The 67454-nt window shown below is 57.7% G+C and overlaps 5 protein-coding genes across 9 annotated transcripts; 2 read left to right on the plus strand and 3 right to left on the minus strand.

Moving 5' to 3' along the window:
* The first annotated feature begins 7589 nt into the window (after positions 1-7589).
* LOC133070548 (uncharacterized) lies at positions 7590-16216 on the plus strand. Of its 4 annotated transcripts, none has more exons than XM_061162961.1 (4): positions 7590-7927; positions 8530-8745; positions 9061-9186; positions 10048-16216. In XM_061162961.1, exons 2-4 carry the CDS (start codon positions 8655-8657, stop codon positions 11316-11318), a joined length of 1488 nt encoding a protein of 495 aa, XP_061018944.1. In that variant the 5' UTR covers positions 7590-7927; positions 8530-8654; the 3' UTR covers positions 11319-16216. The 4 variants fall into 4 exon arrangements, with proteins under 4 accessions (XP_061018944.1, XP_061018942.1, XP_061018943.1 ...); XM_061162959.1 differs by lacking the exon at positions 7590-7927 and adding an exon at positions 7989-8388; XM_061162960.1 differs by lacking the exon at positions 7590-7927 and adding an exon at positions 7989-8226.
* Positions 16217-16625: 409 nt separating this feature from the next.
* On the minus strand, positions 16626-28001 carry CALY (calcyon neuron specific vesicular protein). Its single transcript, XM_061162963.1, has 6 exons — positions 27918-28001; positions 20451-20593; positions 19974-20087; positions 18690-18803; positions 17461-17825; positions 16626-16977 (listed from the first exon to the last, which is right to left on the minus strand). Exons 2-5 carry the CDS (start codon positions 20571-20573, stop codon positions 17487-17489), a joined length of 690 nt encoding a protein of 229 aa, XP_061018946.1. The 5' UTR covers positions 20574-20593; positions 27918-28001; the 3' UTR covers positions 16626-16977; positions 17461-17486.
* A 7158-nt stretch (positions 28002-35159) lies between these two features.
* On the plus strand, positions 35160-38836 carry PRAP1 (proline rich acidic protein 1). Its single transcript, XM_061162967.1, has 5 exons — positions 35160-35316; positions 37165-37231; positions 37866-37915; positions 38382-38482; positions 38586-38836. The coding sequence occupies exons 1-5, from the start codon at positions 35309-35311 to the stop codon at positions 38795-38797; spliced, it is 438 nt and encodes a 145-aa protein (XP_061018950.1). The 5' UTR covers positions 35160-35308; the 3' UTR covers positions 38798-38836.
* A 6710-nt stretch (positions 38837-45546) lies between these two features.
* FUOM (fucose mutarotase) lies at positions 45547-48563 on the minus strand. Of its 2 annotated transcripts, XM_061162965.1 has the most exons (6): positions 48438-48563; positions 47907-47975; positions 46907-46977; positions 46641-46739; positions 46085-46158; positions 45547-45871 (listed from the first exon to the last, which is right to left on the minus strand). In XM_061162965.1, exons 1-6 carry the CDS (start codon positions 48520-48522, stop codon positions 45796-45798), a joined length of 474 nt encoding a protein of 157 aa, XP_061018948.1. In that variant the 5' UTR covers positions 48523-48563; the 3' UTR covers positions 45547-45795. The 2 variants fall into 2 exon arrangements, with proteins under 2 accessions (XP_061018948.1, XP_061018949.1); XM_061162966.1 differs by lacking the exon at positions 46085-46158.
* A 6649-nt stretch (positions 48564-55212) lies between these two features.
* On the minus strand, positions 55213-63544 carry ECHS1 (enoyl-CoA hydratase, short chain 1). Its single transcript, XM_061162968.1, has 8 exons — positions 63413-63544; positions 62111-62308; positions 61533-61660; positions 60612-60711; positions 59368-59472; positions 58799-58918; positions 57682-57749; positions 55213-55888 (listed from the first exon to the last, which is right to left on the minus strand). The coding sequence occupies exons 1-8, from the start codon at positions 63498-63500 to the stop codon at positions 55823-55825; spliced, it is 873 nt and encodes a 290-aa protein (XP_061018951.1). The 5' UTR covers positions 63501-63544; the 3' UTR covers positions 55213-55822.
* Positions 63545-67454: the final 3910 nt, after the last annotated feature.

Raw genomic sequence — 67454 nt, forward strand, 5'->3', positions numbered from 1 at the left:
CGGGGCGTTTCGGGGACAGCGGGCGGCCTGGCTTGTCTCCAGGCGAGACGGACCTGTGGGATCCTCTAGCTCTGCTCCATGCAGGGGACGTGTCTGTGCCAGGCTACAGCTGGTTAATGAGCTGGAGAATACAATCACGCCTCCCTCGCTGTGAAAATCACTTCAGGGACTGCGGAGTCAAGTTCGTTGCTGGGAGAACCCAGAACTGATTTCCTCTGTCTGGGGTGATCCAGCGTCCGGCCACCCTGCAGCAGAGAGAGGGGTCCCTGAGCACAGTCATGAGGATGAACCGTGTTCTAGACCACGCAAGGGGAGTTCTCCTTTTCCCCTGGTAATGAGCAATATCAGACTGTCCTCACAGACAGCAAGAAGCCTGGGGGCGATGCCTGGGAGTCCCTGCTCCAACAGCCCATCTACCCACCTGCCCATGGAGCCCCTTGTACTTAGGGCAGGTGGAAGGTTCTAGATGCTAAGGCCTGCAGGCAGGAGTTGGAGGCCCACGTCTCACACACCACCCACCCTGAGCTCCGCCCCCTGCATGATGCAGCGCTGCGTCACCTGTGTGATGCCCGCCCTCCTGGGCTCAGAGCTCACCTGTGGCAGAGGACCAGGGCTGTGAGCCCAGTGCCAGCTACAGGTGGGTCTTGAGGGGAAGGAGGGGTGAGGGAGGGTGAAGGGGGAAGGAGGGGTGAGGGAGGGTGAAGGGGGAAGGAGGAGTGAGGGAGGGTGAAGGGGGAAGGAGGGGTGAGGGAGGGGGAAAGGGGAAGGAGGGGTCAGGGAGGGTGAAGGGGTCTGGGACTCGCGTGCCTGGTTCCAGACTTGGCTCTGCTGAAGGGCTGTGCCACCTGACCTGGCATCTTAACCTCTCTGGGCCCCAGACTCCTGCTTGGTCTCCCCCACATAAGCCAGAGCAAACACACAAAGAATCCCCTTGGTCATGGTCATCAAAGCCTCTGCCCACTGCCCTTGCACCCCCTCCAGTCAGCCAGGCACAGAGGCCCTGGGGGAGAGCAGGTCACCAGCCACGCAGGTGGCCTTAGGGGGAAACGGGCTACTGGGTCGGCTGCTCAGGGGAGGGAAGGGGGTCCATCTTGTCCCAGGCCCTCAGGGCTGATGGTGCCCGCATAGTTGCCCGGGGCCTCGAGAGGGGAGGGCACCTCTGGCTAGTCTCAGGGTCAGCTCTGTGGAGAGAGACCCTCTGTCCACTGAAGTGGGGGTTCTGTCAAAGTGCCATCAGCCTTCCCCAACCCTGTGCAGCAGGACCACTCCCAACAGGGCAGGCAGGCCTCAGTCTCTGTGGGAGGCTTCTGGAGTTTGTGATCCTGCCTAATCCTGCTTCAGATCCCTGTGGGTAGGAGGAAGGCCACACGCTGCCGACTCAAGCCAACCAGCAGGTCCTGGTCCTGGGGACAGGCCGGGGGGTGGCCCTCTGTGGCCCTGTGCTCAGGCATGAAGTGGAAAGATGGAGGTGCCCGCCTTGCCTGCCTCTCTGGGGCCTCCCCTCAACCTGGGCAAGGTCACACACAGGCCGCGTCAGCCAGCCTGGTCTGGGTCCAGGGCCAAAGTAAGCCAGAGCTGGGGCGCCCCCAGAACCTCAGACGGGAGCTGCAGGGGACTTTCAAGGGTGCTCTGGCACTGCTGTTCACACTGAACAGACCCTGCCTCAGGAAGTTCTCTCTGCGCTGATGGCCTTGCTCCTGAACATGGCCAGGCTGGAGGCCAACTTGCAGTGAGGCCCAAAGGGACCGGCCCCAGAAAGTGCATCCTCCCCGGCCCGTGCCCTGTCAAGGGGAAGGAGGGTGCACCCTGTGCACCCTCCACAGTGGCTGCTGGGCAGTGCCTGGGGCTCTCCAGGGACACGAAGTGAATGAGGAGCAGCAAGGGGCCCAGGGGTCACACAGGGCATTCCCAGTGCATCCTCCTACAGCCGTGATGGGGCCTGACACGGGAGAGGGACACTTAGGCAGCCTGGTCAAGGAAACCCAGCATGAAGTCTGAGCAGAGACTCCAAGGCCAGGAGCACTGTGGGGACAGAGGCGGGAGAGGCAAGAGGACCTCGGTCATCACACCCGGGGCTGAGACTGAGTTTTGTTCTAAATGCGTCAGGGCAGAGTTGGGCATGAAGCCTCAGAGGCTCAGACCAGAGGAGATATGACAGCTCTCTATTCCAGCCTCACAGATTCCTCCAGCACGGTGGGTGGGCTGCAACCAGGAGCTCTGCAGAGACCATTGGCGGGGGCCAGCGAGGGCCTGACCAGAGCCAGTGGGATTCCTCTTCTCGATTCAAAGCTGGCCGGCAATGTGAACTGTGTGTGTTTGAGGATGCTGTGTTTGGAAACAACATAGGATAGCAGGTAACTAATAACAGCATCTAATTTAATCCTGGTCTGAAAGCCTATTTAGACCAAGCAACTGAACGAACACTTTAGCAGTGGGTCTGACCGCCAGGTCCTGGGCAGGGTAGCTGTCAAGCCAGGTCTTGAGTCAGGAGGGAACGAGGGTCGGGCACTCCCAGACTGCCCAAGCAGAACGAGGTGCAGCTCCCAGACTCCAGAAGGGTCGGGGTGACAGGCTCATTGTGGGGAAAGTTCACGGGCATGGAGGGAGCACCTCCCAGGAATGGCACAGGCTCCGGGCAGCCACCCTGGTCCCCGACCCTGACCCACACTTGTGGCCTCGTGAGGTCGAGCCTGGCTATTTCAGGGCCTCTGTGCAGTGGGCCAGCAGAGGACTGGGCCTTGACCGGAATAGAGGGATCTTTACTTCCCTGGTGGCCAAGCCTGAGCTGGGGTCCCATTCTGTGCCCCTCAGCCTGGCACTGAGTCAGTGGACCCTCTGGGGCATGTGTGAGATCCTGGGGGTGCTCATCCCACCCGGAGCCGGTGGCGAGGAGCCCGGCACGCCAGGGAGCCCTGCAGGACTGAAGGCTCCCTGTGCTCTGAGGGGTGGGGAGACATGCGGGGGGTCGGGGCAGTGGCAGGAGCCTCAACCGAGGCCCGAAAGGGTCTGAGGCAAAGCTGAGGGATGTCCCGGCTTGAGAGCTCCTAGGGTCCAGGCACTCCCTGCCATGTGGCCTCCGTCACCCAAGATGAGCCTGTCCTCCCCGCCCCCCGCCCCCCGCCAGGTCCGGGCTGGGCAGCCTGTGGCCACACACGACCCAGAAAAGGACAATGCTTCCCAGGTTGTCAGGGGTAAGGCAGGACGGGTCCCACCACAGCCAGTCCCAGGCCTCTTCCGGAGGCAGCCACGCCCTCTACAACCCCAGGAAAGGCGCCCAGGACCCTAAGGGGTCCCCACCCCCGACAAGGGGCAGAGCAGGGCTCAGGCAGCCCGCTGAGGCTCGGCCCCAGACCCCTGGGCAGTGGGCCAGTGCTCCTCCCAGGGGGGCTCCCCGATGTCCCCAGTGAGGGCGCTCTGGTGAGGAGCATCTTCACAGCCCTGCCTCTCCCCGGGGGGCTTGCTGCCCACCCTTCCATCTCCCCTCGTCCATCAGGTGTGGGGCTGGAGGGAGGTTGGGCTGAGCTGCTGCAGGTGGAGGTCCACGCAGGTCCTGCCCCTCGGACCCGGGAGGGTGAGGCGGAGGGGCAGGAAGCCGGGGGCCCTCCGCACCCCGAGGAAGGCCCTCCTCCCCGACTCAGAGGTGCTCTGGCCACGAGGGCCCCCAGCCCCAGACTCTCCGATCCGGCCCTTCTGGCTTCGGGAGCGCAGGGCCGCGCCGGCTGGCAGCAGGCTTCCCACGCGAGGGCCAGAGCCACGTCTCCGGCTCCCCGCAGGAGCCCCCCGAGGTCGGGCAGGGGCGCGGCACCTCTATCGTGCACACGAGGGCGTCCCCGGTCACCGGGGAGAGGCGCGCTCCTCCCGTCGGCTGCCGGGACTCACGCCAGCCGCCCCCGTCGGCCTCCCAGGCAGAAAGCCCGGCCCAGGCTCCGTGCCCTGGGTGCCCGGGAGGCTTCTGGAGCGTCCCGCAGCGGAGTCCCCGGGCCGGCAGCGGCCCTCAGGCGCCACGGCCCGGCGGGGCCTCGTGGGGAGGCCGGGCAGGTCCCGGGGAGGGCGCCGGGGCCGGTCCTGCGGCCGCTCCTTCCCGCCCCCATCGCCCTCCCCGACCCGGCCTCCCGCTCCCCGCGCGATATCTCGGGCCGCTTCCCCTGGCTCTCCCCGCCCACCACTGCCTCCCCACACACCCCGCCTCTCCTCTCCTCTCCCCACACACCCCGCTTCTCCTCTCCTCTCCTCTCCCCTACACACCCCGCCTCTGTCCCCTCCCCGCCGCCTCCTCCCCGGCCTCCCTCCTCCGTCTTCGCCCAGGGTTTTTGCCCTTTTGACGCCCCCGCCGGCTTCGCGGCGTCCTCAGCGCTTCCATCCCGCGCGGAGCTGCCGTCTGGCCCGTCGGGTTCAGCTCCTTTTCGTCCTTTCCTTTTCAACTTGATTAAAACCGGCGGAGAAACCGACGCCCGGGGGAAAAGGTCAAGGTCGAGGGGGCGGAGCCTACGCTCTGTGAAGCCCCGCCCCACCCTGCCCTTCCCCCGCCCGGGCCCCTTTGTGCAGGAGCGCGGGGGCGGGATCATGGTTGCGGGGGCGGAGTCTACGGTCAGGGAGGAAGCGAAGCCCCGCCCCGCCCCAGGCCGCCCTGTCCCGTTGCGCGCCCCTTTGGGCAGGCGCGCGGGGACACGGCCCGGCCTGTTTCTGCGAGGCCGTGCGTGACCAGCCGTCCTGACCCCACAGCGACCAGCTGCGTCTCCCACGTACTGTTTGGTTGCTTTTAGTGTCTGTTGAAAGAATGAGACGGAGAAGGAGAGAAAATTCGGACAGGTTTAGGGGATAGGCCGCCAAGACCCAATCCCAGTTGTCCTGGAGCTCGGGCCTCAGAGGCTGTGCTGGCCCGCCTGGAGCGGGTGGTGTGAAGGACCCCATAGGTCCTGCCCCTGGGAGCTCGAGCTGATGGCAGGGGAGGGGGTCGTGGTGGATTGGTGCCCTTGGGGGTCAGCTCCTGTTCCCTTAGCCCCCAGCTCTGCCCGCGGCCGTGAGGGCCTGGCCAGCAGACATGTGGGTGGGAGTCGGAGGAGGGCACTTTCCGTTTGCACGCATCTTCCTGGGGTGCCTGTTCTCTACCTGGAACAATCAGCTCTTCATGCAAGGGGGCAGAGCTGGGATGTAGACTCGCTTCATTCATTCATTCGCTCATTCATTCATTCATTGAAGAAATAGCTGTGGGGCTTTTTCAGGCTGTGGCCTGGCCCTGGACTGCAGCCCTAGGGAGCCAGGAAGGAACTCTAGAGAACAACTCCTTGGGGCCCCACCCCAGCTCAGACCGCGCCTCCCCAGGCCGCGCTGTGCTTCCCCCCAGCCCAGGGCAGCATAAGGGATCTTCAGGGCCTGGGGTTTGAGGCTAGAGGTGACATGAGGGGTCCCGCTGCCCTGAGATCTCAGGGAGCAGGGCTCCTGCTTGTCACAGGGTGTGGGGGACTTCTGAGGGGCTCTGCAGAGTGGAGCCCGTCCCTGGGCCTGGCGCCACAAGAAAACCTGGGTCCCCAACTCCCCTGTCCCCTGGGCCTTGCAACTTCCTCCGCCTCTCCTTCAGCAGGCTCTGGGAAGGCCTCTCCTTGGCATGGCCTCCCCTTCAGCCACACCACCCACCCTCGCACATACACAGACAACGGGCTCCCCCCCCACCCACCTGTGGCTCCCGGAGCCCAAAGACCTGCAGTGCCGGGGCTGGTTCCACTGCGCTGGTCCCGCTCTCAACAGGGCTGCCAAACCCAGGGCCCCTGGGGACACCTGTCAGACTGGGGCCCTCGGGTCTCCTGCTGGCCTCCACCTTGTGATGAGGCCCAGACACCAGACCAGGAAGGGCTCCTTTGAAATCTGGGACCGTGAGTGCAGAGACCTCACCTGGCCAGGGGCCTCCGTGGGTGAACTTCAGTCTGACCAGGTGAAGCTGCAGGACAGCTATGGACACGCCCCGTGCTGACCGGCACCCTTGCCTCCCCTGGGCCTCAGCTGGGACTGTGGCTCTCAGGTTCCCTTCTCCCCCACCCCTGTGCAACACCCCTGGGAAGCAGGACCACACCCAGGACCGGAGGCTCTCCCTGGCCCCCGTGGCCCCCACAGTCCCTTCGGGGTCTGTTGTGGGCACAGCCCTGCCGAGTGTCCCCCCACCCAGCAAGGTCTGTCTGTCTTTTCTAAAATTGAACTCAGTCTCCGCCTTGACCTGTGGGTTCCTGCCCGGTCATCTGCCTGAGGTGCCTCAGCACACAGACTGGCAGGAAGGCAGGAAGCTGCCGCCACAAGGACCCCCCCCCCCCACCGGCAACTGGCTGCTCCCTAGGAAGTTCCAGACGGGGTGAGGGAGTGGGCCAGCATCCTGTTGTTGCCTTGAAAACAGAGAGAAACTGAGTGCCTGGCTGGCTGCCCAGGCCTGAGCTCTCAAAATCAAGCAGGTGGGAGGCACGGTTCCATCTGAGGGGGGCACATGTCTCCCCCACCCCCCAGCCTGCTGTGCGGAGTTGGGGGCCTGCCCTCCCTCTGGGCTCTGGGTGGTGGGCCCAGCCTGCTTGAGGCTGTCTGTGCCCCCGGCCAGTCACAGCTGAGCACAGAGCCGGCCACCAGCACCATTTCCAACCCCAGTCAGAAGCCCTTCCACCTGCCCTTGCCTGAGGCTGCCGTCCAACCTAGACCCTTCCTGGGGTTGTCGGCATGCCCAGGCCTGGAGAGTGGGGACTGAAGGCCCCACTTGAGGCCTTCCCTGGGCCTGGAGCTGCACCTGGGGTGGCCATAGTCCAGGTGTGGACACAGTTGACCTGGGGCAGAGGAGCCTGTCATGTGGGAAGCTGACCTGAGCTTGGTTCTCCCTCCCTCTCGTCCATCTCAAATATGTCTGCCGCTTGGATGCCCACTGTGTCCACCTCCTAACCTTGCCGAGCAGGGCCAGTGAGCTGGGACACAGCGCCTGTGCTGGGGGCCCCTGGGGAGGGGGTGAGACTCCAGGGGGGCCTTACTCAGAGGCCCCACCCTGAGATCTGGAAGCGAAGAGGGAAAGGGTGACCAGCAGGGGTGATGGAGGCTGGCTGTGGCTGGAGCCCTGGGGCTGACCAAGGGGCCACAGGAGCTCGGGAGGAGCCATCTGGGGACCCCGCTGGTCAGCAGGGCCCACTCCTCCTGGCAGCACCCGCGCCTGTCCAAACACCGATCAAAGGCTCAGACAGCAGCCGGCTTGTCCAGCCAGCAGTCCAGCCTTGATGGGAAGGAAGGAGGGAGCAGCGCTGCCTGTCCCTGAGAGAGCAGGGAGCATGCCCCAGGGGGCGCGGGGTGTCGGTTCCCTCCCTTTTCCTCCAGGTCAAGGGTGCTGAGAGCAGAGCAGGGCCCCAGCCCGGCTGGGGCAGGAGTCCTCTGGGCTCTGCCCCAAGGACAGCACAGAGCCCCAGGGTCCCCCCGCGGGGTTCCGGCCAGGAGCATCCCGTCCTGCACAGTCAGCATCTGTGGTCAGGGCCGCGGTCACGCGGAGCTGCTGCTGGGGCTCCCAAGCGAGTCTGAGCTGACAGCTCCGTTCCCCTGTTTTCAGTGCTCTGGTCACTTCTGGACGCTTCCCCACAGCGTCCCTCAGAGCCTCAGCGCTTCCTCCCCTGGTTCTCAGCTGCCTGGCCGACGCGGACTTTCTCTAACTCTATCCTGTCCATGTGACATTCAGGTTTTTAAGTGGAAAGATGGGTCAGATGGTAGAGTCTGCCTGCTAGCAGGAGACCTGGGTTCAGTCCCTGGGTCAGGAAGATCCCCTGGAGAAGAGCATGGCAACCCACTCCAGTATTCTTGCCTGGAGAATTCCATGGGCAGAGGAACCTGATGGGCTGTAGTCCACGGGGTCGCAAAGAGCAGACATGACTGAAGTGACTCAGCACACAGCATGTTGATTTAGCTTGTGTTTCTTCCTCGGGTATGAAGCTGACAAGCAGTTTTTTCTAGACAAAGTGATCACATTGTCTAGTGGCCCAGATCGGAGAGGAGCGTTTGGGGGCCGGCTTCCCCAGGTGGGAGGGAGACGTCGAGGCCCTGAGGGACACAGGTGGCCCTCCCTGGTCACTGGGCAGCACTGGGGACGGGAGGGAGGGTTTCCAGAAGCCACAACAGGGTGGGGCCGCCCGGTCCCCGCCCCCAGGGCAAGGATCCTGGAGGAGAGCAGCTGTTTGGGGAGAGTCACCAGGACCGTGCCTCAGAGCGGGCGGCCAGCCCCAGGTACCATGTGCACTCCCTGTCCCTGACCCCAGCCTGGCATGCCCTCCTGAGAACGGTCACCACGGCGCTTTCCATCGCTGCTTCTAGCAGGAGGGTCCGGCCCAGCCTCCAGAGAGCTCCAGGCCCCTCCAGGACCTCTTGCTCTCCTGGCACCAACCTCAGGTGGATTCCAAGCGAGCCCTTGCCATCCCGCCTCCATGACCAGCTGTGCCCTTTCCCAGCGGCAGCCTCACTGGCCACTTCTCCTGAAACCCCCTCCTTCCTCAATTTGTTTCCTTCTTTCACTTTTCTGCTGTCCATCAGATTTAGCAGAGATGTCTCAGAAAGCGTTGGCTGCAGAAGTCCTTCTGTCTGGGGCAGAGGCGCCCCAGCTGCTCCCAGACCTCCTCTGAGGACGGGCGTGGGGAGCGGGCAGCGTGGGCACCACAATGGAGGACCTTGGTGCCCAAGAAGCACAGCAGCAGCCTCTGCCTCCCGGACGCCTGGACGCTGCGGGGGAGTACCATCTCCCTCTTGGAGGTGAGAGGAGGCCGGGGGTGTTCCAAGCGCCAGGCTTCCCCACAGCGTCCCTCAGAGCCTCAGCGCTTCCTCCCCTGGTTCTCAGCTGCCTGGCCGATGCGTGGTGTAGGGGCCCTGTGGGAAGGGCAGGGAGGGCTAGACCACAGGGGGCCTTCCTGAACTGACCTGGCCCTCGTGACCCTCACGCTGTTCACCCAAGTGGGGAGGGGTCCGAGCTGGAGGCCCCAGAAGCCGTGAGGTCACAGCCTGCCTTGGGACTGCAGGGTTGAGGGCTGCTTGCTGGGACTGACACGGGGCTGTGGGTGCGCGAGGAAGCCTGCAGGACTGAGCCGTGGAAGGAGCTGCTCTTGGGGACAAGCAGGCAGACCCGTGAGGGCGGCCCAGGCTCAGCTCTGGCTCCTGGACGGCCGGCGGCGCCTCAGTGGGAGGCTGTGTGCAGAGGTAGGCAGTCCAGGGCCCCGCATGGCGTGACCACTCCCTGGGGCACGTTGCTGGGAGGACCCAGCCGGTGCACTCGCTGCGCTGCCGGCACCGTGGGAGGCGACTGCACAGCCCTGGTGCCCTCCCACCGCCCCGGAGGTTGGAGGCTGCAGGCCTTGGGACTCGGGTATGGCTCCCTGAGGCCCACTCCTGGCCCCTCGACACCGGGTCCTCCTGCAAGGGTAGGAGGGGGCGGCAGGAACTCCATGGGGTCTCCTTCAGAAGGACACTGACCCCAGCCTGGGGGCTCCACCGGTGAGCTCGTCACTTCCCCAAAGCCCCACCCCCTTAGACCATCACCATGGGGTTAGGATCTCAGCACAGGAAGTCTGGGAGGGCACAGACATCCAGCCTCCCATGCCTATGGACTCGTGAACCACAGGGGACTGGAAGGTGTGGCCACCGTGAGCCCTAGCCCTTTTGGAGCCAGATGTCCTGTGGATGTCCCCAGAGGCCCTGAGTGGGCTCCGCAGAGGGCAGACCCCCAGGGTGTGCTGGAGCAGGGTCCATGGTCACTGGGATTCGGTGGAGACCCCAAGGCAGGCCGCAGAGTGGGAGGGGCTCAGGGCCCCCCAGGGAGGCTGGGTCCTCGGGACGGGTTAGGGGCGCCTGTGACTTCCTCTGGTGGGTCCCGAGTTGGGAGGGTAAGGGTGACCGTCACTGACCGCACCCTGGCAGGTTTCGGTGGTTGGCGGCTTCCCGGGCTGGCCGCGGCCTTCTGTATCCGCGGCTCCACCTCTGCAGAGGGTCGGCCGTGGTCCCTCCTCTGAGTCAGCTCGTCCGTCTCCACCTCCTGCAGCCTAAGGGTGGTTTTCTTCTCAGGGACCAGAGGCAGATCCGGGGAGGGACACATGGCTTCCTGCGCCGGGGAGGAAGCCGTGGCCCCGGCCATCCCCCCGCTGAGGCCCAGCGATCAGTTCCACCTGTTTGTGAGCTACAGCAGCGTGGACGCCGTGTGGACCCACGGGCTCACTGGCCGCCTGGAGGCTGAGCTCCCGGGGCTGAGGGTGTGCCTACATGAGCGGGACTTCACGCCCGGCAGGAACGTGCTGGAGAACATGGCGGGCTGCATCCAGCAGAGCCAGAAGGTGCTGCTGGTGCTGAGCGAGGACTTCGTGCAAAGCCGCTGGTGCCTCCTGGAGGCCGACCTGTCCCTCGTGGGCTCCTGCCTGGAGAGGAAGCCGGTCCTCCCCGTCCTGCTGCGGCCCTGCCGGGTCCCGCTGCACCTCAGCCACCTGACCTACCTAGAGGCCACGGACGGCCGCTTCTACCAGAAGCTGGTGCAGCTGCTGTGCACCCCCAACCAGCGCCTGGCGCACCCCCCGGCCCTGCGCTCGGCCCCCGCCCTCTACAGCGGGAAGGCTCTGCTGACCCTGGACTGCATCAACAGGGACAGCCTGCCCTCGTGGAAGGTGGGCAGCTTCAGCACGCTGGCCGTGCCGGACCCCCTGAAGGAGGTGCTGGAGGACCCCGAGCTGTACAAGCGAGCCGTGGGCATCCTGAACGGCATGCGCTCGCCCCGCTGCCTCCTGCGTTATCTGGGCTGCAGGGTCATCCTTGCCATAGTCCTGATTCTCCTCTCCGTGGCCTCGCTGTTCTTACCCTTCATCTTTGGGGCCTGGCAAAAACAGCCAGCTCAGCAGCTCCTCGTGATCTGCGCCAATGTATTTTTCTGCCCCTTTTTCATGATCTTAAGTGTCAACACCCTGTGCTGGTCCCGAAGGTCTTCCAAGAGGACCCTGCGGGAGCTGGCGGGCCGCGTCGGGGAGGCCAACTTGCTGCTGGCGCCGCACTCGGTGCTCATGGGCTGCGAGACCAAGAACAAGCTCTACTTCGTGTACGTGCTGCTGGGCGACTGCAAGCGGGCCTTCCTGGGCGCCCCCGAGGGCGAGGCCGCGTTCCAGGAGGCCATCCTGCGGTTCGCCTCCAGCTACGCCTGCTGCCTCGCCCACGGGCACTTCCCGCAGTGGGAGGAGGCCGCGGGGGCCCCTGGCCACCTGGAGGTGGGCCTGTGCTTCTGCCAGTTCGTGTCTCTGCAGCTGAGGAGACTCGGCGGGCAGGGGGGGCGAGTGGAACCCCGTGTGACGGTCTGAGGGCAGAGGCAGGGCCCCTTGCTGGACACCCGGCTGCCCCTGGGGGGCCCTGCGGACTGGGCTTCCCTGAGCCCGGGGGGCGCACACAGGCCCCTCCCACAGTCCGCTGTGCGCCCCGCCCAGTCAGACCCAACTGACTGCAGACTTCCCTCTAGCTGCCCCAGCTCCTGCACTGCGGACCTGCGGCCGGCAGAGGGCGTGTCTGGGGCCCCCGCGCCCCCTCCCGAGAGGAGGTGTCCTCAGAGGACTGGCGTCTCCCCAGCGCACTGACTCCGGAAGCGAGCTTCCTTTCCGCGGACCCAGTTCCTCCCCGGGAGAGTAGCCTGGGCGTGGGGACAGCAGGGCGGCACCTGAGGGCCCTGGATGAACGGCGAGGCCCCATCGCTCTGCGAACACCAAGCGAGCGGGACTCTGGCAGGGGCCCCCAAGGTTCCCACACCAGGGCAGGACCGCGGAGATGTGCAGTGCATCTCGGTCTCTGCCCTGGCCTCAGCTTATCGATCTGCAGGTGAGCAGCTGGCATCCAAGTCCAGTGCTGGGCAAATGCTCCTGCCCTCCTCGGGGAGCCCGCGGTCCAGGGCCGGGTGCGGTGCTGGCGAAGGCTCGGCTAAGCCCCGCATGGTATCGCGGCCCCGCAGCCACTCTGACTGGGCAGCCTTGCAGTCGGTCAAGCGCAGCCCGGGACAGCAGCCCCAGAATCGCAGGCAAATGCAGCCCCTCAAGGGGCCTGCCCAGCCGCCCCTGAGCCACAGCGCCCTCCCTCCCAGGCCTGCTGGGCACCCCTTAGATGAGACCTCCAGAGTGGACCCGGCCCCACCCAACCCAGCCCAGTCCAGGGACCCCGAGGCACTAACCCCAACCGGCACTCAAGCCAGTGCTCCCGTCCCACCTGCCCGCCCCTGCAGGAACACGCCTCCCTGTCTCATCGTCCCTTGTGATCTGTCGAACTGCAAGGCAGCTCTGAGGCTTCACGGGTCACCTCGGTCCTAGAGCCGGGGTGGCACAAACAGGGTCCCCCAGAGGGAACTGGCCAGTGTGCGAGGCCCCCGAAGAGGAGGCTCTGGGCCAGGGGCAGCGTGAGCAAAGGTACTGGGGAGGCGGGGCCTTGACCTTGGGGGCCCCGCGATGGTCTCCGACGCAGCCTCTCCGCGGCCCGAGGGGCCTGGACCCCCTGCACGTTAAGGGTTGGGGCTAATGGAGCAGCGTGGCCAGGATGTGGCAATGGACGCTACCCAGGGGGGCACGTCCTGTGAGCCCCGAGCGCGCCGAATGGCCTTGGTGCCGGAACATTCCAGGGGTCAGCGGTGAAGCAGCTGGACACCGCCCCCCCCCGCCCCGGGGTCCTAGCACCTGGCCTCCGAGATGCCCAAGACAAGGGCGCCACTTGGGCCTCATGTGGAGAAGCCACCTCAAGGAGCAGTGGGGGCTCCTGCTGCCTTCCCAGGGACCACCCCCCGCCCCCACCGACTCCACTGGGTCCTCTGTCCCCGGCAGAGTCTCAGCTCGTGTCCATCACACCCGGATCCAGGCCAGAACTGCTTCCCAGATTGCACAGGTGGCACCCGCAGGCCACACTGGCCGCACCTGACCAGCCCGAGTGTCCACTCAGCGCCCAGGGCGTCTGTGCCAGAGAGCACGAGCCCCGGGCGCAGAGCCGGGCAAGCGGTTGCCCTTTCGTGCCAGACTCCTGGAGGCAGCGCGGGGAGGTGGGGCCGGGGCTGGGGGCAGGGGTCCAAGGCCCTCCTGTGGGCACACGCGCACACATATGTATGTGCACCCACAGGCATGCATGCCTGTGGCCCCGTGGCTCCTGATGACAGCAGCATTTCTGCCCTGCAGTGCCAAGCCATGGCCGACAGGCAAAAAGAAGGGCAGTGTGTCACTTCAAAGGGCTGAGATTTTTCATCATGAAATAGCACATTTGTGCAACAAGAAAGGGAAAATGTTCAAACGAGCCTTTCCACAGAACTGTCTCACAGGGCGTGTGCGAAATCCCAGCCACTTTTGGACCACGTGTGTGGCAGGCAGGCCCTGCCCGTAGCTGGCCCTGGAGGCTCTATGGGGCTCTTGGGAGTTGGCCGCCCCTCCTCCCCCGTTCCTGTGCAGATTTCACCATTGGGGCTGGGCAGCATCAGGTGTGGGGGTGCTAGACCTGGAGGAGTGGTCCCCCGAGAGTGCCCCTGGTTTCCAGGGTGTTGGGGGCCCCCGGGGTGGTCGACCTCCAACACAGCCCCCCAGTCCAGGGCTGCGTGACCCAGGCTTACTGCTCCAGGATAGCAGGACCCCCACCCCCCTCTCCGCAGCCTGGTTCCAGGGCTGCCCAGGGTCACACTGCCTGCTCTGGCCTCTCAGCCTCACCACCTAGCCTCGCCAGTGGCTAGAGGGTGTGGGGCACCTGGGAGTGGGGTCTTCACGGTGGAAGCAAGACGTGAGGACCCCCACTCTGGGCAGGTGAGGGGTCTTTGTGGGCAGATGCCCTGGGAAGCGCTTCCGCTGGGCCTGGGGCTAGCGCTCAGTGCAGTGACAGGCAGCGGGGCGCTGAGGCTTTGCCCAGTGCTGGGAGCCCCTCACAAGGCTGCTGGTCACCCAGCCGGCATGCCACCTGCTGGTGTGCACCCCACGGACTCTGCAGAGACCCCCACCTTGGCCCCGAGGTTTCCTATGAGACAAGAGAGGAAGGCGTCCAGGGTAAGGTGGCCACATCCTGAGACCCCCTCATCCCAGCTCAGGCCTGGATTCAGCAGGTGTGACCTGGGACTCTGAGTGATCAGGTCCCTGGGCCCCATAGGACCCTCCAGGGCCTTTTAGGACGCCTGATATTCCCCAAGGTTTTCTAGGCCCCTCCACTGACCCTCCACCTGGCTGGACTCTGCCCTGTGGGTCAGGTGAGCTTTACCAGGGATGGTTGGGATGAACCAGAGCTATCCTTGCCATAATTTTCCCCCAAGGGGACAGGGAGGTGGAATTTGACCTGAGGTCAGCAGAGGGCTGTCCTGCACCTGCTCTGGGTGTCCTGGGCACTGTGTCGAGGCCATGAACCGGGGTCCTCTCCCCAGAGGTCCATCGCAGGGGGGAGACTTGGGTGGGGCCTGGAGGCAACAGGTGAAGCTGGGACAGAGAGTGAGGGCAGGTCCCAACTGCCTCGTCTAGACGGTCCCCATGGGTCTCAGGGTCCAGCCATAGCTGAGAGACATATTGGCCAAGGAGACAGCTGGGCTGCCTGGTGCTGCAGGGGTCCACACAGGTGACTGGGCTGCTGTGAGGACAAGCAGCAGTGGAGGTGGGCTGCAAAAGGCACCCTGGAGCTGGGAGCTGGCAAGGTGACCCTAGGTCCCTGGGAAGCCTGGCTCCAGAGCGAGTGGCCCATGTGCCTGTCGGACCCTGCCCCAGCACCCCAATGTGGGGGGGCTTGCCCTGGTCCTAGTTTTACAGACAGGAGACTGAGTTTCGGGGGGCTGGCCCCAGAGACTGCGCAGCTCCACTTCCCCATGGCAGGGCTGCAGCCAACTCCTGCTGCTGGCCCAGGTCCCTGCCCCGGGGTCCCGGCTGCTGGGTGAGTGGCAGGAAGCCTGAGGGGGGGATATCCCACCTGCGGATGCGGCCACCAGCCTGCAGGTTTGGGAGGCCAGTTCTGAGGGGAGTCCCCGTCCAACACCCCAGGCTGGCTGCCCCCTCTGCCGACCCCCACCCTCTGCCCCAGCTGGGGAAGGACGGGGGTGGGGGGTGTGTGTGTGTGTAGGGAGCTGCGTCGTGGACACCTGGGGGGGAGGTGGGAGTGCGTGTGCACACACTGGGCATGTAAGCGTGTGCCTGTGTACATGCGACTGTGTACCCCTGGGTTCTGCATCCGAGGATTCAAGCAACTGCCCATCAGAAATACTAAAGAAAAAAAATTCCAGAACGTTCCAAAGAGCAAAACTTGAATTTGTCAAGCTGGCAACTATGTACATAGTATTCACATGGTATTAGGTATTATAAGTAATCTAGAGATGATTTAAAGTAAGCGGGGGTGGAGGTGGGGAATGTGTGTAGGTTACATGCCAGTATTACACCATTTTCTATAAAGGACTTGGGCATCCCTGGATTTTGGTATCCACAGACTTCACTATCTGTAGGGGGGTCCTGGAACCAATCCATGAAGTACCAAGGGACGACTGTATGTGTGCATGTGAGTACATGCATACCTGTGCAGACAGGACCCTTGAACGGTCACTACCACATCGTAGCGCAGGGGGGCAGGGGGGAGGCAGGGCAGAGGGGCGCGTCCTGGCTGCCTTGTTCTACTGCAGGGTCTGCACTGCGGGCTGGACCTACTGCAGGGTCCCCGGCAGGCCACCTGGATCCGGCTCCCAGCCCACACCCTGACGCTGGCCCGAACCCACGGCCCTCTTGGTCTGAGTCCATCTTGGAAGCGTCTCCCGGAGCCAGCAGGGTGCTGCCTGCCCCCTGGGGTGAGCCCGGTGGGCTGCGGAGCCCGCAGGATGTGCGGGGAGGGTGGAGCCCTGCTGTGTGTGTCTCTCCGCCTAGGTGCACCCAAGGGGGTGAGGGAAGCATCAGTTCAAGATGTTTGCTATTGAAAACCCAGGAGGGCCTTAAGAGGATGTAGCACAGGTGAATTGTTTTAATTTGAAATGGTTTAAATTTCATCTCAACAACCTTGGGTTTTAATTCTAGGAGGTGAGGGAGTTTCAGTTTAAGATCTGACTCTGACCTTGTGGTGGTGGGCGGTGTCCTGAGAAGCAGGATGTTAAAACGTTCAGAAGATTCCTACGGTTTGAAACCCTTAGGAAATCTAATTAAGAAGTTTGTCTCCTTGGGGAAATGTCTTAAAAAGTTCAGAGGGATTAAATATACTAAATGGATAAGACAATAAAGAAGGCTGAACGCCAAAGAATTGATGTTTTTGAACTGTGGTATTGGAGAAGACTCTTGAGAGTCCCTTGGACTGCAAGGAGATCCAACCAGTCTATCCTACAGGAAATCAGTCCTGAATATTCACTGGAAGGACTGATGCTGAAGCTGAAGCTCCATACTTTGTGGCCTCCTGATGCGAAGAACCGACTCATTTGAAAAGACCCTGATGCTGGGAAAGATTGAGGGCAGGAGGAGAAGGGGACGACAGAAGATGAGATGGTTGGATGGTATCACCGACTCCATGGACATGAATTTGAGCCAGCTCTAGGAGATGGTGATGGACAGGGAAGCCTGCCGGGCTGCAATTCTTGGGGTCATAGTCGGACACAACTTAGCGGCTGAACAATAACAATGACGTATTAACTCAGGAATAAGTGAGGGCACATACAAAGGTTACTAGATTAATACATGTTTTTAAGTTGAGCTTTAAAACTTTTTTTCTAAAGAAAAGCCGGGGTTAAGGGGACACGAGGAAGGAGGGCGCCCAAATGGGGTGCGGGCCACAAAGCGGGAGCGCGCCCGAAGTGGGGGGGGGGGGCGGCAGGAAAAAGGCCGAGGACGGAGGATGCTCAGGGGACCAGGTGGATGTGAATCTTTACTCAGAGAAAGGCGACAGAGCTAGAGGCTCACAAGGGGCACGAAGGGCGGCAGCAAGTGGGGGCCTGGGAGCAGGGGCACGACCACAGCGACCACAGCGGGGGCGGCTTCGGGCGAGGGCGGCCACAGGTGCGCGCGGCGTGGGGCGCTGCGGAGACAGACCGAAGAGGGGTGAGGGCGCGCCGCGCACGGCGGGCGCAAGAGCAGCCCATCGCCCACCTGCGGGCGGGGACCGCGAGGCTGAGCTCCGTCCTCCCGCCTCCCGGTCACCTGACGCTGCACCCCGCCCCGCTCCGCCTACATTCCCCCCCGCCCTGCCCACGCCACGCCCCACCCACCCCATACCCTCCTTCCCCCGCCCCGCCTCCATTCCCCTCCCCCATCCACGCCCCCACCCCATTCCATCCCGCCCTCCTACGCCCCGCCCCTGCCCCGCCCCGCCCTGCCTACATTCCTCACCCCGCCCCCCACTCCCTACCCCTTCCCACTCCCACGCCCTGTCCCTGCCCCCGGCCCCAGCCCCGCACGTGGTCACGGGGGTCGCCAGGGCGGAGAGCACCCCTATGTAAGCCTCGAGCAGACTGGGCCGGCGTCCCCCAGGGCCTCGGTCCCTATCTGGGGGCACACATACCCGGAGGGGCTGCGACTCAGAGGCCCTCACTGAGGGGCTGGGGGCGGCGTGCTCCCCGCCACCTTCTGCGCAGCCTCCTTCTCTCCCCGCAGCGCGGCGTCCCCGGGAGGCTTCCCGGAGGGCTTCCCGGTGGGCTTCCTGGAGGGCTCGGTGACCGCCGCCGCGGCCGCCGCGCGGGCTTGCGCCCTGGACGCCTTCCGGGGCGCCTCCTTGAAGGCGTGGTAGCTCGCGGACAGCCAGGGCGTCTCCGTGCCGTGCTTGCGGCCCACCGGGTAGGCGCCGATGGCCGCCAGGAGGCTGCGGTGGTGCTCGGGGTCTAGCTCGGTGTAGTACATCTCCAGGGTCAGCGGGGTGCAGATCTTGTGCTGCGGGAAGGGCGGGTCAGGGGCGCGAGCCGGGCGCCGTCGGGGGCGGGGGCGGTGGCAAGCGCCGCGCCCCTGGGCTCGGGCGGCCAGGTCGGCCGGGATGCGGGAGGCATGTTCCAGGGCCACCCGCGGGTGGGCGGTCACCTTCTGCTTTTGAGCAGTTCGATAATACTGGAGGCAGGGCCCCTAAATGCATTTGTTTCTGCCGTAACTTCAAGTCACCAAGGGGCGGCCTCGGATACAGAACTGAAGGCGCCACCGGGAGCCAGCCCCGCACAGAAGGCGGGCAGCTGACCCGCCCGCATCCCGCGGGTCCCCAGTGTGTCCCAGCGAGTGCAGGGCGTGCGGCCTGGTGAAGCCCTGGACGCACAGTGAGGACTGGTGGCCACTGTGGGCTGCGCTTTCACCTCGGAAACCACGGGGAAAGGGGAAGGATTTAACTACTGTAAACTTAAGAGTCTCCGAAAAAAATACACTGAAAATGATTAAAAAAAAAAAAAAAAATCTCATAAGGAAAGCTGAGAGAGGAAAACGAGGAAGGGGAACCCCTGCCAAGCGCGGAAAACTCACCACGGCCACCTCCTTCCTTAGGCTTCACTGTTTAGATTACAGGGAAAGAAAACTTTTTCCTAAAGCCCCTTTTCTTTGAATTTTTCTAGAGGTAAAACTTGACTATTCCTGGGAGGTGATGTTCCCACAGAGCTAGAAACACCCATTGCCCTCCTGTCTGCAGGGGGTGGGTACTCAGGGCAGCGGTGGAGAGGCCAGTCCTTCCCCTGGACTCCCCATGGGACCCTCACTGGCACGCTCCCTGTGGGGCTCCGCAGTCCTTCCCAGCCCCGGTGCCCAGAGTGCCGGCCTTACCCGAAGCAGGAAGCCGTCGGGGCAGCTGAACTGGTCGTACCAGATGGCCTTGTACATGATCAGGAGGCAGCCCATGAGCGCCATGGTGAAGGCGATCATCCGGCCCGTGGGCATCTGGGAGTGGACAGGTCAGAGGGAGAAGGGAGGGTGAGGCTGGGCTGGGGTCGGGGTCGGGGGGGCAGTGGCCTCTCAGAGAGGAGGGGAGAGGAGGTGCGGATCTGTCGCTGAAACATGAAAGGCTCCAGAGATCACTCATGAGTCTGAGCGAGCTCCCGGAGATGGTGGAGGACAGGGCTGAAACATGAAAGGCTCCAGAGATCACTCATGAGCCTGAGCGAGCTCCCGGAGATGGTGGAGGACAGGGCTGAAACATGAAAGGCTCCAGAGATCACTCATGAGTCTCAGCGAGCTCCCGGAGATGGTGGAGGACAGGGCTGAAACATGAAAGGCTCCAGAGATCACTCATGAGTCTGAGCAAGCTCCCGGAGATGGTGGAGGACAGGGCTGAAACATGAAAGGCTCCAGAGATCACTCATGAGTCTGAGCGAGCTCCCGGAGATGGGGGAGGACAGGGCTGAAACATGAAAGGCTCCAGAGATCACTCATGAGTCTCAGCGAGCTCCCGGAGATGGGGGAGGACAGGGCTGAAACATGAAAGGCTCCAGAGATCACTCATGAGTCTGAGCGAGCTCCCGGAGATGGTGGAGGACAGGGCTGAAACATGAAAGGCTCCAGAGATCACTCATGAGTCTCACGAGCTCCCGGAGATGGTGGAGGACAGGGCTGAAACATGAAAGGCTCCAGAGATCACGCATGAGTCTGAGCGAACTCCCGGAGATGGTGGAGGACAGAGGAGCCAGGCGGGCTCCGGTCCTCAGGGCCACAGAGAGTCCGACACAACTTAGTGACCTAACAACAGATTATAGAAGCTGTCAGTAATAAAGAGCTAGAAACACATTTGCCAGATACACAACAGGAAAAGTGACTCTGCATCGTATGTGGGAAACCCGGGAGTCACGGTGGAAGAGACACAGATGACCCACTGGGGAGGGTCCAGGGCGGGAGCAGGCAGCACATCTCAGGGCAGGAGCTCCTCTGAGGGCAGTGGCTCCCCCCGGCTTTACGGTGCTGCCCAGGCCTGAGCCCCCACCTCTGATGGGGTGGTCAGCAGGACGCTGACCAAGGAGCCCTGGCCCACCCACCCAGCCCAGAGTCTGGGTGCCCGCAGCTGGCAGCACCTGTCTGCCCCTTGCCCTGACCCCCAGGGACAGGCTGGGCGCTTACCCTGCTGCGCACATCCTCCGGGCCACCGCTCAGCTTCTGGCCCTCCAGGTCGGAGAACTTTGTCGACGGGTCCCCAGAGGACAGCTGGTATTCCGTCTGTGTCTTAATGACCACCTGTGGGAAGGGATGATGCAGGAAGGCCCAGAACTAGGATGGCTGGGAGGGAGGGGCCAGGGGTCAGCGGGCCTGAGGTGTGGGTGCTGGGGGCAGGGCTCTAGGCGCTACGAGCTGAGGCCAAAGAGAGGGAGATGCTGGAAGTCTGCTGGGGCCGAGGCAGCCCAGGACCTGGCCAGACCATGGACAGAGCCCCTCCGAGGAAAGGGCAGTTCTGGGTGCTGGGGGAGCTGACCAGGTCACAGGGTGGGCTCAGCCCAGCCCTTCCTCTGCTGGGCGCACTGTCTTGGAGGAGGCCACACCTAAAGGACAGACGTCCCACTGTCCTTTGTTTCAAAGGGCAGGCTGGGAAGGGCCCCTCACCTGGTCAGCAAACGATGGCTGGAGCTGGCTGACATCCAGGGGGCTGATCAGAGGGACGCTGTCCATGGTACCCCCATCCCCAGAGCCTGTCTTTCCGGAGAAGCTGCAGTTCAGCTTCACCATGGTGGACGGCACTCCTTGTCCTGTCCAGAGGCAGACACAGAGTCACTGGCCACCTAACAGATGCCCACATCAGCTGGACATTGAGAGGGCCCAGGTTAGCCCTGATGCTCCTCACACCAGAGCTGGGACAGGCCACGGGCGACCAGGCCAACCTCCTCAGGACAAACCGGGTGAGTCCAGCCACAAGATTGTAGTCCCTTCCTGCCCAGCGGACCCCCTCTGAGCCCCACAGCCATGCAGGTGGTAATGCCTCTGACTGGTGACTGCCCAGACACGCACACTGCAGTCTTCCACTGGCCCATGGCTCCAGGAGACATTCTAAGAGTAGCAACCAATGGAAAGCAATCCCAGACAGAAGCCTGGTGAGTTGGGTGGCCAGACATAGCAAATAAAAGTACAGGACACCAGGTCAGATCTGAATTTCAGATGAGCGTGGATGCTTTTCATAGCATATCCATGTAATATGCAGTACAGGACACACTTATACTAAAAAGTTATTCATTGCCTTTCTGAAATTCAAATTTAACTGAGCATCCTATATTTTATCTGGCAACCCTACTGGAGATGCAGGAAGTAACAAAGAGCTACAGAAAGAGGCTGCTGGTGAATAAACCCAAGCTCTAGCTGCACGGAGCATGGGAGTCACAGGGTACATGGGAGTGGACCATCTGGGGAGCTGCTCCCAAAAGGAGCAGGAGTTGGGGGGTGGTGGCGGCAGAGAGGACAGGAGGGCAAACTCCCCTGAGGAGGTCAAGACAGTTCCACCTCTAGGCTGACCGCTAAGAGAAAAGGAACACAACAAATGACTTCCAACTGAAAAAAGAGAAACACAAAAACATACTCGGTCAATCAAAGAAGAAAGAAATGGTCCCATGTCCACTAAAAATTACATTTGTTGTTAAAATTTTCTGACACACAACTCCAGGCCCAAGGAGCATCACTCCTGAATTCTTCCAATCACTTAGGAGGAAATAATGCAAATTTCATATGAAACTCATCCAGAGGAAACAAGGGCACCCACCCCAGCTTGTGAGGCCAACAACCTTGATCTCAGCATTTGGCAACGACATGAGAGAGGAGACTGAGGCTGTGCCACCCACAAATGCCAGTTCCAAGGTCCCACACAAAATGCAAGCACAGGGGATTTAGTAAGACATACAAAGGCTGGGTGTATTCTGGAATTTAGCACCTGAAAAGCAATCAATAGTTTCACCACATGAACAGAATAAAAAAGAAAATTCATCTGATCAATTTCAATAGTAGCTGAAAAAGTATTTGATAAGATTCAACATTCATTTACTATTTTTAAAAAAGCTATTGGAATTCCCTGTGGTCCAGTGGTTACGACTTTGTGCTCTCACTGCCGAGGACCTGGGTTCAATTCCTGGTCGGGGAACTAAGAGCCCAAAGATCCCACAATCAGTGTGGGGGGAAAAGGTCTATTAGCACACTACCGGGAAAAGAAAACTTCCTTAATCTGATCAAGATTATTCATAAAATCCCTACAGCAAACCTTACTGAATGTGATCGGAGAAAGCTCTGCTTTTAAAGTTGAGTTGGGGACTTCTCTGGGTCACTGGCTGCGTCCAGCGGTTAAGATGCCATGTTTCCATGGCAGGATCCGATTTCTGGTCAGGAAACAAAGCAGCCAAAAAACAAAACAAAATAAAAAAAATTGGGTGGGAGATACAAGGCCCTTTATTATCAGTTATATAAATCATGCTGGTAGAGGTCCTATCCAAGCAGTAGGGTAGGAAAAAGAAATAAGAGGTACAAGGCCTGGAGGAGATTAGGTAATGCTCTCATTAGTCACAGAAAAAGCATCTTGTGTGTGTAGAAAATCCAAAAGAATCTGCAGGAAAGTTATATGGATTAAAAGTGAGTTGAGCAGAGTTGATGAGTTTAAGATATTCAGAAATCAATTCTGTTTTTATATATCAGTAACAAAAAAATTAGAATATAACTTGTTGAAAGATTCCATTGAAACAGTATCAGAAATAATTAGGTGTTCACGAGTAGGTCTAAGAAGGCATTAGAAGGACCTTCCCGTGGAAAAACAGAGGAAATCTTCATCAAAACATTATTAACTAGGACCAAATAACTCCTAAATTCCTTAAATGGGAAAGACATGGTCATGGATTTTGGAAGGTTCCATGTTTAAAAATGTCATTTCCCCTCAAAGTGTATAGAGTCAATAAATCCGAATCAAAAGTCCAAGATGAGTTTTTTTGTGTGTGTGAATTTGACAAGCTTTGTGATTTTATATGGAAGGCAGAGGGACAAAGACACTCATGGCATCTTGGGAAGGACCGACGGGGTCTGGTCTGCCGGGCGCCCAGCTCATCACGAGGCCATGTGGTGTCGCTGCATGGTACATGAAGGCCCGCAGACACATCCCACACACGGGTCGGCAGGTGTCCCCGCAACGCAAGGCCACAGCCACCTTTCAATAAACAGCGTCCGCGTGGCAAATGGTGGACCCAATCCCCACCTGGCAACCACAGAAAAATCTACTCCAGGTGGAAGAGCCAAGATGGAAAAGCATCATGGAGATAATTCAGAATACTTGCCTGGTCTTAGGGAGGGAAAGTCCTTCAGTGTCACAAATAAGCACTAACTACAAAAGGAAATATCGACAATAGAACTACATTAAAATTAAGAGCAGAGGATGAGGTGGCTGGATGGCATCACCGACTCAATGGACATGAGTTTGAGTAAACTCCTGGAGTTGGTGATGGACAGGGAGGCCTGGCGTGCTGCAGTCCATGGGGTCGCAAAGAGTTGGACACAACTGAGCAACTGAACTGAACTGAAAATTAAGAGCTCCTTATAACAAACTTATAGTTACCAAACTTGCTTATAGCAAGGGTAAGGGGAGATAAATTAGGAGTTTGGGATTAACATATACACTACTATCTATAAACTTTGGCCACCTGATGCAAAGAACTGACTCATTGGAAAAGACCCTGATGCTGGGAAAGATTGAAGGTAGGAGGAGAAGGGGATGAAAGAGGATGAGATGGTTGGATGGCATCACCAACTTGATGGACATGAGATTGAGCAAGCTCCAGGAATTGGTGATGGACAGGGAAGCCTGGCGTGCTGCAGTCCATGGGGTCGCAGAGAGTCGGACACGACTAAGCGACTGAACTGAACTGATACATAAACTACGTAAACAACAAGGGGGCTTCCCTGGTGACTCAGTGGTAAAGAATCCATTTGCAAGGATGCAGGAGACGTGGGTTTGATCCCTGGGTTGGGAAGGTTCCCCCAGAGGAGGGCATGGCAACCCACTCCAGTATTCTAGCTTGAAGAATCCCATGGACAGAGGAGCCTGGTAGGCTAAGTCCATAGGGTCTCAAAGAGTCAGACACAACTGAAGTGACTGAGTATGCATGCATGCAAACAACAAGGACCTACTGTATAGCACAGGGAACTCGACTCAATATCTTGTAATAACATATAATGGAAAAGAATCCAAACAAGAATAGATACATGTGTATCACTTTGCTGTACATCTGAAACTAAGACAATGCTGTAGATTAACTACAGAGAGCTCCTGCTCATCAGTACACCGCCTTCAGGGATGGAGAGAGACTGCGACCGGGAGCAGACATCTCCAGCTCCTCAAGTGAGCAAAGGCTTGTTTGTCCAACAGCAAGATGAGTCCAAGTCCTTACTCTGGGCACATGTGAATGTGACCTTATCTTGGAAACAGGGTCTCTGCAGATCTAATCAAGTTCAGATGAGCTCATACTGGGTACGGTGGACCCTGATCCAATGGCTGGTGTCCTTACAAGCAGGGGGAAATCTGCACACAGACACGCAGGGAGGAGGCCATGTGAAGATGGAGGCAACTATTGGAGGGAGGCGGCCACAAGCCAAGAGACCCCTGGGGCTCCTGGGGGGCTGGACAAGATGGGGGCGCCTCCCCTGGAGCCTGGGAGGGAGCTCCGCCTTGCCAACACCTTGACGTCTGCCTCCAGAGCTGTGAAAGAGTGAGTACCGGGCTGTGGTGATTTGTTACAGTAGTCCAAGGAAGCCAGTAAGCCTCAGACATCCAAAATACAGAGAGCGTCTCAACGCGGTCAAGAAACACAGGTAACCCAAGAGAAAAATGGACAAAGGAGTATTTCAGAGGGCCCTGAACGCTGAAGCGATGCTCTATCTAGGGTGTTGACTCTGTGCCGGGCCTCCCTCCTGGGTGCACACCCAGCAGGACACGCTAGCCATGGGACGGCCCATAAGTAGAGCGTTCCTGCGACAGAGGAAAGGAAAGGAACTGTGCAGCCTGCAGGAACAGCCCTGAAGCACAGAAGAGCGTTGGCCGAAAGGAGCCAAGCACTAAGGAAGGTCGGAGAATAAGCAAGCCACCGCCTCGTTCAGGAACCCGTCCGCGCCCAGGAGCTCAGGGGTGCGGCCCTCTCCTGGGTCAGCAGAGCCCCAGGGGCCCTTCGGGGCCAGCAGGTGGGTCCTGTCTTCACTGGGATGCTGGATGCCTGGGGGCCACTTACGATCATTAGGCTGCACCTTTGTTTCACATCCTCTTCTGAGTTCGTTATGTTTCACAACAGAAAAAGTTAAACAAAACCAGGGGACAGCGGGCTGGCGCAGAGGCGCCCACACCGCGCCCTCATCGAGGACTGGGCCCCGCATTCCCGTAAAGGATGGATTGACGACTGGCTGTCCCCTCTGCACAAGGACCCTTTGGAGGGAAAGGGTACAACCAAGGGCCACTGTCCACCCTGAACTCTGAATGTGGCCCCTCCCTCACCACTGTCAGGGCGCATCCCACAAAGACTGCTCGGCCTTGGAAGCCCACACTTGTGTCCTGCGAGACCCTTCTCGGTAACAGCACCATCAGCGCCCGTGCCTACCCGGCCACAGGCGTCGGCTCTCACCCGGCAGTCCAGGCCCTGCTGTGGGCTCCGGTGCTGGTGGACTGGCAGGAATGAAGAGGCGGAGCCCCTGCTGGCGGCAGAGACAGACAGACCTGCAGAGTGGCGTGTGGGAGGCACTGGACGGGAGGCTGGGGCCGCCACTGTGGGGTGGGCGAGCCCCTGGCCCGGACTGGGAGAGGGGTCGCCCTGTTGTGGACTCCCCAGGCGCCGGAAGAGGACGTATTTCTTAGGGTCTTGAAACAGGGCCCTTCCCTGAGCGCCTTGCCCGGGCCTGTACAGACCAGCAAAGCGCCCCCACTGCCATCCACCCTAGGCAGGGGGTGGGTGCTCTTCTTGATGTGCATCGAGGTCTGGCCAGGGCTGGCCTGCGGATGACGTGGGGGCACCTGGGCACCTGCCGCAGGGGGGCGGGCCATCTGTCCGTCATTCTCCACCAGGACAGCGCTTATGTGACTCCACACTCCAGGAGGCAGAGACCACCAGGGAGCACCCAGTGCTTAGAGATGAGAAGCGCTGAGTGGGGCGGGGGGACAACCGGGGCCGGCGGGGAAGGGAGGTGCGAGGGGAGGACAGGGCGCCCAGGGCTTGAGGGGAGCGTGGCGAGGGAGGGAAGGGCAGCATCCAGGGGGGCCGGACTATGGGCCTTCACGCAGCAGACGCCTCCAACTCACACCCAGCTCGCGGTTTAGGAACCGCAGAGGTGCAGCCCTGACGCCTCGGTGGCCTCGCCCTCTGGGCGGGGGATGGCCAAGGTCTCCCCCTCGCCCCACCGGAGTCCCCTCCCCAGGGGAGATCCGCCCCTGGGTTCCCTTTCAGCCAAAGGTAAGCCCCAACTCCTTTGATCAGCATGACGTCATGTTACATCATCTGGGGTTTCCACGGCAACAGAGACAGGCAGGCCACGACATGTCTTCTCGAAGAAAAGCTTTGTGGATCCATGTACCCTCTGGGCCTGATCCCAGGCAGAATGCTGGGGTAGGGCTGGACGGCACGTGGGAAGGCCGGGTCCCCAACATTTCTTTCCCAGGTGAAATCAAGTGGACCCTCTGGGCGGGCTGACTGGGCGCTTTCACGCGACAGACGGAGCTCTGGGGAGCGGGAGGGGTCTTCCCTCCGCTCCCACCCGCCCCCTCCCTCCCCCTTGCGGCGTCGCTGTGCCTTCTCCAGCGGATCAGCTGCTACCCGCTCTCTGTGGCGCGCGTCTCCTCTGTGAGACGTGGGGAGTGGGCACAGGACGAGCAGGGAGGCCGTGATCGCACTCCGACGGGTGGGTGTGTGGGAGGGAACAGACCCGGAGCTGCCAGCCCCCAGGCAGCTCGGCTGCAGGCCGCGTCACAGACTCGCTCACACGGGCCACCCTGGGATGCTGCGTCACCCGGAGGCGCGCGCCGGTGCGCACCGCGCGGGCACGAGCGTCCTGTGCGCACTGGGCGCGCGTGTGCCGGCGGACCGCGGGAGCTGCGCGCTCTGCTGGAACCCCGCGGAGCCCTTCTCCCGTTCCCGGCCCAGGTGCTCTCCCGCCCGCTGGCCTGCAGGCCGGTGGTGGGCTCGGCCGCCCATTTAAGTGCTGGGGTCTGCGGGCGCCAGTCCGGCCCCGAGGCCTGGGCGAGGCGGGGCGGGGAGCGGAGCCGGTCTGCACCCGGCTTCGGCGTCCCAAGTAGCCGCCACCTGTGGCCCCCGAGCCTGCGGCAGGTGGTTCAGAGAACTGCCCCTCGGCTTCTTGGCCGCCGCCCTCCTGCCCGCAGCCTGCCTCACCACCGCCACCCCGTGCCGCTGCTGGCGGCTCTTCATGCCCTGGTCGGTCCGAAGCCCCTCGTGCATCCCCGGCCCCAGGCAAAGCTGAACCGGCCTTGGAACCGGCGCCCCCTCCGCACCTCCGGACGCCCGGCTCCCACTGGCTCTCTCAGACCCGCAGAGGTGGAGCTGGCTGACAGGAGGGGGCTGCAGTCACCAAGCGGGGGAGAGCTGTTGTCCCAGCGGTCCTACCCCCACCCAAGATGCCCCCCTCTACTGGGGCATCCGGCAGCACTTCGGGTCTGTGCCAGACACCCACGACCCTTCCGGAATGTCCAGGCAGGGACCTGCCTTATCCCCCGGGGGCTCCCGGATTCTCCCGGAGGCCTGACAACGTCCTGCCCTTAGGTGAGCCGGGCCCCCAAGTTGAGGACCCCTGCTCGGTCAGCTGCCTGCGGGTCTGCCGCAGTGCCCGCCCCGCCCCCCCCCGCACACGCACCTCGCACACTTGCACTTCATACATCTGCACACACACACCTCGCACATCCGTGCACACACACAGTATTTCTGCGACCCCTGCACACACATCCACTTCCCCGCCACACACACCACGCATACCTGCGCCACGCACTTGCACACCCCTGCACACACTTGGTTCCACACCCCACCCCCCAGATCCTGCTCCACAAGAAACGTGGGAAAGGCTCACAGGCGGCTCCAAGGGGCAGCTGCGCAGGATGCGGCGGCAGGACAAGGATGCGGAGGAAGGATGCGGTTCCAGACGCTTCGTCGCTGGGGCGGGGCGGGGGAGGGGCCGGGCCCCAGACCGAGGCTGCGGTTGCCCAGGAGACGCAGGCTGGGGGAGGGGGGCGTCTCGATCTGCAGCAGCCGGAACCCGCCCGCGCGTGCCCGTCAGAGCCTGCAGCGCATCCCCAACCTGTCACAGACATACACCCACATCCAGCCATGCACACACCTCACATATGAATGCTTATGCTTCACACACACGCCGTTTACACACATTGCACACACACATACCTCACTCACTCGCACTGCAGGCAGGGTGGGAGGTGGGGTTGGGGGGTGCGGACAGAGACCCTGGCCAGCCTCCTTCCCCCGGGACGTCCAGGCAGTCAGGCACCACCTGGTGGAAGGTGCAGACTTGCCCTCTAGCCCACTTTGGGCAGCTTGGTTCAGACACAGCTAGTTTGGGCCCCACCCGCCCAGAGGGTCTCCTCCTCAGGTCTCAGTGTCTGAATTCCCTAGGCTGTCGGCTTTGCAAGGACAAGCCTGTGGTCCCTGGTGGCTGTTGTGGCCCAGGGCCTGCACAGGGCCGGCTGTAGAGGGGACGCACCGACTGGTTGGCTGAGTGAGCCAGTGAGCAAGGGCTGTGTTCCCGGGGCCCCCAGCCAGGGTCAGGGTCCCACACTCAGGCTCACAGCTGCTGAGCACCGATGGACGCCACTGCTGTGTCAGCCGTTCTGCTGTTGACACGTGCCCCGCCGTGTGCGTGCCCTGTTTTATCTGCTCAGTCTGGACTCTGGAACACCCGGTAGTTCCCAGGTGTGTCCACTGTTGACAGCGTGGCTGTGGACGTTCTTGGACTAGTGTTAGTGTGGACTTTCATTTCTCTCGGGCAGGTGTCAAGGAGCGGGACTGCTGGGTTGGATGGCAGTTCCCATGAAGCTTTTTAAGAAGAAGTTAACCTTCTTTCAAAAGCGACTGCACACTGCACATCTCTGCCAGGGACATGGGGCGTCTCGGCTCCCAGCTCCCCTCCAGGCCTGTCGCTGTCTCTGCTTTTTATCACGGCCATCTGTGTTCAGTTGCTAGAAGTAAAAGCGTTCGTTGCTCAGTTGTATCCAACTCCTTGGATCCTGTGGCCTGTAGTCATCACTAAGTCCCATAGACTGAGTGCCTTAAACAATGGGACTTGTCTCCTGGTGACTCTGGAGGCTAGATGTCAGACACCGAGGTGTTGGCAGGGCCGGCTTCCTCTGTGGCTTCTCTCCTTGCCTTGCCAGCTTCTTGCTTGTTGTTAGATGGCCTTTCCTCCGTGTGTTGTGTCCTAATCTCAGAATGGGTTAGGGCCCACCCATGTGACTCCATTTTAATTTAATTATCTCTTTAAAGACTATATTTCTGCATACAGTCCCATTCTGAGGTCCTAGGGGGTTAGGGCTTCTACATATGAATTTTGAGAGGACACAGTTTTGCTCATAACACTGACTTCATACCCACTAGGAGGGTGAGTGATGTCTCACTGGAGTCTAGCCTGCATCCTTAATAGCTCATGATGCTAATGACAACAAAAATTAATCAACAGTGGATCTAAGGAAGAAATAGAGAATTTTATTCAAGCTAACCTGAGGCTTATAACTCAGAAAATTCTGAGGGCTGTTCTGCTTGTTAGAACTTGAAGGGACAGCTGTATTAATACATTTTCAAGGCAAGGGATTGTTCATCGAAATGACACTGACATTTTATGTAAAGTTCACCGAAGATATGCATTGCAGATCTATCAACACATGTATGAATCAAGAGACTTCCCTGGTGGTCCAGTAGGTAAGAATCCGCCTGCCAATGCACGGGACACAGGTTCAATCCCTGGCCCGGGAAGATGCCAGATGCCTCGGAGCAGCTAAGCTCGTTCTCCACAACTACTGAGCCCATGTGTTGCAACTACTGAAGCCCCTACGCCTGGGGCCTGTGCTCCACGAGAGGAGCCGCCGCAGCAGGAAGCCCGTGCACCGCAGTGCGGAGTGGACCCCCCTCTCCGCAACCAGAGGGAGCCCGTGGGCAGCACCAAGACCTGGCACAGGAAAGGTAAATAAATAAGTGTTTAAAAAATACAAGTACGAATTGAGCTGCATGTCAGCTTGGCCCTTACAGAACTAGGAAGAGAAGGAAGAAGGGAAACAATTTGGTCTCCGTGGTGAGGCAGACGCTCTCGCTTAGGGGTCTGGTGGACGGCCGGTGCAGACGCATGTGAGCAGGCCCAGGGCAGGGGGTGTTCCGCATGCCCTGTCTCATCCTGCCTCAAAACACAACTTCTATTTTGTCAGTAACTACACATCTCTTCATGGGTTTCTTTGCCACCTGTATATGTTTGGTGAAATATTTGCTCAAATGTTCTGAACTTTTTTCTGTTGAGTTGTTTGTCTTCTTGTTACTGAGTTGTAAAACTCTTCATATATTCTGGCCTCAGAAGATTTGCAGATAGTCCCTCCCAGTCTGTGACTTACCTTTCCACTTTCTTGAGCCTCTTTTAAAGTGAAGTTTGTGATTTTGATGACGTCCCAGAAATCCGTTTTCTGTGTTATCTGTCATGCTTTTGGTGTTGTGCTTAAGAACTGGTTCCTTGATCTAAGGCTATGAATATTTTCTCATTTCTTTCTTCCAGTGGTTTTGTAATTTTAAATTTTACGTTTAAGCCTATGATGCATTTTGAGGTGACTTTTGTGTACAGTGTAAATTATAGGTCTAAATTCTCTTGTGTGTGTGTGTATGAACATCCAATTGTCTTAGGCTTCCCTGGTGCTTCAGGGGTAAATAATCTGCCTGCATTGTAGGAGACGCGGCTTCTACCCCTGGGTCAGGAAGATCCCTAAGAGGAGGAAATGGCAATCCACTCCAGTATTCTTGCCTGGGAAATCCCATGGACAGAGGAGCCTGGCGGCTACAGTCTATGGGGTCGCAAAGAGTCAGACGTGACTTAGTAACTAAACAACAACAACAACATTTTTCAAATATCTTGTTCACCATAGGCTATAGATAAGAGCTGTGGAGCACGCACAGAGAAAGGCTTTGAAGCCGCACTGTACAGGTTGGCGGCGTGCAAAGCTGGTTGGTTACTGTTGGTAGTTAGCATCATGTGGCCTGGCTGATTTGAGTGGAGTACAGACACCGAGGTGGTGAGGAATGTATTGACTCCTGTTAGGGTGACAGAGATGTCAGCTGCTGAGAAAGATGACATACTGCAGCCCAGCAAGGGCTCCTGTCGCCTCGAGGTAGAAAGCAAGTTCTGACAACAGGATTTCCCATCTGAATGCAGAGTTCCAAAGAATAGCAAGGAATGGTAAGAAAGTCTTCTTAAGTGAACAATGCAAAGAAATAGAGGAAAACAATAGAATGGGAAAGACTAGAGATCTCTTCAAGAAAATTAGATACCAAGGGAACATTTCATGCAAAGATGGGCACAATAAGGGACATGGGCCTAACACATGCAGAAGAAATTAAGAAGACGTGGCAAGAATACACAGAAGAACTATACAAAAAAGGTCTTAATGACCCAGATAACCACAGTAGTGTGATCACTCATCTAGAGTCAGACATCCTGGAGTGTGAAGTCAAGTGGGCCTTAGGAAAAATTATTAGGAACAAAGTTATTGGAGGTGATGGAATTCTAGCTGAGCTGTTTCAAATCCTAAAAGATGATGCTGTTCAAGTGCTGCACTCAATATGCCAGCAAATTTGGAAAATTCAGCAGTGGCCACATGTAGAGTCGTCTCTTCTGTTGTTGGAAGAGGGTGTTTGCTATCACCAGTGTGTTCTCGTGGAAAAGCTCTGTTACCCTTTGCCCTGCTTCATTTTGTACTCCAAGGCCAAGCTTGCCTGTTACTCCAGGTATCTCTTGACTTCCTACTTTTGCATTCCAATCTCCTATGATGAAAAGGACATCTTTTTTGGGTGTTAGTTCTAGAAGGTCTTGTAGGTCATCATAGAACCATTCAACTTCAGCTTCTTTGGCATTCGTGGTTGGGGTATAGTCTTGGATTACTGTGGTAGTGAATGGTTTGCCTTGGAAATGAACAGAGATCATTCTGTCATTTTTAACAGAAAAACTCAGCACTGGCCACAGGGATGGAAAAGGTCAGTTATCATTCCAATCCCAAAGAAAGGCAATACCAAAGAAAGTTCAATACCAAAGAGTGTTCAAACTACCGCACAATTGCACTCATCTCACATGCTAGCAAAGTAATGCTCAAAATTCTCTAAGCTAGGCTTCAACAGTGCATGAACCAAGAATTTCCATATTTACAATGGATTTAGAAAAGGCAGAGGATCCAGAGATCAAATTGCCAACATCCATTGGATCATAGAAAAAGCAAGAGAGCTCCAGAAAGACATCGACTTCTGCTTTACTGACTATGCCAAAGTCTTTGACTGTGTGGATCACAACCAACTGTGTAAAATTCTTCAAGAGATGGGAATACCAGACCACCTTACCTGCCTCCTAGGAAATCTGTATGCAGGTCAAGAAGCAACAGTTAGAACTGGACATGGAAAAACGGGCTGGTTCCAAATTGGAAAAAGAGTACGTCAAGGCTGTATTGTCACCCTGATTATTTAACTTCTATGCAGAGTACATCATGTGAAATGCCAGGCTGGATGAAGCACGAGCTGGAACAAGATTGCTGAGAGAAAAAACTTCAGATATGCAGATGACACCATCCTTATGGCAGAAATCTAAGAGGAACTAAAGAGCCTTTTGATGAAGATGAAAGAGGAGAGTGAAAAAGCTGGCTTAAAACTCAACATTCAAAAAACAAAGATCATGACGTCCTGTCCCATCACTTCATGACAAATAGTTGGGTAAAAAGTGGAAACGGTGACAAACTTCATTATCTTCGGCTCCAAAATCACTGCAGATGGTGACTGCAGCCATGAAATTAAAAGATGCTTGCTACTTGGAAGAAAAGCTATGACAAACCTAGATAGAGTATTAAAAAGCAGAGATATCACTTTGCTGATGAAGGTCCATTAGTCAAAGCTATGTTTTTTCCAGTAGTCATGCACAGATATGAGAGCTGGCCCATAAAGAAGGCTGAGTGCAAAAGAAGTGATGTTTTTGAACTGTGATGTTGGAGAAGACTCTTGAGAGTCCTTTGGACTGCAAGGGGATGAAACCCGTCAATCCTAAAGGAAATCAGTCCTGAATATTCATTGGAAGGACTGATGCTGAAGCTGAAGCTCCAATACTTTGGCCACCTGATTTGAAGAGCCAACTCTTTGGAAAAGACCCTGATGCTGGGGAAGATTGAAGGCAGGAGGAGAAGGGGACGAGAGAGGATGAGATGGTTGGATGGCATTACCGACTCAACGGACATGAGTGTGAGGAAACTCCCAAGAGGTAGTGAAGGACAGGGAAGCCTGGCGTGCTGAGGTCCACGGGTGTTGTGAAGAGTCAGAGAGGACTGAGTGACCGAACAGCAGGCAAGGGTGGGGACACAGCCCTCAGATCCACGAAGACCGACTCAGAGAAGCCTCAGACCTACTTGGTCTTTGAGTTAGGGGATTTTTTTAAAAAAGGGCACAGAGAAAAAGGCTGGGATTAATCATCCTTTTGTGACATTTGGAATCTAGTTTCAGGAATCATGATGTCTCTGGTTTACACTCTCAGGCCAGGTGGCCCATGGCTCCCAGATCTGTGAGTTCACTGTGCCCTGGCGAAACAACCTGAGTGGGTGGTTAATCTCTGACAGCAATTTAAGTCCATTAACACTGTTATGAACAGTAGCAGCCAGTCACCTGATTCTGATTAATTAGTGTTCAGCGAGCACAGGTTGAGGTCAGAGGGAACAAGAAAGGGATAAAGTTTGGGGTGGAGAGATTAATCATGAACTCAGGGAACTCAGTTTTAGGGGGACTCAGTGTCACTACTAGGAATAACTCTCTAATTGATTGTTGGGGCAGGGCTACCTTTGTAAGCGCTGCTAATAGTCGACTATCTTTTTGCCTTTTTACACAGTTCATGGGGTTCTCACAGCAAGAATACTGGAGTGGTTTGCCATTCCCTCCTTGGGCAGCAGAGGATGAGGTGGTTGGATGGCATCACTGATTCAATGGACCTGAGCTTGGGCAAACTCTGGGAGATGGTGAGGGACAGGGAGGCCTGGCATGCTGTAGCCCGTGGGGTTGCGAAGAGTCAGACATGACTTGGTGAGTGAACAATAATAATAGTCATCATGTTGCCATTAATGGAAGAAATGTTTATGCCCTGGGCTAACGTTACAGTTCAGCTGTGAGTACTTCAGGTTTTCCCTGGTGGCTCAGCCAGTAAAGAACCAGCCTGCAATGCAGGAGACCCAGGGTCTCCTGGGTCAGGAAGATCCCCTGGGGAAGGGAACCGCAACCCACTCCAGTATTCTTGCCTGGGAAATCCCATGGACAGAGGAGCCTGGTGGGCTGCAGTCCATGGGGTCGCAGAGTCAGACCTGACTGAGCGTGCACACAAAGCATCCTTTCATGTGAGGTGAGGCCATGAGCAGCTCTAAGGGCCAAAGCCCGCCTGCACCATCACAGCATCTGGGTGAGGACAGCTAAGGTGTGGTGTGGCCCACGGAGGAGCAGTGATGAGCGGGCAGAGCTATTATGACTACTCTTCATTCGGCGGATGAAAGGCCTGGATCTGCTCTGCGGCTTGAAGGCTTGAGAGTTGAGTGCTGCAGCTACAGGAACCGTAGATCCTGCATGGGGACGTCTACACGTGCAGTCAGAGGTGTAACCTGTAGAGGAGTGTTTTTACTGGTAAAGCTCTCATATGTGATAACTGTATGACAATATTGGATACAGTCAGATATTGCTTGGGTTGAGTACTGGATTATTAAAGAGTTTTGTGAACTCGTGACATTTCAGAGGAGTCCAGCAGCTGTGGCTGAGGGCCCAGTGGGAGGGGTGGGCTGGGATGCCCTCTGGCTTCCAGCCACAGTTGGCCCAGCTTGGGGTCCGAACCCCCTGGTGGCAAGGCCTGCAGCATCAGAACACAGGTGGGTGGGGAGCAGGCAGTGCGGATCCCAGCGTGTGGAGAGATGGGGCAGCAGGGCTGAGCCAGGTCTTGGGAGCGGGCTGAGAGCCGCTCCTGGGGAGGGTCATGGGTGTGACCGACGGGTGGAGGGGGACCCAGTCACCTTGTCAGCACAGCCAGGATCCCTGGCCCCTGACCTGTGTCCAGACACGCCCACACAGGGGCCATAAAACCTGGAGAGGCGAGGGCGGGAGGAACAGGACCAGCCGTCTGGACACCTGGGCTGCCCCCTACCTGGGTCTGAAACTGTGGGCCCCCGCGAGCACCCTCTGCACCAGGAAGGCGACCCTGACATGAGAAGGTAATGCTCAGCACCCTTAAACCCGGGTACCCCCTCAAACACCCCGTCTTATCACAGCTTTGCTGGGCGGTCTCTTGGGTCCGGAGCCCCAGTGCAGGGACCAGGCTCGGGGCACCTGTGCCCACAGCCCAGCTTGGTTCTGGACGGGGGTCCAGGCTCTGTCTGGCTGGCCCCTCAGACGCTGGCTCCTCCCAGGTGTTCCGGGCCTGGGGACAGAGCTCTCCCTCCTGAGTCCCCCAGAACGGTCGTTGTCCCCAGGGCTCCATCTCCAAAGGCCACCTCTGTGGCTCGGGAGAGAGAGCCCCTGTCTCTTGGGGCGCCTTGGGAGAAGGAGAAGCACCGGAGAGGCCCTGGAAGCAGGTGGGAGACACCAGGGTCAGAGGAGGCAGCTCTATGACAAAAGGGAAACGGGTTAAGACGATGAGGTAGGGCTGGAGGCCCGGGGGGCCCCGGGGGCGGGGGCAGCTGGAACCCAAGGGGTCGTCACCCTGGGAGCTGGGGTTGAGGCCGGGAAGTCCTGCGGCTCCTGCTGGGCGCCACCCCTCCTCACGTCCAAGCTCCCCTGGCCCTCCTGTCCTGGCGGCTCTTCCAGGCACCCCAGCTTGGACACGAGGTGGGCCCATCAGTGACATGGGGGCCTCCTGGTGTTCAGAGCCTCTGCCTAGGGCTCGGTGCCCAGATCAGGCCAGGGCCCTGCAGTCCAGGGCAGGTGCCTGCCCTTTGCCCCCGTGGTGTGCATGGAAACCCCATGAGTCACCTGGAGGGGTGAAGGTCTCCGTGGGGCTGGAGGCGAAGCTGGGGTATCGGCAGGAAGCCTTGGCCCCTCCCCCCAAACATGGCCCCCAGGCTCTCCCCAGGAGTGAGTGCTCCCTACACAGGGACAGCTGAGCCAAGCTTGGCGGGTGAGACGGTCTGTTTATTCAAGCGAAACCCCAGTGGAGTCGGGCAGCATCCAGTCAGCAGACAGAAGGAGCCCGAGCGGCACAGAAGGGAGGCTGTGCTGGGCAGCGGCCCGAGCCGGGACACGCAGCAGCTGCGGGCGGCCGGCGCGGCGGGCTGCTCTCCACCAGGGTCTGGAAGGCAGGGGCTACAGGCTGCCGCCCCCGCGGTGCCGGGCGATCCTGGACTGTCTGCTTCAGATTCTGTCCCGGGAGGGCCCAGACCGCAGTAAGGTCTCAGTTTAGGGCCGGACACGACTGAAGCAGCTTAATAAGCGCACGCGCAGCGGCAGCCGCTCCCCAGGGGCCTAGTGTCCTGTGGTTTAATAACCGAGATGCCAGGGCACGCACACAGCACACACCTGCACACGTGTGCACCCTCACACGCCTCACGCCCCTGCCGTCAGCCCCGGCCCTGAGTCCTCAGGTCACCTCGTGTCCCCTGCGTCCCCCTCACCTAGTCTTGGCCACGCCCCCCAGAAGCCCTGCTCGGGCTTGGTCTTTGGCCTCAAGGTCAGGCTGCAGGTGTCCATGCAGAGCACCCCATCTTTCCTGCCCATGTCGGGGGCAGAGGGAAGTGCCGTCTGCCTCTGAGGAGCCACAGGGTGTAGCCTCGGAGTGCTGTGGGCCCCTCACCCACCCCTCAGCCCCGGCCCCGAGCACACAGCCGACAGAGATTCCAGAGCTGCAGGCAAGGCCGCGGGAAACCGGGGCCTGCAGGGTGGGGATCAGGCGTGGGCCTGGCCTGCGTGTCCTGATCTGCGACGCGGGGGACAGTGAACTAGCTGTGGACCTGAGCAGGACCTGCCCCTGGCTCCCCCAGTTGGACCACTGCCGGCCAGGCCAGGCGTCCTGCCTCGAGGTGGAGGGGCAGGAGTGGCCTGCCTCTCACCCTCCCCTCTGCCCCCAGGCTCCTGCTGCTCACGGGCCTGGTGGCTGTGTTGCTGCTAGAGGCAGGCTCAGCTCGGACCCACCAGGTACGTGTGGACTCCTCACCCAGCCGCCCCCCGGGGCTGGAAAGGCACCAGCGGATGCGACCGCAGGGCCTGTGGGCACTGGGGCCCTCAGCAGGGTCTGCGGGACAAGTATCGATGACCCCAGGTGAGCCGGGTGGAGGAGGGGGCCTGGTGAGGCTCACCTGTGCTGAGAAGCCTGGGACCCCTCCGTGTGCAGGGCTGCCCAGGGGGCCACGACTGCTGGGACCATGTCCTTCCCCAGCCCCGGGTCCAGGCCACCCCGCCCTACAGCCTGGGAGTGCTCAGGTCAAGGGGGAGACACAGGCGGACGGGCACAGCTGTCCCGCAGCTGCTGGGCCCGGTCACGGCAGTGGGTCGCCGTTTCACCTGCTGCCCTGTCCCCGTCGGCCCTACAGGAAGGACAGGCAGAGGAACCAGCCCTGTCCTCAGGCTGCCAGCTGGGGTGGGTGGAGCAGGTGCAGCCCCATGCTGTCCCCAAGTCTCCCCAGAAACCACAAGGCCTCCAGCCAGAGATGCGGGGCAGGATGGAGCCAGCAGTGTGGCCCCTCCCAGCTGCCCGCCCCGCCCCCTCCCCCCCCCCCCCCCCCCCCCCGGAGCGCTGCGCTGAGCCTCACCTGGGGCCTCCCTCTCCCAGGTCCGCGTCCAGACCAAAGGCAAAGTCGGGGCTGAGCAGGACACAGTGGAGTGAGTGCCCCTGGCAGTCCTTCCCGCCCCCGGGGACCTTGGTGGTGGGGGGTCGTGTCCAGCTTTGGGGAGGGGAGGTACGGGAGCCCCTGAGAGCTAGCTGACTGAGCAGACCAGAGCGCGGGCCTGGGGGATTCGGCGGCCCCCTGCCACCCCACACAGAGGATCGGGCCCCTCAGCCCACCCGGGGCCCTGGCACCCACTAGGCTGGCTCCCGCTGGGGGGCAGCAGGCAGACAGCTGCACGGGCCGGGTGGCTAGGCCAGCGGATGCGGCCCCGTCTGCAGCCCCGGGCTCCGCTGACCTCTGCCCTGGCCAGGCCCCTGGAGCCTCCTCCAGGCCTCGCCAGCAGGGCCTCCTTGGGCCCACACACAGGAGGGATGCGGCGGGGACCCTGGCCTGGGGATCTGGGCCAGGGCTGGGCCTCCTGCTGCGCATGGGACGTGAACCAGCGCTCTGAATCACAGGGCCTGGGATGCCCACGAGGTCGAGTCTCCGGAGAAGGACAACCAGCTCATCTGGCTGCTCATGGCGCCCAAGCTCATGGCCACCAGCGAGGAGCAGCAAGGTGGGGGTGGGCAGTGCCCGCTGTGCCGGGGGGCATGGGGTCGGCTGGGACGACGACACCTCGGGAGGGAGGCTGAGGCCACAGCTGCTCTGTCCGTCCCCAGGTGCCAAAGCCCCGGCAGAGACCGAGGATGCCCTGGGCCGCGTCCTGGGCCCGAGGGAGGGTCCTGAGCCTGACCGGGACAGCCTGTTCCATGACGGGCCCGAGGAGGCCCTGGAGGAGGCGAGGCCCTGGGCTCGGGTGCTGCCCCCTGGACAGGTGCTTCACGGACCTGAGGAGGACCGAGACCACATCTACCACCCCAGGGAGCCCTGACCCCGCCCCGGCCGGAGGAAAATAAAGCCTGCAGAGGTGGCGGCGTCTCTTCAAGAATAGTGATTGTGGGCTGCCCGCTGTCTGGGAGAAGGGGGCCGCAGGCTGGCCCCACACATGCAGGGTCCCTGCAGCACAAGCTGAGCCCAGGCCCCCGCCCAGAGCCCTGGCACCTGGCAGCAGCTGCTCCCCCCGGCCTCCGGGGTGCTGGGATGGGCGGGGATGGAGCGGGATCGGAGAGCGGGAAGACTGGGAGGAGGGGACCCGGCACTGCTGGCTCAGGGGACGGGCACAAGCAGACAGTGCATGGGCGAGTGGGGCAGATGGGCCCAGGCCCTGTGTCCCGCGGGTCGGCAGGCCCGCCGTCGGTCGTGGGTGCAGGTCACTGGAGCGCTGCGTGCCGTCTGCGTGCAGGTGCAGAGGGCTTTCCCTGGGGCCCGGGGTGTAGAGGGACACGCTTGGTGCCTGAACCCTCCCCCCGGCTGGACGGAGCCCACTCGGCGTTGAGACACAATGAGATGCCCAGCGGGGACCTCACGTGCCCTAGAGCCAGTATGTCACCCCCCAGTTTCAAGCTCCTCAAGGACTCAAATGGTAGCCTCACCCCAAGATGCACTGCTCAGCAGCGTACAAGCCTCCCAGCCCAACAGGGGCTCTCGCACCCAGGCACCGATGAGGTAACCAAGGCCTGGCAGTGACCTGCTCACAGTGAAAGAAAGCGAAAGTCGTTCAGTCACGTCTGATTCTTTGCAACCCCATGGACTGTCCATGGGATCCTCCAGGCCAGAATACTGGAGTGGGTAGCCTTTCCTTTCTCCAGGGGATCTTCCCAACCCAGAAATCAAACTCAGATCTCCTGAATTGGAGGCGGATTCTTTACCAACTGAGCTATTAGGAAAGACCTGCTCAAGGTCCAGTCCTAACTGGGGCGGAGCAGTCCTGGTCTCCCCACCAGGCACCTCACCGCCTAAGTACAGGGGCAGTGCCGACTCAGTCCCCTGCTCCTGCCCCAGAATTGCCCAGGTCTCAGGGTGTACTGAACCTCACACAGCCCTCATGAGGGCTCATGGCTCCTCCAGATCACCCTGTCAGCGAGGGGACAGCCATCTCCAAGTGAGAGTACAGGCCATCAGGCACCACTGTCCTGAGGAGGGCAGACCCAGGTCCACGCTGGGCACGGCCTTGGGCAGCCCAGGGGGGTGTTTGTGGCCAAAGCTGCCTCCAGCCCCACTGGAGCCTGGTCATCTTGGGCCGTTCCTGCACCGAAGGCCCAGCTGGAGAGGCAGCGGGCACCAGGGGGCCTCAGGGTGAGCAGGGGACACTGGTGGAGGCCACGGGCTGCTCAGCCCCCTGACTGAGATCCTGGGGAGGTCTGTTACCTGAAACAGCCGTGGCCCCTTCTGGTCCTTCATGGCAGACAGGGTGGAGGAGGAGTTAGGGGAGGCCTGCCTGGCTAGTTCCCCCTGCAACCCCCTAAACTCCCAGGGGCATTCGCACTGCTCAGCCGCCCGAGGGCGCCGAGTCCTCTGACTCCGAGCACGATCCCCTCCCTCTGCCCCCATCACCAGGCAACACATCTGCAGTGACCACTGGTGGGGGAGGCACCTGGACAGGGAGGGGACGACGGAGGCCACCCTCCGGGAGCCATGGCCTTCTGCCCTGATGCACGGCCCTGGGCACAGGCTCTTAGCCAGGCGGTGCCCACCGACCCTCACCGCCACACGCCTGAGCTGCCCCGAGTGGACCGGCTGTGACCCTTCCTCCCACGGCTGGAAAGGGTGGTCTGTGCTCTTCCCCGACTCCGAGCTTTTGGTTGAACCCAAGAGTGGAAGTGACAATCGGATTCAAGGGATTAGATCTGATAGACGGAGAGCCTGAAGAGCTATGAACAGAGGTTCGTGACATTGTACAGGAGGCGGTGACCAAAACCATCCCCAAGAAAAAGAAATGCAAAAGGGCAAAATGATTGTCAGAGGAGGCCTTACAAATAGCCAAGAAAAGAAAAGAAGCTAAAGGCAAAGGAGAAAAGGAACATCTGAATGCAGAGTTCCAAAGAATAGCAAGGAGAGATAAGAAAGATTTCCTCAGTGATCAATCCGAAGAAATATAAGAAAAAATAGAATGGGAAAGGCTAGAGATCTCTTCAAGAAAATTAGAGATACCAAGGGAATATTTCATGCAAAGATGGACACAATAATGGACAGAAATGGTATGGACCTAACAGAAGTAGAAGATATTAAGAGGTAGCAAGAATACACAGAAAACTGTACAAAATAGATCTTCATGACCCAGATCATCACGATGATGTGATCACTTACCTAGAGCCAGACATCCTGGAGTGTGAAGTCATTTGGGCCTTAGGAAGCATCACTACGAACAAAGCTAGTGGAGGTGATGCAATTCCAGTTGAGCTATTTCAAATCCTAAAAGATGATGCTGTGAAAGTGCTGCACTCAATATGCCAGCAAATTTGGAAAACTCAGCAGTGGCCACAGGACTGGAAAAGGTCAGTTTTCATTCCAATCCCAAAGAAAGGCAATGCCAGAGAATGCTCAAACTACCGCACAGTTGCACTCACTTCTCATGCTAGCAAGGGTCATGCTCAAAAATTCTCCAAGCTAGGCTTCAACAGTATATGAACTGAGAACTTCCAATGTACAAGTTGGATTTTGCAAAAGGCAGAGGAACCAGAGATCAAATTGCCAACATCTGTTGGATCATAGAAACAGCAAGAAGATTCCAGAAAAACATCTACTTCTGCTTCATTGACTATGCTAAAGCCATTGACTGTGGATCACAACCGTGGAAAATTCTTAAAGAGATGGGAATACCAGACCACCTTACCTGCCTCCTGAGAAATCTGTATGCAGGTCAGGAAGCAACAGTTAGCAGGGTCGGGCCTGGTTAGTACTTGGATGGGAGGAAGCAACAGTTAGAACTGGACATGGAACAACAGACTGGCTCAAAATTGGGAAAGGAGTACTTCAAGGCTGTATATTGTTACCTTGCTTATTTAACTTATATGCAGAGTATATCATGCGAAATGCTGGGCTGGATGAAGCACAAGCTAGAATCAAGACCGCTGGGAGAAATATCAATAATTGCAGATAGGCAGATGACACCACCCTTACGGCAGAAAGTGAAGAGGAACTAGAGAGCCTCTTGACGAAAGTGAAGGAGGAGAGTGAAAAAGCCGGCTTAAAACTCAACATTCAAAAAACTACGATCATGACATTCAGTCCCATCACTTCCTGGCAAATAGGGAAACAGTGGAAACAGTGGCAGACTTTATTTTTGGGGGGCTCCAAAATCACTGCAGGTGGTGACTGCAACCATGAAATTAAAAGACACTTGGTCCTTGGAAGAAAAGATATGACCAACCTAGACAGCATATTAAAAAGCAGAGACATTACTTTGCCAAAAGAAGTCTGTCTAGTCAAAGCTATGGTTTTTCCAGTAGTCATGTATGGATGTGAGAGCTGGAACATAAAGAAGGCTGAGCACTGAAGAATTGATGCTTTTAAGCTGTGGTGCTGGAGAAGACTGTTCAGAGTCCCTTTAACTGCAAGTAGATGAAACCAGCCAATCCTAAAGGAAATGAGTCCTGAATATTCATTGGAAGGACTGATGCTGAAGCTTGACGATCCCATACTTTGGCCACCTGATTCAAAGAACTGACTCATTAGAAAAGACCCTGATGCTGGGCAAGATGGAAGGAAGGAGGAGAAGGGGACGACAGAGGATGAGATGCTTGGATGGTATCACCGACTCAATGGATGTGAATTTGAGGAAGCTCCAGATGGTGAAGGACAGGGAAGCCTGGCGTGCCGCAGTCCATGGGGTTGCAAAGAGTTGGACACAACTGAGTGACTGAACAAGAACCTTCTGGTGGGCACAGGGGATCCCCAGCAAGAGCTTGGACTAAGTGAAAAATGCTGTGATTTGTCATCAGAAACATGTTTGGTCCTCATCCCTGATCCTGGCATGGAGGTGCTAAAAGCCTTGGGACTTCCTGTGATGAGTGTGATCCTTCACTGTGTGAATGAGGTGACTCTGGGAAAGTCCCTAAGGATGGGACCAGTTGCCAGAGAACCCACCAGGAATTGAGGGTTGGAACTTCCAGCCCCACACCCAGTCCTGAGGGAGGGGAGGAGGCTGGGGGTTGGATCAATTGCCAGTGGCCAGTGCATGAACCCTCAGAGAAAACCAGGCTGGTCTAGGGCGCTCTGGGGTTGCTGAGCATGTGCAAAGGTGGGGAGAGTGGTGCCCGGCGGGCAGGGATGCCCCCCCCCCCAGGACCTCCCCACCTGGCGGTTCCCGAGTCCTGTCCTTTTAGGGTAAATGGTGATTCAGGGAGTGGTTGTTTCCCCGAGTTCTGTGGGCTGCTCCAGGAAATTAATCAAGCCTGAGGAGGGGTTGTAGGGACCCCGAATCTACAGCCAGTCAGCCAGAAGCACTTGGGACTGACATTTGGAGAAGGGCATCGTCGGGGCAGTCCTGTGGGATCCGATGCATCCCCGGGCAGGCGGTGCCAGGAGCAAGCTGGAGAGCAGGTCATCCGCTGGGGCCACAGGGCTGCCTGGTGGGGGTGGGAGCCCACCCTCTCCCCCAGGGGAATTGGGGACCAGGATCATTAAGGGCTCTGGTCCAAAATGGGCAAGAGACTGACCGTTCACGTCAGCAAAGACAAAAGACAGAAGGCCACACACACCTATGAGAAGATACTCAACATCGTTAACCAGTAGGGAAGGAGAAGTAAAGCTGGAGGCGACATCAGGACAGTCCCACTAGAGAGGGGTGAGGACCAGGGCTGCCACGCGTATTCCCTGGGGCTGGGGAGGTCAAGTGGCTCAGCGGCCTGAAACAGTCTGGGGGCTTCTTACAAAGTCACACACGTGTGCTCTACGGCCAAGCCTTAAACAGAGGTGTTTACCCCAGAGCTCACATTCACAGCAAGCTTATCTGTAACAGCCAAGAGCTGGAAGCAACCCAGAGCCCCCCAAGAGGTGCCAGGGAGCCGTGGAACCCCGCTCAGCAGCAAAGAGGAATCATGGGCTCACACGGCAAGCACCCTACAGGAGCGTGCTGGGCACACGCGGCCTTCCTCGCAAGCACCCTACAGGAGCATGCTGGGCACATGCGGCCTTCCTCACAAGCACCCACACGAGCGTGCTGGGCACACGCGGCCTTCCTCGCAAGCACCCTACAGGAGCGTGCTGGGCACACGCGGCCTTCCTGGCAAGCACCCACACGAGCGTGCTGGGCACACGCGGCCTTCCTGGCAAGCACCCACACGAGCGTGCTGGGCACACGCGGCCTTCCTGGCAAGCACCCACACGAGCATGCTGGGCACACGCGGCCTTGCTCGAAAGCACCCTACAGGAGCATGCTGGGCACACGCGGCCTTCCTGGCAAGCACCCACACGAGCGTGCTGGGCACACGCGGCCTTCCTGGCAAGCACCCACACGAGCGTGCTGGGCACACGCGGCCTTGCTCGCAAGCACCCACACGAGCGTGCTGGGCACACGCGGCCTTCCTCGCAAGCACCCACACGAGCGTGCTGGGCACACGCGGCCTTCCTCGCAAGCACCCACACGAGCGTGCTGGGCACACGCAGCCTTCCTCGCAAGCACCCTACAGGAGCGTGCTGGGCACACGCGGCCTTCCTCGCGAACCAAATTCTGCAAAGTGCACACCGACCTGCGGGGTAGGGATGGGGTTGCTGATTCAACACCCAAACGAGCTTAACTGAACATGTTAAATGTGATCTGCTTACTGCCTGAGACTTCAACCTCAATAAAGCTGTTTCAAAAGAGGCCCTTCTTTGGCTGGAAGCGGCCGGCTGTAGGGTCAGATGTCTGAGATTAAGCCCCAGCAGTGGCGGGCCACAGCATGGTCCCTTCCCCAGGCTGAGTCCCAGACCTGCCCAGTGCGCCTGTTTGCCCTCCAGGTCCACCAGCCCTGGGTCCAGACCACGGGAGGCTCCTCCGGGCCCTGGGGCTCCCCGGTCACCCCAGCTCCCGCACCCAGTCCTGTAGAGTCTGGAGGAGGAAGGAGGGGACCCTCAGGGAGGGACGCTATGCAGCGGCCAGTGGGACCCCTGCCCACCGTAGTTTGAGACCCAGTTCGAGAACATACCAGGATGCCACCGCAGCCTCACGGGCCCCCTTCACCTGGGCGTGGGGCATCCCCCTGTCCTCTACCACCACCCCAGCCATTCCCAGACGCACTCAGGCTTGTGTGTACACATTCAGTAGGTGCCTAACCACCGGAGAGGGAACACGGCAGTGCCTGTCCCCCAGCTGATGGTCTGGTCGGTCCCCAGAGCTCCCGGGCCAGCCCCTGACATCTTCCCTCCTGCCTTTGGGGCTGAAGGAACAGCCGCAGCCCCCTCTTCAAGGACCACCTTAGTGCTTGCAGCCGGGCGGGGCTCGCGCAAGCCCACACCCTACTCAGGGCTGCCCGGGCGGCTGACGCACCCCCTCCACCTGCCCTGTGCTTCATCACCAAGGACCCCCACCCAGACCCCCAGGGCCCTGCCCAGGCCCCCTGTGTGCTCTCCCCTCACGGGTCTCTCTCTACCTGTGTGCACTCTTTTTCCACATCCAGGGACTTGCCAAGTCAGGTGACCCAAACCTACTGGGAGGAGGAAGGCCTTACCTCCCCCCTGAGGATTCACCAAGAGTGGGTGGGGCTCTGCTCTCTGGGGAGCCAACAGCCTCCCTTGCACTCAGCACCAAACAGGCCTCTGTGAGTTAGGAAAGAGCTACTGTTTAAAGCTTTGGACCCAGCGTTGGGCACACCACCTCACTTTTGCATCATTGTCATAAACGGGATAATCCTGGCCCTGGTCAGCAGAGGCCCATGTAGGACCCTGGCAAGGCGAGCTTTGGGTGCTGCTGGGGAGGGCCAGGCTGGCTTATCTGGCCACCGGATGGACGTGTCTGCTGGTGGCCTCGGCAGGCTCAGGGGTGTAGATTCCTCTCTTGGCGGGTGGTCTTCAACAGGTCTGGCACAGGTCTTCGGGAGCCAGCACCCCCTTCTTGAGGATGAGGTTCCCGTAGAGGGCTGTCTCCCTGCACAAGGAGCAGGCTGAGCACCGGGCGGGGATGCAGAGGACCCGGCTGCCCGGGCACGCCCAGCAAACCCCTCGGCGCTCTCATTCCCTGTGGGGCGTTTAGTCCCAGGGCAGGGGCTGCGTGGAGGGTGGAGAGAGCTCTGGAGTGGGAAGGGGTAGGGACCCTGCTCGGCAGACGTAGTGTGACCCACTGGATCCAGCCGGAACTCACCCAGTTGCCACAATAGCAAAAGCCTTTTTGGCCCGCTCATAAAACGCAAACCTCTCCACCATCCCCAGGGAGCCCTGGAAGGCAAAGCAGGAAAGTTGAAGCCCAGGCCCGGCAGCAACAGGAGAGTCTCCAGGCCGGGGCCCCAAGGACACTGGCCTTCTGACCTGTGCGGGCTGGGCAGGCAGGGACACAGGGGGCTGTGGTGGCCACCTGCCTGGGGCCCTTGAATCACCTGAGCTGCACTCAGGTGGTGGGTGGGGCTGGGGGCCACTGTGTGGACTGGGAGCCCCGGGTCCTCTCTTCAGGAAAGTCCCACCCAAGACCTGCCTGGCCCTTTGTAGGACAGGGGTGACAGGCAGCATCGGGCCTGGCCTCTGGCCACAGGTGGGAACCAGGGGTACCCTGCTGTCCCCAGGCTGGGGTGTGTGAGGACCCCCGGGCAGAGACAGATGAGGGTCCCGGCAAGGAGGGGGTTGGCCCGTGGTGCAGAGTTCTCCTGGGCCTCCAAGGCACAGAGGGTCCCTGAGCCCTTTCCCGGTGGAGATCTCAGGCTCACCTCATAGCCAGCCTTGGAGAGGATGGACTGGTAGCTCGTCCACACTGGGGTCAGCAGGCCCCTCTTCCTGTCGCTGGGCATCAGCTCCATGACCACAGCCTAGGGATGGAGAGGCTCGGCTCTGTGGCCACCCACCTTGCCCTGGGTGCCCCAGGGCTCCTCTGGTCGGTCCAGGACCTCGGGAACACACGTCCTCCCCACCCCATCAGGGCAAGTGGTCCCCCATGATCTGGCAGAAGGTGGGCCGAGGCCAGGAGCAGCCTTACCGGGCTCTGCACGTAGGTGTCCAGGGGTAGCAGCTGCAGCACAGCCTCCAGGAGCTGGGGGATGCCCAGGCCTGGGGGCAGAGGGTGGCCTCAGACACCGGGCTCGAGCTGCCTACCTGGGGACACTTACTGAGTTCACACTGAGTCTCCCCGCCGGAGCCACAGCCCCTGTCTCCGTCTGGCCCTGCGCACGCCACCTTCACTCTTCCACACAGGCCGTTGGTGGGGACCCCAAACACGTGTCCACCAGGAGGGGCAGCCAGGCCACCTTCTTGATCCCAGGAGGCCCTGGAGATGACCCCCTGAGACAACAGTGGGGTCTGGGAAGAGGCCTCTCTTGGCTGCCCTCAGACCTGCCCCGCTTGGCTCCAAAGCCCCCTGCTCTCCTGAAAGTTGGTTTCTGATTGTTAAACTAATGTGTGTTCATGTACAAAACTGGGAAATACAGAAGCCCATGAAAAGAAAGGACCATCCCACCCTCAGAACATGGCTGGGGGTGGGAAGCACCCAGGCAGAGCCGAGCCCAGCCCACCCCCGTTACCCTCAGGACTGCTAACCTCTCTCTTACGTGTCCCCTCCAGGACCTGGCTCCAGGGCCCGCCCCCCAGACTCACCTCCCACTGTCCCCTTCCGGGACCTGGGACCCGTCCCCCCACCCCCCTCCCCCGCCCATGAGAGGGTGAGAAGGTCTTTAGAGGCTTGTGAGTGTGCGGACACCTCGAACATTTGGGGCCAGATCACCAGTGCTGGGATTCTATAGCAGAGTCAAGGCTGAGCGCTTGGCCTGGGCTGGGCACCACTGCTCGGTCGGGCCTGTTTTCCCATTTGTAAGAGGCCACCAAGTGCTGCGTGAGACGGCGCAGGAGGCCCAGGGGCGGGGGCTGAGGGAGGAACTGGCGCTGAGACTTCCTGGGTCCCTGGGGCTGTGCCTGCGGGCTTGGTGGGAGCGGGAGCAGAGCCCAGCGCCCCTCCCACCCACCCTGCGGCAGGCGGGGCTCACCGTCGGCGCGGATCTCCTCCGGGCCGCCTCTGCAGATGGAGCTGCTGGGGAAGTTCACGTCTGCGAGAACTGGAGGGCCAGCACGGCCAGACATCAGCGCTGGGTCGGCCCACGTCCCTCGCGCCGCGTGGCGGGGCACAGACCCGGAGCCGCAGGGCCGACGCCTGAGGACTCGCCCCGCCCCGCCCGGGTCTGTGAGCGCGAGGGACGGGAGACCCCGCGCCCGAGGACCTGAGGGGTCGCCGAAGGCTGGGCGGGCTCCGGGCGCGCGGCCGCAGTCTCAGGAAGAGAGACCGACGCACACGTCCCAGGCCAGCCCGGGCGCCGGCGGTGCGGGCCCGAGGGCCGGCAGGGGACGGGGCTGAACCGGGGGCCGCGCGCAGGGCTGCGGCGGGGCGTGCGCGGGGCCGCTCAGCCCGGACGCCGGGCTGGAGAAGGAACCGGACCTGCCCACCCCAGCCCAGGCCCGGCGCCCTGCCCGCCTGCGGCCCGCTGGGCCGGCTCTCCCGGACGCTCGGACCCCGCGCTCACCGATCTCATCTCCGTGGCCCATTCTCGCCAGGGCGAAGAGGATCTCCGGGGAAAGGAGCGCCGGGACGCCCTTGAGCACCACCATGGTCGTGGGCGGGGGGCTAGCGGCCGAGGGGCGGGGCTGCGCGGGGCGGGGCGACTGAGGGGCGGGGCGACAGGGGCGGGGCCTGGGCCGAGGGGCCCCAGCCAAGCGCTGGGGATTAGCGGGTTGTTTGGGGAGAGGTGGAAGTCAGTCCATCCCAGTGTTGCCGGAACCAGTACTAGAGAAAGCAAGCACCACACTCGGAGAGTTGGAGAACTCAGATTTATTATGTCAGGGGGCCCAGAGGAGTTAGCACTCCAAGCGCTAATCCCCGAACAAAGGGGTTACGGAGTTTTTAGAGACAGACTTTAGTGGACTTATAGTGGGCTTCCCTCATAGTTCAGTTGGTAAAGAATCCACCTGCAATGCGGGAGAACCCGGTTGATCCCTGGGTTGGAAAGGTCTGCTGGAGAAGGGATAGGCTACCCACTCCAGTATTTTTGGGCTTCCCTTGTGGCTCAGGTGGTGAAGAATCCCCCTGCAATGTGGGAGACCTGGGTTCGATCCCTGGGTTGGGAAGATCCCCTGGAGAAAGGGAAAAGCTACCCACTCCAGTATTCTGGCCTGGAGAATTCCATGGACTGTATATTTGCGAAGAGTCAGACAGGAATGAGCGACTTTCACTTTTCTTTTCCCACTTCATAGTGGTCAACACTAGCTGTTATAGGCTGGTTTAAACTAAGGGAACATGAGTTAAGACAGGGAAGGAGATGTCTGACCTTTACACCGACAGGCATGATTAAGCAGGTTTGCAGGGGCTGGGCAATTGCAAAGAGCAGGACAAGGGTGAGTGAGATAAGCTCCAGTTCCTAGTATTCTAAGTCCCCACTTTCTGAGACTACGTGATCCAGACTTTGCAAGGAGCAAGCTGAGTTAGGGAGGCAGAATGAGCAGGAGGTTATGTAAAATTTTAACTTTTCCTCTTCACCAGCAGACGCCGGCTTTCAGGGCTTTGGCACCCCACTGGATCCAGCACCCGGGAACCCATGTGTTTGTGGTCGGAGATCCCCAGTGCCTTCCTTGCTCCAGGCCTCCATTCTGCCCTCAGGCCTTGCTGACTTGCCCCCACCCCCACAGGGTCCCTGATGCCCTGGGGTGGGGAGGAGTGGGTGGCGGTACAGGGTGACTTCTTCAGCCAACGTCTTCACACTGGAAAGACCCTGAGAGCAGGTGGGAGGTGACCTCCTAAGCAGCGGTGCAGAGAGCACCCACCCCTCCCCGTCTCCCAGGTCAGCCTGCTGAGACCCGTCTGGGACCCAGCTTGGGGCCAGCACCCCTGCTCTGGACAGCAGTTCTCAGACTCCACCCTTTGGCCCGAATCCCGGATGCCAGCTCCGGGTTAACACCTTCGGGTTCAGCCCTTCAGAGCTGGGACCACCTACCACACCGCTTCCCTGTGCAGGGTGTCACCACCTCATGTGCACCACGCTCGGAGGCTGGGAGAAGACACCCATCACCCCAAAGGGGAGGCTGTAGCCTCTCAGCCTCCAGGGTGGAGTCAGGATTGTGGTCCTCAGACCTAATCTTGGCTGTTGTGTGTGGACAAAGAATGTCCCTGCCATGTTCCCAGGTATTGGTAAAGAACCTGCCTGCCAATGCAGAAGACATAAGAGACGAGGGTTTGATCTCTGGGTCGGGAAGATCCCCTGGAGGAGGGCATGGCAACCCACTCCAGCATTCTTGTCTGGAGAATCCCAGGGACAGAGGAGGCTGGCAGGGTACAGTCCATAGGGTCGCAAACAGTCAGACATGACTGAAATGACTTAGCACGCGTGCACACCATGTCATTAAACAAAGGACACCGAGGCCACCAAGCCTGCAGCTCCTGCAGCTGCACCTGCGTTGCACCCTGAGGGGATTTACTATGAAGAAGAAATAATGATCCTGGCCCTAGATAGCTGAGATGAATATTAAAGGCATGATTCCAAGGAGCCCAAATGCTGGCATCTGCCCATACACAGGCGCTAAATTCATTAACTTAAGATGTCTGGTTTTCTTTACTTAGCAATAATCTTTTGCTGTTCCAACTACCTGGTTTTTTGTTTTGTTTGCAAAAACTCCTATGTATACTGGCTCCTCCTGTGACCTGAAAACTGGGTTCACCTCTCAGTGAGTGTCAAACCAAAAGACACAACCAAGCTGGCAAAGATGATGAAAAGAATTATCACTCACAGCAAGTAAGGAAAACAAGAGGGATCTTTCCCAAAGCATTGTCTCCCCACTAGCAAAACTGGGGAAGTTTTAAGCTAAGGGCACCACCAGAGGGGTTTGAGCAGAGAATTCAACATAGAACTGGAGAAAAGATCAGGTTGACAGAGTCCAAGTCTTTGTTGTCTTAAGTCAGAAGGGTCAACATCATCAGCCCACCCTCCACCTGGGTGGGAGCCTTAGTTCCTGCAGAATTCAAAGTGTATTATTATGTTTATCCCTTGAGAAGAACTAGGACTCTGCTTTGTCACTGCATTTTCTCTATCCCTGCATTCCTCTGTACCTTTAAGATCACTGATTACTGACTGAGACCTGTTCAAGGGCCAGCACCATGACCAGGTTTAGATCACAAAATGATTTACACCAAAATGGGTTGTCTTATGTCAAGAATGTCTCTTATGCTGTGAAAGTGCTGCACTCAATATGCCAACAAATTTGGAAAACTCAGTAGTGGCCACAGGACAGGAAAAGGTCAGTTTTTATTCCAATCCCAAAGAAAGGCAATGCCAAATAATGTTCAAACTACCGCACAATTGCACTCATTTTACATGCTAGCAAGGTCATGCTCAAAATCCTCCAAGCTAGGCTTCAACATTATGTGAACTGAGAACTTCCAGATATACAAGTTGGATTTAGAAAAGGCAGAGGAACCAGAGATCTAACTGTCAACGTCTGTTGGATCTTAGAAAAAGCAAGAGAGTTCCAGAAAAACATCTACTTCTTCTTTATTGACTACACCAAAACCTTTGACTGTGTGGATCACAACAAACTGTGGAAAATTCTTCAAGAGGTGGAAACACCAGACCACCTTACCTGCCTCCTGAGAAATCTGTATGAAGGTCAAGAAGCAACAGTTAGAACCGGACAGGGAACAACAGACTGGTTCCAAATTGGGAAAGGAGTATGTCAAGGCTGTATATTGTCACTTAGCTTATTTAACTTATACGCAGAGCACATCATGCGAAATGCAAGGCTGGATGAAGCACAAGCTGGAATCAAGACTGTCAGGAGAAATATCAATAACCTCAGATATGCAGATGACACCACTCTTATGACAGAAAGAGGAACTAAAGAGCCTCTTGATGAAGGTGAAAGAGGAGAGTGAAAAATCTAGCTTAAAACTCAACATTCATAAAATGAAGATCATGGCATCTGATCCCACCACTTATGGCAAATAGATGGGGAAACAATGGAAACAGTGAGAGACTTCATATTCTTGGGCTCCAAAATCACTGTAGATTTGACTGCAGCCATGAAATTAAAAGATGCTTACTACATGGAAGAAAAACCATGACAAACCTAGACAGCATATTAAAAAGCAGAGACATTACTTTACTGACAAAGATCTTTATAGTCAAAGCTATGGTTTTTTCAGTAGTCATGTATGGATGTGAGAGCTGGACCATAAAGAAAGCTGAGTGCTGAAGAATTGATGCTTTGGAACTGTGGTGTTAGAGAAGACTCTTGAGAGTTCCTTGGACTGCAAGGAGATCAGATCATTCAATCGTAAAGGAAATGAGTCCTGAATGTTCACTGGAAGGACTGATGCTGAAACTGAAGCTCCAATCCTTTGGCCACCTGGAAAAGACCCTGATGCTGGGAAAGAGTGAAGGCAGGTGGAAAAGGGGACGGCAGAGGATGAGACGGTTGGATGGCATCACCGACTCGATGGACATGAGTTTGAGAAAACTTGGTTTGGTGGTGCACAGGGAAGCATGGCGTGCTGCAGGCCACGGGGTCACAGAGTCAGACACGACTGTGCGACTGAACTGAACTGAACATGGTATCAGTCAAGAAAGCCATTCCTGCTTCTTTCTCTGGGGACCCCCTGCCCTATCTACTTACATCCCCTCAGCTCTGTGGGACAGGCCCCTCAGAGCTCTCTGAGAGGCCGTGTCCAGGGCTGAAGTCTTCGGCAAGTCTGCTGAATAAAGCCTAATTCTCAACATTTAGGTTGTGCACTCTTTTTAGTGGACAGGTGTGATTGTCTTCCCCAAACTGCAGTACCACCGCCATGCCGTATGTGACATGCCTCCCCTGAGAAGTGGGTGTGTCTCCTTTCTTGGACCAGGTGAACCTCTGTGACTGCCTCCAATAGAATGTGCTCTACAAGCTGCTGCCTGGCTTCTGGGGGCATGTCATAAAAGGCAGTATTCTTTCTCCCTTCAGAACACTTGCTTTGGTGTTAAAATCAAATAAATTTTGGGATAATTTGTTACACAGCACCAGCTAACTAATGCAGGTGGCTCCGGTGCCCAGCCGAGATGTCAACAAAAGTCCTGCTACACCACCCTTGGCCTTCCACCCTGTGTCTGCTCCATCCTACCCACCCCCCGACCCCCAATCCATGCACTTAGGATAGAGGGCAGACCCCAGTTCAGATGCCCATGCCTGCACCAGCTGGGTCATACCCTTGTTTTAGAACCTAGCACCTAATCCCACTGCCCAGCCTGCAGACTGGCTTTTGCTCAGGCCAGCCAGCTCTCAGCTCTTCCATGCTCGGGCCCCTCCTTACAGGGCTGCCTTGCTCACTTAAGGACTTATTGCTGCTGGCCCTGCAGGAAAGTCCAACTCAGAGCCTCAGGCTCTCCCCCCTGGGGACCCTGCCCTTCCACCTCATCCCTCAGTGGACCTCAGCCCTGGCTGTGGTGACGTGTCCAGAGGCCTGGCAGGTTCCGGGGAAGTACTGTATGTGAAAGAGGCAGAAGACCTGAAGACAACAGGTACCCCACAGCCATTGCTCGTCCCTGGGGAGCCTTGGTGGTCACAGCTGCCAGGGAGGTGGCCAGCAGGGCCCGCACACCAGCCACCCACAGCGGCCGACTGCACCCAGCACGACCAGGCTACTCCAAAGTCTTGAGTGGAGAGACTAGTAGTTAACATTCCCTGAAGCTTTTTTTTTTTAGTAGAAATATAGGAGGGAAAAGCCAAGTTTATGGATAGATGAGAAGGAAAGTTCTCAGCTTCAAAAGCCAATCACAACCCAAAACCAGTATGGGGCGGGAGGTCAATTAACTCCAGAGGGAGTGAGGGCTCTCAGGGCTTGGCGTCCCTGCCATCTGTCCAGGGTCTGCCTGCTGCCCTCTCTCCCACAGCAAAGCACGTGGTCACACATGGACAGTCCCGTCACTCCCAAGCCCAGGGCTAGCACACAACCCAAAGAGAAGGTTCTGTTCCCTGGGCCTGAGGGTAGACCCATCCCTGCCACGTTCTGAAACCCAAACAACTGTGTGGGTGCAGACCTTTGAGACACACAGAGACACTCATGTGTGGGCTCCACGTCCAGCCCTTCCTCAGCTTCCAGCTGATCCACTAGGACAAAGGACAAGGGTGCCTGTGGGCCTCAAACGGGCTCCTTCCAACTGGCCCCCAGCACTCGGGGCTCCATCAGTCTGAATCAAATCGATTATTTATTTGGCTGTGCTGGGTCTTAGTTGTGGCTTGCAGGATCTTCTCTGGAACTTTTTTATTTCAGTTGTAGCATGTGGGATCTAGTTGTCCGATCAGGGGCTGAACTCAGACCCCCTGCATTGGAAGCTCAGTCTCGGTCACTGGACCACCAGTGTAGTCCCACTTGGAATCAATTATGACGCGCCCTGACCATGTGTGGAAAATTAAACTAATGCATTTCCTTCCTCAATGGGAAGGTTTCCCCCTGCAGATACTTCTGTTGGGTCATTCTAAACGGTGCATCACTTGCACAAACCCTGGTTCACAGCTTTAGCACGTGGGTGCCCACATCTGTCACGGTGAGGACTGCCCGGCCGGGCCCAGCCTTCCGACCCCAGGGGAGCCTGATCTCATGGTCCCTTTGTGCCTGCTTCCTCTGCGAGGGCGACCCCATTATCCAGCACCTTCAACGACTTGCCCTGGTGCTCTGGTCCTATCTGCACAGCTGGGGGCGAGGCCCCACGAGAGCTGCTCTGCGACCCTGACAAGGAGGGACGAGGCTGCACCCCGGCCTGCCTGCTGCGTGTACTGTGAGGAGGGGCCGGAGAGGAGGCAGCGGTTCTGTTACACGACACGACCCTCACAGACGCGCTTGAGCCGAAGTGCAAGGGTTCACGCAGAGAATGTTTGTTGCACTGTCGTCACGACGGCTCTGACACAGGAACCTGGACATGGTCTCGACATCCTGAGCCACTTGAGTAAGCAGATCACAACGCACACACGTCATAAAACACTTCAGGGCCACTGAAAAGAACGCGAGTAGGAATCGTCTTCAGCCACAAAAAGTGGCTGTTGTCACTGTAAAGTTGTCACTGTTACAACCTGGGTGGACTTTGGAAATATTACATTCAACTCAGCAATAGAAAGAAAGTGGAATAAAGGTCCCCAGGATCCGGGGGTGGGAGGCCAGGTAGGGGCTTAAGGCGATGAGGCGTACAACTATGATGTTGAGGCGTAGTTTCTGTTCGGGGCGATGAAACCGCATGGAGATCGATGAAAACACTGTGAAGGCACGCTGCGAGGTACATCCAAAAGTGGAAAAAACAGCAAGTTTTCTGTTATCTATTTTACAATGAAAAGAATCACAGTCATGAAGAACAGGGTGCATCTGTGCGAAAGAAGCAGAAATGTGGAGAACCATTTTCATACAAAGAAAACCGAGTTTCACACATTGAGCGCGTGGGCACAGAAAATCCTAAGAGCCATGAAGCTGTGAAGAGAAGTCACCCTCGGATGAGGATGGGAGCACTTCGCGGACTTTGTTCTGTTTGAATGTTGTTGCTTAGAATGACAGACAAAAGTGTTTAAAAAGTGATAGAACTCTCAAGAATAGAAATAACCAAAAAAATGCCTAATGTGACCTGAAGTCTGTCAGTCAAGAGCATGTCCCTTTAGAGACCCAGCAGCAAGGCCTTCACTCTGAGTGGCCATGTCCACCACTGCAAACGACACAGTGGCCAAGCCGGGGCCCCGTGACCACTGGGTGAAGGCCATCTGCCCCCCAGCAGGCTGGGAGCCCACACCACCCTGCAGACCCCGAGAGAAGCCATGTGTCACCAACACTGCGCACGAGACAGAAGCGTTGATCAGCTTCTGAAGCTGCTCGTCCTCCTAGAAAGGGGGCCGAGGTAGAGGCGGCCGGCTGTCACTGGTCTTTGAAGTTGGCCTTTCTCTTCTCCACAAACGCGGCCATCCCTTCCTTCCGGTCTTCCTGTGGGGAGAAGCAGCAGGGGTGGACGGTGACTTTTCCCGAGCCCAGGCCTGCTCACTGCCTGCCGGCTCCTCCCACCCACAGCTGTCCACACCCACGGGTTCTGTGGTGGGATCACCTCAAGGGTGAATGACCCAACTCCCTGAGCAGCGAGGGTGGGCCCGGAAATGGGTATTTTCACAGTAAACACCCCTGCCCTGCCGTGGTGACCATCATTCTGTCATCCACTAACCTTCGAGTGAAACAAACCCTCATCTACAGAGAACCTCAGGTGCATGTACTCGTTCACCAAATCATGACCTGGATCTAGTGTGACCTGTGTCACGTGGTGTCCTGAGGGTGAGGAAGCAAGACACAAGGAAAAGCTCTACCTCAGCCCTCCTTCCTCACACACGCACTGACACACACGCACACACACACGTACTCGCAACACATGAACACTCACACCACATGCATGCACTCACACACAAGAGTACACATGCAATACTCACACACGCACTCACATGCAATACCACATACATGCACTCACACATGTACTAACACACGAATACACTCATGTGCACACATATGCACTCACACCACACGAATACACTCATACCACATGCATGCACTCACACATAAGTGCACACAGGCATGTACTCACACATGCACACATGCACTCACACCACATGCACTCACAGTACACGCATGCACTCACATATAAGTGCACACACATGTACTCACAGCATACACATGCACCCCCACACAAGTGCACACACGTACTCACACGTGCACACAGTGCATTCACAGTACACACATGCACTCACACCACACACATGCACGCACACACGCATGCACACATGCACTCACAACACATGAATACTCATACCACATGCATGCACTCACACATAAGTGCGAAAAGGCATGTACTCACATATGCACATATGCACTCATACCACATGCATGTACTCATACAACACACTCACACGACACACATGCACCCCCACACAAGTGCACACACATGTACTCACACACGTGCACACAATGCACTCATAGTTCATGCATGCAATCACACCATACACATGCACTCACATGTGCACATACACATGTACACACACATATCTGCACTTCCTCAAGAACCAAAGTCATTTTAATCTTTCTTTTACGAAACACCTATATATGACTTCCAGATAGTAAGAAACAAATTTTAGTGACTATTACAGAAATGACTTCCTTCAAGTTACTGGCAGATACCCTGGGAAATAATGTGCCAAGGCTTCAAATTACAGTGTTAAAATACATTTGATCCCCATTCCAAGTAACTGGAACGATCTACGAAAATTATGGGTAAATAGATTGCCTTTTAAATACAGGAACTGCTATTTAAGTGTGCGGTTCCTAAGATCTTCTGTAATAAGAAATAACTGTAAAAGTTTTTGTACTTTTGAACTTCCACACACTGTGCTGTGTGCTATTTGCTCAGTCGTGTCTGGCTCTGTGCGACCCCGTGGACTATAGCCCGCCAGGCTCCTCTGTCCTTGGGCTTCTCCAGGCAAGAATGCTGGAGTGGGTTGCCATGCCCTCCTCCAGGGGATCTTCCCGACCCAGGGATTGAAGCCAGGTCTCCCGCACTGCAGGTGGATTCTTTACGGTATGAGCCACCAGGGAAGCCCCATTTATTTGCAAACATCACTGCCCAGCTACAGGAAGGCTATGAGTTCTGACCAGAGAGAAATGGTGATAAAATCTACAATCAAATTCCAGAACTTCCACGGCTGGACCATGTGATTCCCCACGTGAATAAGGCTACTCACAGTGGCAAAAGTTGAGTAGAAGAGCTTCTTCTCCAATTTAACGCCCTCTGCTAATGTCATTTCAAAAGCTGAAAAAGAAAACCCTGCAGTGAGGACCTGAGACACAGACGTGGGAGCACAGAACTTTTTGCAGAGGCAGGAACCAGCCCGGGGACCGAGGTGTGCTTTGATGTCATGGGATTGAAGTGCAGCCTCCCTCTCCAGGTGTCGCCCCGGCTGCGGCCCAGTGAGCAGCTGCTCCCGGGCTCCGTGGGCCTGTGTGGGGGCCGGCGTGACCGGTGTGGAAGGCGGGTTGGAAAAAACTGTCCAGTCACGAGGGGGCTGAGGAAGCCCAGAACGCGGACTCTAGAAGCACGACAAAGAAGTTAAGGACGACACTGAAAACAGAGCTGTGGGCAGAACGGAGCGAGGCCCAACTACGTCTGCAGCAGAGGCGAGGGGGCGCGAGGCTCGTGGAAGCTTCCACGGCAGCCCCTGCAGCCAGGCCCCGTGACCAGCGCCAGGTGATGACAGGCGCCCCGGGCCTCGCTGCGCACCCCTGCCGTGCACGCTCCACGCACTGAAGGCTGAGCCTGGGGAGCAGAGGCAGGGTCGGGGCAGCACGGCCCTCCAGGGCCACTCCCTGCCCTCACAGGCGGCACAAGCAAAGGGTCAGCCTCGCTCCATGCTGAGAAGAAATCGCTGTGTTAACACCCAAGCGATTCTCAAGAGGGGTGGTCAGAGCTGCTCTGCTGGCCAAGAGTGGCCACTGAGCCCAGACCCACAGCCGGGAGGGTGGAACTGCCCCCGGCTCACCCCCAGACGGTCAGGAGTGGCTGCGGCAGAGAGGAACCTCTTCCTCCCAGGTTCTGCAGGGGACCCTCCCGGGCTGCCTCTGCTCGCCAGCACTGGCCCCCAGGCTGGCCCAGTTCTCAGGCCCTGCTTCCAAGGGGAGCTCAGACCAGTTCAACAGAATTTGTGAGCAAGCAACTAGAATCTAGAATGCTATGTAGAGCCAAAATCGAAATACTGAGAAATCTAACAATTTTTGTCCAGATTAATTAAGACGCACAATTCAGACCCAAAATTGTCAAGCCTCGCAACCACTCCTGTGCGGCCGCTCCACCCTCTTCCCTACCTGCGTTCACTGATTCTTTGGCCATTGCTGTCACAATTTTAGAGTTGCTGGCAATTTTTTCTGCACATTGGATTGCTTCTTCAACCACTGTCTCAACAGGAAAAATTTTGCTTACAAGACCTACAACACAAAAAGGTAAACAACACATGGAAACAGCTGGTTCTAGTGCTCTGTCACAGCGTGGCCCTCCAACAGAGACACAGGAAAGGATCCAGTGTCCCCTGGTGGGGCCGCCACCCTCGGCTGCGGAGATCATGGGGATCTTACAGGCAAAGGTCACTGAGGGGCCGGGAGAGGGCCTGCCTGCAGGGGGTCTTGGAGACCCCCCACTGTTCACGTTGGTTCTGAGAAGTGGGATGGTTTCACTGTTAGTCTTTAATTCACGAGGACATTTGAGTCACTCTGTTGTGCATGGTGGTATTTCAAACAGACACAGGCAGGGAGCATCCTGGACTCGTAGGATGCCGGAAAGCTCTGTGCTGATCACTGTGGGAATCCCTGGGTGAGGGCCTCCCCTCTCCACTCAGCTTCCCAAGGGGGCAACTCCACGGGGCGGCTCCAGCCTGTACCTGCTTGCTTGGCATCCTGGGCTGAGATCCGGTCACCAGTGAGGACCATCTCCATGGCCAGTGACTTTCCGACGGCACGGGTCAGTCTCTGGGTGCCGCCTGCACCTGCAGGGGCAGAGGGCTGCTGGGCGTGCCGCTCTGTGGCCAAGAAGCCACAGACACGCTGCTGGCAAGTGTCTAGGGCCTGAAGACCTACAGCACGGCTGGGGGGTGGGCAGAACTGGGGGACCCAGACACCACAAGGGAAGCTCCTTCCCACACTCAGGCCCCTGCCTCGTGCCCTGGGCCCCCTGTGCCAGCGCCTCTCGTGCAGGAGTCAGACTCTGGATGGATGCGTGGAGCTTGCAGACCCTGACCTGACCCACCCTGGAGGGCAGCTGGGGGCGGCCTCCTATCACAATCGGCTCTGCTCCCGGACTGGGACGTGGGCAAGGCTCCTGCCTCTCGGGCCTGGGGACGTGCTCCTCTCTCCTGGGATCTTCGGGTGTCTAGCCCCACGTGGACTTCGCCTCCACAGGCCCTGCTCCCCTTCCCGCCCACTCAACAGCCTCTGACTGGAAAGACTGGTCTGCCCATTCACCTGCCCACAGTGAACCCCAGGGCTGCCAGGGCGAGGCAAGCGGCCACCTGAGGGAGGTGCCCATGGTCCAGCAGACTCAGGCACTACCTCAACGTGGTGGGGACCTTGGGCACTGGGACAGGAAAAGTCTGGCAGTCACCCTCAGCTGACCCCATGCAGCTCACTGCCTGGCCTGGCTGAGACCCTGGACTCCAGGCTCTACACCCGGGTAGACACTTTGTGGGGACACAGCCTGTGGCTCTCGTCAGGTGGGCCGAGGGGCAGAGGCACCGCTGTTGGCCCACTGCTCCCACTGCCCGCCCCGTGGGGGAAGCGATTCCCTGCTCTGAACCTGCTGAGGCCACAGGTCTCGCTCTGGCCATTGAAACGGGAGCCCTCAGCGCTGGCCCATGGTCACCATGTTTTCTTCTCTGAGCTGCTGACCTACAAGGACCCACCATGGATGCGGCTCAGCAGCAAGAGTCACTGCGGTCGGAAGCCAGTATGTGGCCTGCCCAGAGGAGCCGGCAGGGCTCCAGGCCCCCATGCCCCGCCCCGCGCAGACGGTAGTGCAGCCAGGCTCACACTACAGCCTCACTGTTTGTCTGACGCTGAGACAGCCCAGATGCCCGGCAGAGGGCAGATTTGGGCTGATTACTTGAAGAGCTGACGCTAGAGCCTTTACCTGGGATGGTTCCTATTAGAATCTCTGGCTGCCCAAACTGGGCTTTCTCTCCAGCATAAATGATGTCACACATCATAGCAAGTTCACAGCCACCACCAAGCTGCAAAACAAGAGGCAATGCAAGAGGACCCCAGTTAAAAATCACTCTATTTGCTCATTTAAATCTTCTATTAAAAGGAACGTGGTCTGGGGTACAGTAGACGTCAACACAGAGGTGGCAAGTTAGGTAACTGTTTCCATAAATTACGTACACAGTTGATTCTGCCAAGCTTTCTGGCAAGGGCCAGACAGCAAATGCTTTTGGCCTTGCATGTCCTACAGTGTCTGTCGTGGCCACTCCACTCGGCTGGGGGAGCTCAAAGGCAGCCAAGAGAGGGGAGAACTGAGAGGCCGCTGTGTTTCAATACACTCTGCCCACTGACCTGCTCACCCCAAGGAAGCTTTACTAAGGAATTGTGAGTTGAAAGGTCCTTCTCACTTCTGTACAGGCCACAACCAGCCCCAGAACTTCTGAACCTTCCAGGCGCTTACAGGAGACCCCGACGCACCAAACGGGGCACCCAGAGCTTTCAACAGTAGCAGAAGGAGTTAAGTCATAATGCAGTGCAGGTTGGAAAGTCATCAAAACTGCACAGGAAGCCAACACATGTGCCCTTAACCTTGCAGAGGGGGAAGGCGGCTCCTGGGGAGTCTTAGGGACCATGCTGAAGACTAGGGGGCTTTACTAACAGGGGAATCCAAAGGCCAACAGCTGAACCGCCTCCCACAGAGCAGATGCTAAATGCCCTTTACAGGTCTTGGTTCTTTTGCATCACTGAGAACAAGACACAGCCTCCTCCAAATAAAAACTGGTCTTACTGCACAGATACAGTTCCTTCAGGTGCTCTGAGTGCAAGGAGGCGCTGTGGGGGGAACACTCACGGCATAGCCATTGACAGCAGCTATGATTGGCTTCTTGACACGCGTGAGTCGGTCCCAGTGGCTCAAAAACCCACCAGAGTAACAGTCCTGGAACGTGTGGCTCTGCATTTCCTTGATGTCGGCTCCAGCTGGGTGGTGGGAAATGATGTTCCAGTTACCAGAGGGCCCACATCAACAGGCAGCTGCTGAGTGTCCCAAGGGTAAGCACTGGGGCTTTGGGAAAGCCCACATGGACACACAGCTGGGCTGGGGGCACGGTGCAACACTGAGCGATACGAGGTGACAGAAGTAACGCAGAGGGATGTGGGCAGGGGACTCAGAGAAAGTTGGGCTCACTCACTAGTCCCTCTCACCTGAGACCTGCCTGCCTGTGAGCAGGTTAATTTTGCTGGCAGAGCGTGCTCAACATTAAACACCAGAGAGGTCCCTCCAAGCAGCTCAGGGTTTGGTCTACCTTATGTAAATAAATCCCCAGGCTGCAGAACTTGCCTGATGCCTTCATGGAGGTGTAAGGCTGCCTGCCACGCCACAGGTGTGATTACATACCTGGTGGCCGGCCACCATGCTGCCCAGCTCACCTGCAAACGCCTTCTCCCCGCCTGTGAGGACAATGGCCCCCACGGCTGGGTCTTCCTCGAAGGCCTGCAGTGCCTGGTTGAGCTCCGTAATCAGGCCATTGCAGAGCGCATTGAGGGCCTTGGGGCGGTTCAGCTGGATCAACCCCACGTTGCTGTTCTTTCCCTTCTTTGCTGTGATGATGTACTCAAAGGCTGCACCTGGGAAGAAAAGGGAAAGCAGGATTTCCACTAACAGAGGCATCAAACTGGGGGATGTATTCTGTCACTGGACAGGGTGACCCTGACACCTGAGGGCCCTGCTCAGTCCCTGGTGCTGCAGCTCACACTGCAGGGCTCTCTGCTTTCACAGATGTTGGAATGTTTCCTCAAATTAAGACAGCCCCAGCAATGACCAGCGGCGTTCCCTTCTGAATGTCTTGGCTGGCATCTCCCAGAACCTGTGCTGGAGATGCCTGGGATCTTGTAGAAACAAGAAATGAGGAAACTCCCTCTTTAAACAGATGCCAACTGGGTGAAGTGCACACAGGCAAAGGGCAACTGCCCTAGGAGGGGCAGCCTGCTCAGGGAGCCAGAATGACCTCGGGCGGGAGGGGGGTGGGGGGGGGGGAGCTTAACCAAGGCAGCTGCTTCCTTGAACGGGGTACCTATCCGGTGGGCTTGCTGGGGAGTGACTGAAATCACCCATGTGTAGGCAGCATCCCCCACACCCCGTATACAAGACCAAAAAAGACTGCTGGGTACAGGCCAGGATGTACGAGCAGGTGGTCAAAAGGAACTCAGGTAACATGAACGCCAGTTAACAGCTAGGTTAAGTGGACACATAGGTGAAGGAAGAGGCTCTAGAGATTCGTTCCCAGAGATGTGGCCAAGAGTTCCTGGGAAATACGGGGTGGTGAAGGGGCGGGGGGGGGGGGGGGTGGGAGGGGGGTGCCCGGCTGGCTGGGGGTGGGGCAGGCAGAACCTGAAGGGAGAAGCAGTGGATCTGGGGAGGCTGGGCAGGAGGCACCACAGGACAGCACGCGCGACCCCTTCTAATTGCAGATGCCGGAACCGCGCGTCCTCTTAGTCTGAGGGCTTTCACACCAAATGCTGAAGTGGCCAGAGGTCTTGGCACTCAGCCCCGAGAACCCGGGGTCGAGACGCTAGTGATCCCAGGGCTCCGCGCGCTCAGGAAGGAGGTGCTGGGCGGGGACGTCAGGCTGGACGCTCCCCGGGCAGGAGCGCGGTGCGGCCCAGGGGTCCCCGCCCAGGAAGAGGCCCTGCGACCCCAACCACGGCCCGCCCCCGCGGCCCCGCACTCACTCGAGGCGAAGGAGCGCTGTACCGGGCAGCAGAGCCAGGGCCGCAGCGGGGCGCGGACGCGGGGCAGCAGGGCACGTACGGCGGCCATGGCGCTCGCGTGGACGACTGTCCCCTCCGCCCGCCCGCGCTGAGGGCCCGCCCCCGCGGAGCCGCCCCCCGGCCGCGCCAGTCAGCGCCCGCCGCGCCCACCGGCCGGGGCCGCGAGACCAAGCATGTATCGCGAGACCACGCCAGGCGGCGGAAGTGGGCGGGGCGACGGCCTGCGGTTTCGGGAGGAGGGGGCAGAAGGAGGGGCGGGGGCGGCACAGGGCTGGGCCAAGGGTTTGGAGTTCGGGTCCTGGTCGTTCTGCCGCCTGTGCTGCCCCAAGCTGTAGGAACTGTTGACTGAAAAAGTGCACAATGTGAGAGTTTCAAGTTAAGTTTTATTTGGGGCAAAATGAGGACTGCAGCTGGGGGAGACTGTACCTCAGACAGCTCGGAGGAATTGTTCAAAGGGGCAGCGCTGCTGCTGCTGCGTCGCTCAGCCGCGTCCGACTCTTCGCGACCCCGTGGACCGCAGCCCTCCAGGCCCCTCCGTCCGTGGGGGTTTCCAGGCCCGAGGGCTGGAGTGGGGGGCCACTGCCTTCTCCGAAAGAGGCAGTGGGGGAGGGTCAGTATATGAGATTTTGGTGCACGGGGAGGTCACTGCAATCAAGTGCTTACTTTACAAAAGGTTTTCTGTGAGTCATGAGGAGCCAGGGTGAAGGGTGAATGTCACGGTGAAGGGATTTAGTGCTTTTCTAGATACCAAGAGATGGAAGGACTGGGGTCATGGAATAAGTTTCTGAAAATATCTGTCTAAAGAGCTCTTACACCAGTTTCCCTGGAGCACAGAGTGCCTCACTCTCCACCCTGAATGAAGGTCGGCAACTACAGTAGCACAGGGTTGGATCTCCACAGACGCAGATGGCAAACACCCTTGTTGTTGTTCAGTCGCTGGCAAATGCTCTTGGCAAGTGCCCATTGGCAGTTGACAGAAGTAGCCCAGAAGATCTGAGACCAGACGCTCCAGGGCTAGCTGAGCTGTGGGGGTGGAAACTTGCGTGGCCTGCTCACTGCCGGCTCCCAAGCCTGGGGCCTGACCACGCACAGCTGGCTGGGACACCCAAGTGCCAAGAGGGACCTCCAGGAGCTCGCGAGAGTGCACCAGTCCACCGGTCCATGGTGCTGGCCTGCAGGGCTCTTGGTGGAGCTGTCTGCCGGCCTACACTACCTCGGTCTTCTCTACTCTAGGCGCAGCCGTGCCCTTGACCTTTGGCCCTTCCTGCTGTGTCTCAGGCTGCAGGACAGGCAGGGTGTACCCACTCTTGAGTGACTGGACCTCGAGAACCACAGCTGGGTCCTGGACTCTGAACTAGAGGCAGTGGCTTTCTAGCCAAACCTGCCTGTGGACTCCCTGGAGCTGGGCAGCCCTACCTGTGGCCTGAAGTCAGCTCTCAGTGCCATGTTCAGGTGTAACCAGAGCAGAAAGCCAAACTCCCTGACAGTGGGTGTTTGCAGCATGCCAAGCAAAGGGGTGAGAGACAATCTCAGATCCACTCAGACCAACTCTGATAAGCCTCTGACCAACTTGGTCTTTGAGTTAGGGGATTAAAAAAAAAAAAAAAACTTTTTTTTTTTTTAAAAAAGGAAAGGTTGAGATTCATTTTGTGACATTTCTGAACCTAGTTTCCGGAGTCAGGATGTCTCCGATTTACGTTCTCAGGCTTGGTGGTCCATGGTTGAGGGGTCTGTGAGCTCATCTTGCCCTGGAGAAATAACCTGAGTTTGTACATTAATGAGGTCTACAGCAGCAATTTTAGTACACTAACTCTTTTATCGACAGCATCCATCTTAGTCATCTGACTCTACCTGGTTAGTGTTCAGTTAGCACAGTACTGAGGTCAGAGGGCACAAGAAAGGAAGGTTTGGGGTGGAGAGATTAATCATGAACTCAGAGGATTTGGTTTTAGGGGGACTTGATTTAAATGTCACGGGGAATTCAGAGTTAATACTGTTTTGCAGTGTGGAGAGGAGTTGTGAGGCAGATGTGTTTAGAAAAGGGAAAGATAATTTATTAACAAAATGCTTCCTTTTAGAGGCATCACGTAACTGAGTTTTCCCTTGCTGAGCACTGTGACAAACATCTATTAATACTTCATGTTTCTCTTCCTCCCATTTCATGGGCCAGAGGTGCTCATGAAGTGTGTGCAGCATTAGTCACAGCAGCTGCACTGAGTGCTGGGGGAAGTTTTGTGACAATTATGAACAATTCATGTCAATCTGAAGTTTATGTATGTATAGGTCTAGATATAACATGAGTGAAGCATAATACAGACTCTTTACATTGGTAACTAGATACCTATTGAATATTAGATGTGAGTAGTTTATTTTTGTAAAATAAGATGTAATTGGTGGTGCTAGTAGTAAAGAATCTGCCTGCCAATGCTGGAGACATAAGAAATGTGAGTTTGATCCCTGGATCAGGAAGCTCCCCTAGAGGAGGGTATGGCAACCTACTCCAGTATTCTTGCCTGGAGAATTCCACGGACAGAGGAGCCTGGCGGGCTGCCTTCCATGGGGTCACAAAGAGTCGGACATGACTGAAGAAACTTAGCACGAACACATGCAGATTGTAACAATGAAATGATTTCTTGACTTTGATTTATAAATTTCAAATGTTTGGACACCTATTATTAGCCTCCATTTGTATACTTGCCCAAATTCTGCAAATTTGAGGGTGAAGATAAAAAGATAACCTACATGGGACTACCTGGTGGTCCAGTGTTAGGACTCAGACCTTTCACTGCTGGGGCTTGGGTTTCATTCCTGGTCTATGACCAGGAGAACTATGACCCTGCAAGTTGCACGGGGCAGCCAAAAAGGAAAGAAAAAAAAATCACCTACAAATGAAAGCAAAATGGATGTTTTCAAGCAAATAATAAAATCCAAATTAGAATTTAATACTCAGCAAAACTTTATTTCCAGGCTAAGGATAGAATAAAGACATTTTCCTACAAAGAGATAACAAGAGGCTTTACCACAGTAGGCTCTGTCTTAGTGTGGGCTACGGTGCTGTGACAGGCACCAACGGAAATGGCTCCAACATGAAAGAATTTTTTTCTAACACTCCAGGACTAGTATTGAAGTAGGTGGCTGCTATCCTTCATGAAATAATTTATGGACAAAAGCACAAATGACAATAGAAAAAATACATACATATATATATATATATATATATATATATATATATATATATATATAAATTAGACTTCACCGAAATTGAAAACTTACATGTTTCAGAGGCAAACATAAAGAAAGTGAAAAGCTATCTCACAGAATGAGAAGAAGTCTCACAAGTCATATCTCTGAGAAGGGTCTTGTGTCTAGAAGATATAAAGAATACTTTCAACTTGCTATCCAAAAAAACACTCGTTTTACCATTTTCGTCTATTTTATGAGACTCATGACTCAATGGACATGAGTTTGAGTAGACTTCGGGAGTTGGCGATGGACAGGGAGGCCTGGTGTGCTGCAGTCCATGCGGTTGCAAAGAGTTGGACATGACTGAGTGTCTGAACTGAACTGAACTTACCATTTTCCCCTATTTTACAGAGAAAAAGAGGAAGTTGGGAGGAGTTCTGAAAAAAAGTCAATTGGAGGCAAATTAGAGTTCAGGGTGGTGACAGGTTCTCATTGGCCTAGTAGCTAGGATCCTCACCTTCCTGGAAAAGATGCAGTGAATGTCTTTCCAGTTGGGACCTGTCATAGAGGATTCTTTCCTGTTGGTGATCTTTCTCTCTGGGTCTGTAATTGACAATGCTTCCTGTAATTGACAGTCAAGTGTCTGAGAGCTCCCTCTTCTGGCCTTCCAACTCCATTTTAAATGGTTTCCCTTTATTGATGTTCACAAACTCAGTGATACAAAGACAGTTAACAAAGAGCAGAGGATTGAACAGACATTTCTACAATAAAAATACACAGATGGCTGATGAGCACACAAAAAATGTTCAACACTACTAGT

The sequence above is a fragment of the Dama dama genome, chromosome 15 (assembly GCF_033118175.1).
Source record: "Dama dama isolate Ldn47 chromosome 15, ASM3311817v1, whole genome shotgun sequence".
Taxonomy (NCBI): domain Eukaryota; kingdom Metazoa; phylum Chordata; class Mammalia; order Artiodactyla; family Cervidae; genus Dama; species Dama dama.

Excerpts from the sequence above, each read along its gene's own strand:
- LOC133070548 (XM_061162961.1), top strand. The coding sequence starts at position 8,655 with ATGGAGGACCTTGGTGCCCAAGAAGCACAGCAGCAGCCTCTGCCTCCC. Across the intron at positions 8,746-9,060 it reads GTACCATCTCCCTCTTGGAG|CCTGCAGGACTGAGCCGTGG; the intron begins GTGAGAGGAGGC and ends TGCGCGAGGAAG. Across the intron at positions 9,187-10,047 it reads GTGGGAGGCTGTGTGCAGAG|GGACCAGAGGCAGATCCGGG; the intron begins GTAGGCAGTCCA and ends TTTTCTTCTCAG.
- CALY (XM_061162963.1), bottom strand. The coding sequence starts at position 20,573 with ATGGTGAAGCTGAACTGCAGCTTCTCCGGAAAGACAGGCTCTGGGGAT. Across the intron at positions 18,804-19,973 it reads CGGAGGATGTGCGCAGCAGG|ATGCCCACGGGCCGGATGAT; the intron begins GTAAGCGCCCAG and ends GTCCACTCCCAG. Across the intron at positions 17,826-18,689 it reads CCGACGGCTTCCTGCTTCGG|CACAAGATCTGCACCCCGCT; the intron begins GTAAGGCCGGCA and ends CCCTTCCCGCAG.
- PRAP1 (XM_061162967.1), top strand. Across the intron at positions 37,916-38,381 it reads GCTGAGCAGGACACAGTGGA|GGCCTGGGATGCCCACGAGG; the intron begins GTGAGTGCCCCT and ends TCTGAATCACAG. Across the intron at positions 38,483-38,585 it reads CACCAGCGAGGAGCAGCAAG|GTGCCAAAGCCCCGGCAGAG; the intron begins GTGGGGGTGGGC and ends GTCCGTCCCCAG.
- FUOM (XM_061162965.1), bottom strand. The coding sequence starts at position 48,522 with ATGGTGGTGCTCAAGGGCGTCCCGGCGCTCCTTTCCCCGGAGATCCTC. Across the intron at positions 47,976-48,437 it reads GGGCCACGGAGATGAGATCG|TTCTCGCAGACGTGAACTTC; the intron begins GTGAGCGCGGGG and ends CTGGCCCTCCAG. Across the intron at positions 46,740-46,906 it reads ACACCTACGTGCAGAGCCCG|GCTGTGGTCATGGAGCTGAT; the intron begins GTAAGGCTGCTC and ends CTCCATCCCTAG.
- ECHS1 (XM_061162968.1), bottom strand. The coding sequence starts at position 63,500 with ATGGCCGCCGTACGTGCCCTGCTGCCCCGCGTCCGCGCCCCGCTGCGG. Across the intron at positions 59,473-60,611 it reads TCTAATAGGAACCATCCCAG|GTGCAGGCGGCACCCAGAGA; the intron begins GTAAAGGCTCTA and ends CTGCCCCTGCAG. Across the intron at positions 57,750-58,798 it reads CAAAGAATCAGTGAACGCAG|CTTTTGAAATGACATTAGCA; the intron begins GTAGGGAAGAGG and ends TTTCTTTTTCAG.